Here is a 69,619-nt window from a genome sequence, read left to right as displayed (position 1 = left end):
GTTGGAGAAGCTGGGGTTGTTCTCCTTGGAGTAAAGATTGAGGGGAGATCTGATAGAGGTGTAGAAGATTGACAGGTTTGGATAGCATAGACCAAGAAAAGCTGTTTCCATTAGCTGATGGTACAAGGACTAGGGGACACACGGAAGGTTTTCGTCAAGAAACGCAAGGGGTGGGGGGTTGTGAGGAAGAACTTTTTACACAGCGAGTGGTAATGACCTGAAACTTGTTGCCTATGAGGGTGGTGCAAGTTGAGATGATCAAGGATTTCAAAAAGAAATTGGACGGGCACTTGAGGGAAATAAAGTTACAGAGCTATGGGGGGGGGGGGAGGGGGGAGAGAATGGGACTGACTGGATTGCCCTACAGAGCCAGCATGGACGATGGACCGAATGGCCACTTGTTATGACTGACTCACTATCCACTAGTAATATATTAAAATCAGTATATATGTATAATGTTCCACTGAAAAGTCCTGTGTAAACATTCTTATGGGGTGTACTATGTTGAAATGTTTACATTTTGAGATGTACTTTTCTGTGATGCCAAGAGGTGGCACTCTAATCAGACTTTGCTAAATTTTTGCTTGGATGTCACGTTACTTCATGCTGGAGCTTAGCTACACTTTCTGTTGAAGTACATCTATGTGAAGAGCTCCATCTGCTTGTCACTTTTATAAAACTTTAACCTCAATTAGTATTTCTGTTTGCAAACATTGGCCATCATTTACCTTTAAGTACCCTTCCTAGCTCAGCCTGTTGCTGCATCTCCTCACTCTGCATGTGTTACAAATTTGTGTGTTGCATAATTATTCTCTCGGGTACACCAGTGCTTGCCATTCTTATAACTGATGTAAGCATCTTGCATTTAGAGACGAGCCTATTCTGCCTATATCTAATATGATAGTGTAACCTTAAGTTGTAATAATATATCCTTTAGTGAACTAAATGGATATAATTTTCTTTCACACATGCGTACTTATTTTATAAGTGGATTGAGAAACAGTAAGACGAGGCCAGCCATGCCATTAAGCTGCTTTCTTTCTCAAAGTGAACACTGTGTAATCAGTATAATTTGTGATCATGAAACAATGACTATGCTATATACAAGGAGTTGTTTTGCTTGGCTTTAAACAACTAACTATCCTTCTGCATTCTAGCCTTTCAAGCTTGAGGATAAATTTCTCTTGCAACTTTGTGTTAGAAGCCCTGACTGTGTGTGTCTCTCTCAATTTCATGTTTATAGCATAAAGGGATGGCCAATCCCTGCTCGGAGCCTAGAATCAGAGACCTCTCGACCATGAGTGTGAGTTGTTTCATCAGTTACCAAGACAGATTGAAGAATTGCTTATTTGAGTCTTTGGGGAAACTTTTGTTACCTTTTGTCTTAATGCCATTTTAAAAAAAAGTATTTGTTAGTACATTTTGCCTTTGGAAAAAAAACACCCTCAAATGGAACTCTTTGAAAATGCTGAGATTAAAGTGATCATAAATCCCAAAGCCCAGCAGATTTTCAGCCCAGCAGCTTTCTTTGCACCTTAAATCTGGTTAAAATGTCCCAGTGAAGCCTGCTGCAATGTTGAAGAAGCCCTTTGTGTACTCTCCGTTCCAAGGGATAGCAGTAATGGGGCTAGGGGTGTGAAATCAGGCATCACTTCGCACACTGGGTAGCAGAATTCCAAGATTCCCTCCTACAGTGTCTGTGGATGCTGGGTCAATTGAAATTTTAAAACCAAGATGGACAGATTATTAGGTAAGGGTATCAAGGAATATGGATTAAAAGCAGGTAAATGGATGGGAGGTACAGAGCAGCCATGATTTTATTGAATGGTGGAACTGGTGCAAAGGGTTGAATGGCCTGCTCCTGTTCCTATGTTAATCTGGAGAGCTGCAGAGAACCTCTTGCTAAAGTTTGCCATTTTTAAATAATAATGGTGAAAATTGACATTTTATTGTAGTGCTCCTACCTGCCAGCCACCCACCTGTTTCTTCCCCAGCCAATCTTGGCTCATTCCTGGTGCCTCAACTCCAGTCAACTCTCTCACTGAGCCTTCCAGCTCAACAGGCTCCCCTAACTCTGCACCTGTGGAACTACTTAGCCACTGAAGGGATGCCCTGTTTTTTTCTGGGGGTAGGGGTAGGAAGAGGAAAGAATGGGATACAAGTAGAGATATCTGATCAGTGATTTCTGCATGCCTTGAAGGGACAAGTCAGCAGACGAGGAAATGGCTCAATGGAAGTAATGCCCCAAGCCATCATAACAATGGAAAAAACCACCTAACTGACAAGCCTAGAGTAACAGGCCCAGGCCTGTTGAAATGCCAGGTGAGAGTCAACATTGTGTTATTGAATGAGGTCAGCTCATTTGCATACAAATGAAAAAGTGAGGACAATGATATAAAGTCTTAATCATTTTCAATGTCACTGCTGGATATGCATTGGATATAAACTTTTACATTGATGAGGTATAATATAATGTACTCCATCTCAGTGCAAAATGGTTACAGCATCAAGTTTTTAAAAAGTTAGCATTGGTCTGGCATGATGCCCAAATGCTCTTCATTTTTTTATTAAATTAGACCACCCTGTTGAAGCTGGGCTGCTTGGGAGAAACATGAGTAAGATAATACTGATTGCTTTGGTTGTGGTGCTGTTTAGTTCTATCTGCATTTTCTTACTGGTCCATGTAAAAATGGTACCCATGTGGTTTTATTAGACAGGGACTGTGGGACCCCCTGAGCAAAATCCAGCCCATGACAGTCATGTGCAAATATAAATAGATTCAGCTTGTTCACTCAATTATAAGCACTCATGCAACTCTGTCTCAAAAGCCTAGACTGTGTAATTAGTCACAACCCTCAAACAAAAATCTGCTAGCACATCTCAGATGGGTAAACTGCCCTCTTTACCACATGAGCACCATAGACATCCACAGCCAATAGAGGCCACTTTCCTCCCATTTGAAATCTGCCTTGGCTGGAAACTTAAGCATGATGCTTTTTGCCCCATTTGCTCATCTCTGGCTCAATCAGCTGCTCAGCTCTGCCCTGCCACACAAACATGCTACACAAGGAAGGATACAGGTCAAGAGGGGCTTCAAAGAGAAGCCACTGAAGCACCAACAGGGGAAAAACTGCAAACTGTTATTTTATTACAGACAAAAAAAATTCACCCAGTTAGTGTAATTGTTTAAAATGGATGAATGTATTTGTTTTTAAAATGGATCCCAAGCCCTTAACTTTTTAAAACTCTTGTGCTCCTTCCAGAGGCGTATATCAAGTTAAAATGTACATCAGACGCACTACACCAGGGCACTGCTTTCCACGAGCTAGCCTGTCAAAGCAAACTGCACCCCCCTCGTGTTCTCATATCAAGCCAGACAAATGGTAAAGACATGCAGATAAGGGAAACTAAGCCTCTGTTGTCTCCTTCACATTTCATTCTTTAAATGCTGGACAAGAGCTCCTGCTTTAGCCCCAGCATTCAGAAGTCAGTACCAAGCTTTGAAAAAGCCTATGAATTGATCACAGATATAGCCATATTAAAAAAAAAAAAAATCGGTGGAATTAAAGATATTCCCAACAGGCAGCTTACCAGCCACATTTCTCCTGCTGCAGTCAGAGCTCTAACAAGTTCACATCCCCCGACTGGTATGATTCCCCAATAAAGTCCAGAAAGCCCACCCTTCCACCCTGGAGTAACAGATACAACCAAAGTGACTGGGTAGCCAGAGTCACAATGCGATAGAGGGGGAAGAGAAAGCCTAGAGTCTTGCATACAGACCAAGCCAAGCAACTTTTCCTGCATGCAGTGAAATACTTGAAATGTTAAATTTGTTGTTTAAATGTCAACTTCAGTTTAAAACCATTGTGATTCAGGTTTTTGAAAATTTAAACATTTTACATTAGAATCAATAGTATAGCATAGGAGGCCATTCAGCCTGGAGTCTGTGCCACCTCAGAGCAAGTTAGTCCCATTCTCCAGCTCTTTCCTCACATCCCTGCATTTTTGCCTTTATTTATCCAATTCTCTTTGAAAGTTATTGAAATTGTAGCTACCATCCTATCAGGCAGTGCATTCCAAATCTTAACCACTCATTGCATAAAGAAAACTTTCCTCATGTCACCCTTGATTCTTTTGCTAATCATCTTAAATCTGTGCTGTGGTTATTGACCCTCCAGCCAGTACTCTATATAAACCTTTCATTATTTTAAACATCCAAATCTCCTTGGCCTTCTCTGCTCTAATATTAAACAAGAGAAATAGGAAAGGACTAAATCAATTCTTGGGGGATTTGTGGCAACAGTGTGCAAGCAAAGGAACTACAGGCAACTCCCCTGCTACAACCAGACAGCCAAGAATTTGCCAGTTCTGAAGAAGGGTCACTGACCTGAAAACATTAACTGCTTCTCTGTCCACAGATGCTGCCAGACCTACTGAGTATTTCCAGCATTTCTTGTTTTTATTAGCCAAGAATGGAACCAGGTGTGCGCAGTCACACACAGCTGGTCAAGGCAAATAAAGTCAAATGCATCACTATCAAGTCATTCACTTAAAATCACAACTTTATATATTCCCCAGCTCTGCTACTTTATCCTCCTTTGATCAAAATACCTCACTTCCCACCTCCCACTTTATTTCAATGTTGTATTTTGCCTCCCCAGCCCTGCTGCATGTGCTCAAGATATCATCCCTCTTCCTGTTAGCTTCTAAACTGCGATGAGTCATCCTCAGCAATTTCAAACTCCATCTCAGCTGAATTCACTACCCTCTTGCACTCTTTGACCTCTTCCACCCATATTCTTTAAAAAGTATGCAATTTTACTGTGCTCATTTTCAACTGCCAGTATAAAATGAGAGGCAGACAGTATACATAATTTTAAACTACTTCCAAGAGTGCAGGTCAATTTGCAAAATACTTCTGCCACTCAGAGATGTGAGAGGACATTCATTTTAAATCTGCTTGAAACAGCATACTACACTGCATCTTGAACTGCTTTGTACACAATGGTTTGTTGCAGCAACATAAAATAGGTTATTGGATAAGTTTTACAACCAATCTTATAGCGGTCAGGAGTCACACTGCAAACTGAATCACCAAGAATTTACAGCACAAAGCAGGCTATTAAACTGCAGTTCAGGTTTCATCTGAGCCTCCTCACTTTTCTCCATGCACTTAGAGCTCCCCCTTAAATGAATGGTTGGAATAATGTAAGTGTTTTTGGTAGTAAGTTCTATATTCTCACCACTCTGGGTAAAGAAATTTCTCCTGAATTCTTATTAGAATTATTACTCATTTATGGCCCCTAGATCCAAAAGATCATGGCTGATCTGTGTGCTTTAAATTCCACACTCCCATCTACCCCCACTAGCCCTAGATTCCCTTGCCTAACAAGCATCTACCTCTGTCTTAAATATTCAATGATCCCACCTCCACCACCCAAGGCAGAGAGTTCCAAAGTTGCACAACCCTCAAAATTTCTCCTTATCTTGGTCCTACCAGGGTGCCCCCTGGTTCTGGACTCATCCACAAGAGGAAACATCCTTTCCACACCCACTGTGCCAAGACCATTCAGGATCTTACAAACTTCAAAATAAAGTCTCCCTCACTCTTTTAAACTCCAGTGAAAAGCCTAGTCTTCCTACCTTTCCTCACGACAACTCAATCATTCCAGGTATCAATCCAGTAAACCTTTGAATAGTCTCCAAAACATTTACATCCTTCCTTAAAAGGAGACCAAAACTGCACAGTGGTCTCACCACTGCCTTGTATAATTGAAGCATAACATACTTTTATTTCCAATTCCTCTCAGAATAAAAAAAGATAGCGTTCCATTAGTCTTTACTTGCTGTACCTGCATACTAACTGACTCCTACACTAGAACACCAAGATCCCTCTGCACCTTGGAGAATGACTGCAGAATTCCATTTAACACTCTGCTTTATTCTTCCTGCCAACTTCATATTTCCCCACATTATACTTCATCTGCCATAATCATGTCCACTCATCCAACTGATCTATAAATAAGTCTGCAAGCTCTGTGCTCTTCACAACATACTTTCCTACCTATCTTTGTCTCATCTGCAAATATAGCTACCATGCCATTGCTCCCCTCATCTAAAGTCATTGACAAATTGTAAAAGGTTCAGGTCGCAGCACAGACCCCTGCGAGACGCCACTTGTCACATCCTGCCATTCAGAAAAACCTATTTATGCATACTGTTTTCTGTCAGCTAGCCAATCTTCTATCCATGCTAAATGTGTTACCCACTAAACCATGAGCTATTTTGCACAATAACCTTTTATGTGGCACCTTGTCAATGCCTTCTGGAAATCCAAGGACAGCAAGTCAACAGGCTCCTCTTTATTCACAGCATGTCACTCCTTCAAAGATCTCCAACAAATTGGTTAAATGATTTTCTTTTCATAAAACCATGCTATTCCAGATAACCTCAAGTTTTTCCCAAGTGCCCAGCTATAGCCTCCTTAATAAATTCTAACACCTTCATGACAGAGGTCATGCTAACTTGCCTATGTAGTTACTGGTTTTCTGCCTCCCCTCCCCCACCCTCTTCTTGAATGGAGGGATTATATTTGCTACTTTCCAGTCTGATGAAACCTTTCCAGAATCTAGCAAATTTTGAAAAACTAACACCAGTGCATCTACTACCACATTAGCCACCTCTTAAGACCCTAGGTCCTGGGACAGGACGTCAGAAATGCCCCCATCCATAAATATCAGCGACCACACTCTGGAAGTGGTTCAAGTTCACCTACCTAGGCTTAACTATCACCAGTAACCTGTCTCTCAATGCAGAATTCAACAAGCGCATGGGAAAGGCTTCCTCTGCGATGTCCAGACTGGCCAAGAGAGAGTGTGGGAAAATGGCGCACTGACACAAAAGTCCAAGGGTATCAAGCCTGTGTCCTCAGTACCTTGCTCTACGGCAGTGACGCCTGGACAACGTACGTCAGCCAAGAGCGACGTCTCAATTCATTCCATCTTCACTGCCTCCGGAGAATCCTTGGCATCACGTGGCAGGACCGTATCTCCAACACAGAAGTCCTCGAGGTCGCCAACATCCCCAGCTTGTACACCCAACTAAGCCAGCGGCGCTTGAGATGGCTTGGCCACGTGAGCCGCATTGAAGATGGCAGGATCCCCAAGGACACATTGGAGAGCAAGCTCGCCACTGGTATCAGACCCACCGGCCATCCATGTCTCCGCTTCAAAGACGTCTGCAAACGAGACATGAAGTCCTGTGACATTGATCACAAGTGGGAGTCAGTTGCCAGCGATCACCAGAGCTGGCGGTCAACCATAAAGGCGGGGCTAAAGCGTGGCGAGTCGAAGAGACTTAGCAGTTGGCAGGAAAAAAGACAGAAGCGCAAGGAGAGCCAACTGTGCAACAGCCCCGACAACCAATTTTATCTGTAGCACCTGTGGAAGAATCTATCACTCTAGAATTGGCCTTTATAGCCACTCCAGGCGCTGCTTCACAAACCACTGACCACCTCCAGGTGCTTACCCATTGTCTCGAGACAAGGAGGCCAAAGAAGATGACCACCCTAGGATGAAGTCCATCAGGACCTGGGAACTTATCAGCCCACAGTTCCATAGGTTTGCTCAGTCGTGCTTCCCTGGGTGATTGCAATTTTACAAAGTTCCTCTCTTCCCTCCACCTCCTGATTTACAGCTACTGCCAGAATGTTTTACATCCTCTAGTAAAGACAAGCAAAATATTCGTTCGTTGCATCTGCCATTTCCTTATTATCTATTAGCTCCCCATTCTCACTCTAAAAGGACCAACACTCAATTCACTTACTCTTTTCCTTTTTAAATCCATCATATTGAACCCTGCAATTTTAAAAGGATAGTGATGCAGAGCCAGTCACTTATACCAACAGTGAATGATTGAGCAATATCAGTTCGTAGAATTATCACTATTCAACCAAGTAAAAACAGATGACCAACATCTCTGCTTTATCACAGGATACAAGCTAGTAGAACGCTCAATCTTCCGCATTATAACTTAGAATTTAAGATTCCAAACTTTTACTCAATTCCAGATGTAAAAATAGAATCAATTATTAAAATGGATGATATGCAGAGATCAGCCTGTGGTCTCTTTTACATTCAAAAAGAGTGATCAGTTACAGTAGTATTTAGATCAAGATGTTCATTATTCCAGCCTTAGTAATCCAATGTGCTTTACTCATTTCTCACACAAGCTCCTTACTCTTATGGGCAGTTTTATGCTGCCAACTCTAATGTGCAAGCAATTTCAAAGACTAGGGCGTCCACATCACTTTTTTTTTACCCTAGTTCTTAAGTGAGCATCTGGCCACAGTGCAGAAATAGCTAATATTTGGCAATCTTGGAACTGAAAAAGTTTCACAGATGCAACTGATGCAACTTCAGGCATATTGGTGGACAGAAGGAGCAGCTACATATTTTAACTGGGCATGTACCTGAGCTGGGAGTACTCAATGACAAATATTGGTTACCCCAAGATATTGTATTCCATTCTGAAGGCCTGCTGGGGTCTGCAAACAACAAAAACAAACTCCCGACCGACAACCACATCCGACCAGAGTCCTTCCATTTTTTCCTGCGCCCGACCCGATCAGTTAACTTACCTTCCATTTTTCACTTTTTTGCTGATCTGCACAAGCTTAAAATAACTGTCAAAAAAACACCTTTCTAGTCAAAAAATTACATTAACATTGGAGCCTGTGATAGTGTGTCCGACCCAGAATGCCGAACCTGGAAGTGCAACTCAATCCGAACCCTATACGTCGTCTGGTCCAGTCAGGTTCAGGTCGGGTAGCAGGCCTTTATTCCATTCCCCCTTAGCACTAAAGCTTTTCATTTTATTTTGGGATGATTGAAAGAAGTACACAGGAAAGGAACACACATTAAAAGGTTTTTATTGCTTCTTGTTAATTAATGCCAACTTCATACCTCGTGACAAATATATTACAGATTTTAATGAAATGTTTCACAATACAAAATCCACATCGGTCCAAACTTTCTGTACAATGTCCTCCCAGGCAATGCTGGGACTCTTATCCTTAATTAATTTAAAACTTAAAAAAATAAGTAAACTGACTGGCTTTTTCCTTCCGTTTGATGTGACCTTTAGTCTTAAGTTAAAAATGAGGTAAAATGGATCTTTTAAACCATCTACTTCTTGCCCAGGGCTTTATCCAAGTTGTTCTTTATGGCATCCAGGAAGTCAGTAGTGTTCACAAAGTGCTCATTCAATCGGACACTGAGGAAGGGAAAGTAGAACACATCCAAATTTAGGGAGACAGGAAGAGAGATGGAAGGTAAATTTTGCATCCTTGCATAAAACAGGTCATTTTAAATCTAGAACATGCCGAGTACTATCCACACTTATTTTTCCACATTTGCTTGTGGTGAAATTTCATAGCTGATGTAAAAGAGAAAAAGGAATCCTTAGCCATCATGTAGTTACTACAGACCAACAGGCAACCAGTTACCTGATCCCCTGCTCACAGCCTCCTTCCAGCCTAGAACTCAACGTAGTTCCATTATATCCCATTCCCCATGCCTCTCCACCTGCATCAAACTGCTATACAAGTGAGGCAGCAGCTCCCACACCCTAGCCTCTCCCAGTTCAGCTTCAATACCTGTGACACCAGCCTCCTCACCTGTACGGTGAGGGACATCCTGTTCGACACCCCTAATCATCTCCCCAACGTCCTAGACTCCTACTTTGTCTCCAATCCACACAATGCTCAAATTTGTCAGTCCAATCTAGTTCGAGGCTGAAGCTCCAGACAATCCCAGGGTAAGTGCACTTCAGTCTAGCTCCCTGCCTCTTGTAATGGGGCCCTATACGCAGAGATCATTTGTGCAGCCAACAAAGTAATACCCCAAATCTGGTTCTAAGCCTCAGTGGGAAGCGGAGACAGGAACAGTTCTTTTTGGCATATGACCACAGAACAAGTTCCTTCTAAATAACCTTGCATACATCAAGTTAACTGTAAAATTTGCTTTTTAAATCTTAGTAGTACACAAGAGATGAACCAATTTTAAAATTGAAGAACAACTTACTGACTGAGGCCATGGATACAGCCAGCCAGATCCTTAGTCATGATGCCACTCTCAACAGTTTCAACACAAACTTGTTCCAGTATCTGAGCAAACCTTTTAAAATAAAAATTGTTTAGGATATTTGAGGTAGCAGTTTAACTGTCAATGTAAAATGTTACCTTGCCATGGACATTGGCAATGAAAGTGCTCCAGTGGACCACAGCATTCAGGTCCCAAAGTTAAAAGAAAGTTTAGGGTCAGTATTCCTGGTTAAAATGTGTCAAAAACCTCAATATTCACATCTACCATTCATTACACAAGTAGCCTGACCTCATCTGTTCAATTTTGAGGAGGCACAAGCAGAGGTGAAGTACCCCAACACTTATACAATAACTCTTGGAGCGACAGATAAATGTGACCATAATTCCATAAGTTCCAAGGTATTTCTGGATAAGGATAAGAGCAGTCCTCGGGTGAAGGTGCTAAACTAGGGGAAGGCTAATTATATTAGGCAGGAACTGAAGAATTTAGATTGGGGGCAGCTGTTTGAGGGTAAATCAACATCTGACATGTGGGAGTCTTTCAAACGTCAGTTGATTAGAATCCAGGACCAGCATGTTCCTGTGAGGAAGGAGGATAAGTCTGCAAGTTTCGAGAACCTTGGATAACGCGGGATATTGTGAGTCTCGTCAAAAAGAAAAAGGAAGCATTCGTAAGGGCTGGAAGGCTAGGAACAGACGAATCCCTTGAGGAATATAAAGACAGTAGGAAGGAACTTAAATCAAGGAGTTAGGAGGGCTAAAAGGGGTCATGAAAAGTCATTGGCAAACAGGATTAAGGAAAATCCCAAGGCTTTTTATACGTATATAAAGAGCAAGAGGGTAACCAGGGAAAGGGTTGGCCCACTCAAGGACAGAGATGGGAATCTGTGTGTGGAGCCAGAGGAAATGGGCGAGGTACTAAATGAGTACCTTGCATCAGTATTCACCAAGAAGGACTTGGTGGATGATGAGCCTAGGGAAGGGAGTGCAGATAGTCTCATTATCAAAAAGGAGGTGGTGTTGGGTGTCTTGCAAAGCATTAAGGTAGATAAGTCCCCAGGGCCTGATGGGATCTACACCAGAATACAGAGGGAGGCAAGGGAAGAAATTGCTGGGGCCTTGGCAGAAATCTTTGCATCCTCATTGGCTACAGGTGAGGTCCCAGAGGACTGGAGAATAGCCAATGTTGTTCCTTTGTTTAAGAAGGGTAGCAAGGATAATCCAGGAAATTATAGGCCGGTGAGCCTTACGTCAGTGGTAGAGAAATTATTAGAGGATTCTTCAGGATAGGATTGACTCCTATTTGGAAACAAATGGACTTATTAGCGAGAGGCAGCATGGTTTTGTGAAGGGGAGGTCTCACTCATTTGATTGAGTTTTTTGAGGAAGTGACAAAGATGATTGATGAAGTAAGGGCAGTGGATGTTGTCTATATGGACTTTAGTAAAGCCTTTGACAAGGTCCCGCATCGCAGACTGATACAAAAAGGTGAAGTCACATGGGATCAGAGGGGAGCTGGCAAGATGGATACAGAACTGGCACGGTCATTGAAGAAAGAGGGTAGCAGTGGAAGGGTGCTTTTCTGAATGGAGGGATGTGACTAGTGGTGTTCCACAGGGATCAGTGCTGGGACCTTTGCTGTTTGTAGTATATATAAATGATTTGGAGGAAAATGTAGCTGGTCGGATTAGTAAGTTTGCGGATGATAAAGGTTGGTGGAGTTGCGGACAGTGATGAGGATTGTCAGAGGATACAGCAGGATCGGTTGGAGACTTGGGCAGAGAAATGGCAGATGGAGTTTAATCTGGACAAATGTGAGGTAATGCATTTTGGAAGGTCCAATGCAGGTGGGAAGTATACAGTAAATGGCAGAACCATTAGGAGTATTGACAGGCAGAGAGATCTGGGCATACAGGTCCACAGGTCACTGAAAGTGGCAATGCAGGTGAATATGGTAGTCAAGGAGGCATACAGCAGGCTTGCCTTCATCGGTCGGGGCATAGAGTATAAAAATAGACAAGTCATGCTGCAGCTGTACAGAACTTTAGTTAGGCCACACTTAGAATATTGCGTGCAATTCAACCAGAAGGACGTGGAGGCTTTGGAGAGGGTACAGAAGAGGTTTACCAGGACGTTGCCTGGTCTGGTGGGCATTAGCTATGAGGAGAGGTTGGATAAACTCGGATTGTTTTCACTGGAACGACGGAGGTGGAGGGGCGACATGATAGAGGTTTACAAATTTATAAGCAGCATGGACACAGTGGATAGTCAGAAGCTTTTTCCCAGGGTGGAAGAGTCAGTTACTAGGGGGCATAGGTTTAAGGTGAAAGGGGCAAAGTTTAGAGGGGATGTGCGAGGCAAGTTCTTTACGCAGAGGGTGGCGAGTGCCTGGAACTTGTTGCCAGGGAGGTGGTGGAAGCAGGTACCATAGAGATGTTTAAGAGGTATCTTGACAAATACATGAATAGGATGGGAATAACGGGATACGGACCCTGGAAGTGCAGAAGGTTTTAGTTTAGGCAGGCATCAAGATCGGCGCAGGCTTGGAGGGCCGAATGGCCTGTTCCTGTGCTGTACCGTTCTTTGTTCTTGCTCCCCAACCCAAACGTAGCCAGGGAAGGCACAGGACAATGGTTGGGTGGGGGGTGGGGGGGAGAGGGAGGGTGAGTTTTAGATATTATAACCTATCATAACTGCATATGAAATGAATCAGCACTAATTTTTTTAAACCTCATTCTAAAGTAATTGTGAATCCTTCACTGGTCTGAGACATTAAACACAATCACATTAACCTGTTTTACCTGATGAGTTCTTTATTGCCATCCAGCTTTCCACGGTGTTCAAGGCCTCGAGTCCAAGCAAAAATACTAGCAATGGGGTTAGTGCTAGTAGGATTGCCCTGCAACATTAAGATTAAGATTAACCCACTCCTATCAACTATTGGTGCAGCACTGTTTCATTTGAAGCCCTTGAGGAGTTTTAAGACTCTAGAATTTTACATTTTGAAATCAAATCAATCAGATGCAATTCTAAATCACCAAACTTACCTTCAGGAATCATTTACCATCAATATTGCAACTACAAGAGGGTTTAAAAGAATAAGAAAATTTCCAAAAGCTGGTGGGTCAATAACCAACAGACAAAAGGTAATTGGCAAACAAAGGGGTGAGAGTTTTTTTTTAATTGATGTCTGAATTATGACCTGGAATACTATGACTGAAAGTTTATCAAATCTGCTTCCACCACCCTTTCAATCATAAATTGGATATATACTTGTAAGAAAGTTAAGCTACAGAGAAACAGGAATTGAGCCAATTGGATAGTTTTCAGCTAGCACAGGCATAATAGGCAGAATGGCCATCTATTGTGCTGCAAGGTTCTCTACTAAATTTCCACAACAACAAATGTATACTACAGAAAGGAGAGGAAGCTATGCAGTGTTCATATGAAGAACTGCAACAAAGACTTCTGTTTAAAGGCTGTTTGCTGACAATGCAGCCACTAGTATTGGTGGCACAGTCCTAGCACATACACAAATGCAGTCTCTTCCACTGAAGAATCACTGCTGGGGGGAGGGTGGGGAAGAAAGGAGAAAAAGTGGGTGGAGTGAGGAAACAGCCCAGGGGAGTGAGGGAGCAACCAGCAAAGGTGGGGGAAGAAAGTAGAACATGAGAAACAAATGGCTGGGGGGGGGGGGGGTGGGGGGGTGGTGGTGTTGGGAAGAGAAAGGAAGTGAGTGAGAGAAGGCAGCAGCATGGCAGAGATTGAGCAGGATGAAGCAGCAATGGTGAGAGGAAGCGGGGTACTGTTCGGGTGAACGGAGACGGATATGAAAGGGTGGCGATGTCACATGCACTCTCATACTGGCAGGCTGGTTTGAAGACGTCTGTGATTGCTCTGCATTGTCAGGAGTCACTGATGTTTAAAGTACATTTACAATGGGCTCCCATTGGTCTGTGTGAGCAATAAGAGGGAGAGTGGATTTAAATCAGAATCTAAGACTGACTAGTATGGATTAAATTAGTAAGGGACAGCAATGCCTACAAACAGTTAAGTCAGGCCCAAGATTTTAAAATCAACTCAGTGAAAAGAAACATTCTCAATACTCATTTATGGAATAGTAATTCTTTGAGAATGTACTATTAAAATGTGTATATTCACAATCAGCAGAGCAGCCATGTCAACACCAGGATTGCATTTACAGCACTAGCCAGACTTGTGTTTACTCCTTAGGAGGTTTATTCTGTCGTGGCCTAATGGAGTTCAATTTGTCATCAAATGAACACAGCACTAAACAGCCTACAAATAGGCAATTTCCTGTTAATAAATGAATTAGAAACAGGCTACTGAGCCCATTGAGTCTGCAATGGTACTTCCACCACACAAACACCTCGTCCAATCCCCTTCATTATCCATTCCTTTTATTCCCCTCTCACCATCACATTTTCCTTTAAAAGAATTTATGGACTAGGCTTCAATATTGGCTTGTGGCAGAGATTCTAGCCACTTTAATTCTGTGACTAGCTGAAAAAAAGTTTCCTCATTAGTCATCTAACAGTTCACTCATTTTTATTAAACAACCAGCAGACAGTCCAGCAATCAACTCCCCCTCTGTTGAGTCAGATTTCTCTCCACCTCTAACCATACATTTTCTCATCTCAGAGTTATGAAGATTGCATCTGAAGTGTATTTGAAATCACAAGCTCTGCTGGCATGGTGGTGAAAGTGTGGCATTATGGGGCAGAAAATGTTTGCTGAAGGTTAAGAAAAAGTAAATGTACTGGTCTCTGCTCCACTTTAGACAAAAATGGCAGTCAAAGCAAGGCTTCTCTTTCCTCCCTCCCCCCCCGCAACCAATTCCCAATAAAAAAAAAATGCAGTGGTACTTTCCATTAGCCAGATTGCTCAAATTTTGTGAAATTTGGGAAACTGGATGTGGGCTTCCAATTACATAAGGATGATGTACATACAACAGTTATGTACTGGAAGAGGAATTGAGAGACAGATTTACTCCCATCTCAAAGACTGTTGCCTTTGGGTAAAGATAAAGACCCAACATAAATTTTTAGTCAGCTGTAAATCAATCTTACTCTTACCTTCTGGTGTTCTCTGTAGTGGCGTGTGACTGTGCCATGGGCTGCCTCTGCTTCAATCGTCTTTCCATCAGGACAAACCAAAACAGAAGTCATCAAGCCAAGAGAGCCAAATCCTAGGGGGAAGAAAAAGGATCTGCATATATAAAAAAATGGGACCCGCATATTTTGCTCAGAATCCAGTTTGAAGGTGGAACTTCCAACATGTTTAAGAACATATGAAAAAGGAGTAGATGACCATGCAGCCCCTCAAGCCTGCTCCATCATTTAGTACAATAGCTGATCTTGTGCCTCATCCCTCTATTCAAAAACACACAAAATCTGCATTTCAGCCATAAATAAAATCCACAGCCTCGGAGGGAAAGAACTCCAAAAGGTTCACAACAGAGTAGAGAAATTTCTCATCTCAGAACTAAATGAATGATCGACCCCCTATCCTGAGGCTGTGCCTCCAGGTTGTAGATTCTCCAGCCAGAGGAAACAATCTCTGTCTACCCCATCAGACACCTTCAAAGTTTTGCATGTTTCAAAGAGATCACCTCTCAATCTTCTAAACTCATGTATAGACCCAATTTACTAAGCCTCATCCCAGGAGCCAATCTAGTGAACCCAAAGGCGGTTAAATCCTTCCTTAGACACAAAAACTGCACACAGTACTCCAAAGTCTAATACAATTGTATCAAGACTTCCTTGTTGTTGTATTCAAGTCCCCTTGCAATGAAGGGAAACTTTTTAAAAATTCTTCATGGGACATGGGCATCGCTGGCTAGGCCAGCATTTATTGCCCATCCCCAATTGCCCGAGAAGGTGGTGGTGAGCTGCCTTCTTGAACCACTGTAGTCCTTGGGGTGTAGGTACACCCAGTGCTGTTAGGAATGGATTTTGACTCAGCGAAAGTGAAGAAACGGCAATATAGTTCCAAGTCAGGATGATGTGTGGCTTGGAAGGGAACTTGCAGGTGGTGGTGTTGCCATGCATCTGTTGCCCTTGTCCTTCTAGGTGGTAGAGGTCATGGGTTTGGAAGGTGCTGTCTAAGGAGCCTTGGTGAGTTGCTGCACTGCATCTTGTAGATGGTACACAGTGCTGCCTATCTGTGGTGGAGGGAGCAAATGTGGTGCCAATCAAGCGGGCTGCTTTTTCCTGGATGGTGTCGAGCTCCAGTGTTGTTGGAGCGGCATTCATCCAGGCAAGCAGACAGTATTCCATCACACTCCTGATTTGTGCCTTGTGGATGGACAGGCTTGCAATTTGCCTTCCTCATTGCTTGTTGTACCTGCATGCTAGCTTTATGATTTATGATTCTTTTAAAGAGGTACCCAAGGTACTGTAACCTGCAGGGCTAAGGACCAGGTGCTGGAAGGCGGGATTACTTTGGGTGGATAGTTTATTCAGCTGGCACAGACAAGCTGTACTTTTTCTATGGTTCCATGTACAAGGAGATCCAGCTCTGAATATTTAAAAAAAGTTTCACACCTTCTAAAAATATTCTGCTTTTCTATTCTTACTAGAAGTGAATAACCTCACACTTCCCCCACATTATTCTTCATCTATCACCTTGTTGCCCACTCACTGAACCAGTCTATAAATTTTGCAGGTTCTGTGGCCTCCTCACAGCTTACATTCCCACTCACTTTGTCGTCAGCAAAATGGCATACATGACTAAGAAGAGACCATAAGTAATTATAGATTGTAAATAGCAGAGGGCGCAGAACTGATCCTTGCAGGACTTCACTAGTTACACTGTACCAACTTGAAAATGCCCCATTTATCCCTACCCTTTGCTTTCTGTTCATTAACCAATCCACTGGCCTGCAGTTCCCAGTTTTCTTGAATAGTGTTAATTTGCTAACTTCCAATCTGCTAGGCTGTTCCAAGATCTAGGGAATTTTAGAAAATCAACCTGGGCATCTACTATCTCTGCAACTAGAGCCCCAGGGTGTAAGTCATCAGGTCTTGGGGATTTGTCTGCCTTTAGTATGCTAAGTTCCTCCAATACATTTTCTCTGCTGATATTTACCTTAAGTTTCTCACCCTTAATTAGCTCCTAGGTTACCTTCTATTTGTTAAGTAATTGGTGTCTTCTGAAGACAATCACAAAATATTAGTTCAGCTCTACCATTTCCTCATTACTCACAACTTCCCCGGACTGCCTCCAATGCAGGAATGTTTACTTTAAGCTACTCTCCTTTTTATATACTTCCCACTGCACCCCCCACCCCCACCAAAACAACTTTCTATTCACCCTTTGGTTTCTAAACTCTCCCAATCCTCAGGCTGACTATTATTTGAAACATTATGAACCTCTTAATCAAATACTATTCTTAGCTTCCCTAGTAAGCCACAGATGGATCTTTTTTGAATTTCTTTAATGGAATGCATTTTTGAACTTTGAATCATTTCTTTAAACGTTTCCCACTGTTTATTTACTGCCAAACCTTTTAGTCTATTTGTCCAACCAACCTTAGACAGCCCTCCCCTCGAACCCATGTAACTAGCTTTAAGTTTAAGATCTTGTTTTGGTCTCATACATCTATCCAATTAAAATGGAATTCAAATTCATGATGATTACTTTTTCCTCATATCTTTTACTGAGAGGTTACCAATTAGCCCTACCTCATTACACAATAATAGATCTAAAATTGCTTTGTTTCTAGTTGATTCCACAATGCATCAGCACCACAGCTGGCACTGTTGTTCAGCAGGGAGGGACAAAGCACAGAAGAGCAATAGTTATAGGGGGCTCTATAGTCAGGTGCACAGATAGGCACTTCTGTGGATGTGAAAGAGACTCCAGGAAGGTATGTTGCCTCCCTGGTGCCAGGGTCAAGGATGTCTCTGAACGGACAGAGGGCATTCTGAAGGGGGGGGGAGGGGGCAGGGGGGGTGAACAGCCAGAGGTTGTGGTACACATTGGTACTAATGACATAGGCAGGAAGAGTGATGAGGTCCTGCAGGGAGAGTTTAGGGAATTAGGTAGTAAGTTAAAAAACAGGACCTCTAGGGTTGTAATCTCTGGATTACTCCCTGTGCCACATGCCAGTGAGGCTAGAAATAGGAAGATAGTGCAGCTAAACACATGGCTGAGCAGCTGGTGTAGAAGGGAGGGTTTCAGATATCTGGACCATTGGGCTCTCTTCAGGGACAGATGGGACCTGTACAAGAAGGACGGGTTGCATCTAAACTGGAAGGGCACAAATATCCTGGCTGCAAGGTTTGCTAGCGTCACTCGGGAGGGTTTAAACTAGTGTGGCAGGGGGGGGGTGGGAACCAGAGCAGTAGGACAGCTAGTGAAGTAAATGAGGAGGACATAGTAAATAAGGCCAGTAGGACTAAGAGGAAGAGCAGGCAGGGAGATGTTGCTGAGCACAGCAGGACTGGTGGTCTGAAGTGCATTTGTTTCAATGTGAGAAGTATAACAGGTAAGGCAGATGAACTTAGAGCTTGGATTAGTACTTGGAAATATGATGTTGTTGCTATTACAGAGACTTGGTTGAAGGAAGGGCAGGATTGGCAGCTAAATATTCCAGGCTTTAGAAGCTTCAGGCGGGATAGAGGGGGATATTAAACGGGTGGGGGAGTTGCATTACTGGTTAAGGAGAATATCACAGCTGTACTGCGGGAGGACACCTCAGAGGGGTCATGCAGCGAGGCAATATGCGTGGAGCTCAGGAATAGGAAGGGTGCAGTCACGAATTTGGGGGTTTACTACAGGCCTCCCAACAGCCAGCAGGAGGTAGAGGAGCAGATATGTAGACAGATTTTGGAAAGATGTAAAAGGTAACAGGGTTGTAGTGGTGGGTGATTTTAACTTCCCCAATATTGACTGGGACTCACTTAGAGCTAGGGGCTTGGATGGGGCAGAATTTGTTAGGAGCATCCAGGAGGGCTTCTTGAAACAGTATGTAGATAGTCCAACTAGGGATGGGGCCATTCTGGACCTGGTATTGGGGAATGAGCCCGGCCAGGTGGTTGAAGTTTCAGTGGGGGAGCATTTCGGGAGCAGTGACCATAATTCCATAAGTTTTAAGGTACTTCTGGATAAGGATAAGAGTAGTCCTCGGGTGAAGGTGCTAAATTGGGGGAAGGCTAATTATAACAATATTAGGCAGGAACTGAAGACTTTAGATTGGGGGCAGCTGTTTGAGGGTAAATCAACATCTGACATGTGGGAGTCTTTCAAATGTCAGCTGATTAGAATCCAGGACCAGCATGTTCCGGTGAGGAAGACAGACAAGTTTGGCAAGTTTCGGGAAGCTTGGATAACACTGGATATTGTGAGCCTAGTCAAAAAGAAAAAGGAAGCATTTGTACGGGCTGGAAGGCTAGGAACAGATGAAGCACTTGAGGAATATAAAGACAGTAGGAAGGAACTTAAAGCAAGGAGTTAGGAGGGCTAAAAGGGGTCATGAAAAGTCATTGGCAAACAGGATTAAAGAAAATCCCAAGGCTTTTTATACATATATAAAGAGCAAGAGGGTAACCAGGGAAAGGGTTGGCCCACTCAAGGACAGAGCTGGGAATCCATGCGTAGAGCCAGAGGAAATGGGTGAGGTGCTAAATGAGTACTTTGCATCAGTATTCACCAAGGAGGACTTGGTGGATGATGAGCCTAGGGAAGGGAGTGCAGATAGTCTCATTATCAAAAAGGAGGTGGTGTTGGGTGTCTTGCAAAGCATTAAGGTAGATAAGTCCCCAGGGCCTGATGGGATCTACCCTAGAATACTGAGGGAGGCAAGGGAAGAAATTGCTGGGGCCTTGACAGAAATCTTTGCTTCCTCATTGGCTACAGGTGAGGTCCCAAAGGACTGGAGAATAGCCAATGTTGTTCCTTTGTTTAAGAAGGGTGGTAAGGATAATCCAGGAAATTATAGGCCGGTGAGCCTTACGTCAGTGGCAGGGAAACTATTAGAGAGGATTCACACCCATTTGGAAACAAACGAACTTATTAGCGAGAGACAGCATGGTTTTGTGAAGGGGAGGTCGTGTCTTACTAATTTGATTGAGTTTTTTGAGGAAGTGACGAAGATGATTGATGAGGGAAGGGCGGTGGGTGTTGTCTATGTGGACTTTAGTAAAGCCTTTGACAAGGTCCCGCATCGCAGACTGGTGCAAAGGGTGAAGTCACACAGGATCAGAGGTGAGCTGGCAAGATGGATACAGAACTGGCTCAGTCACAGAAGACAGAAGGTAACAGTGGATGGGTGTATTTCTGAATGGAGGGATGTGACTAGTGGTGTTCCGCAGGGATCAGTGCTGGGACCTTTGCTGTTTGTAGTATATATATAAATGATTTGGAGGAAAATTTAGCTGGTCTGATTAGCAAGTTTGCGGACGACACAAAGGTTGGTGGAGTTGCGGATAATGATGAGGATTGTCAGAGGATACAGCAGGATCTGGATCGGTTGGAGACTTGGGCGGAGAAATGGCAGATGGAGTTTAATCCGGACACATGTGAGGTAATGCATTTTGGAAGATCTAATACAGGTGGGAAGTATACAGTAAATGGCAGAACCCTTAGGAGTATTGACAGGCAGAGAGATCTGGGCGTACAGGTCCACAGGTCACTGAAAGTGGCGACACAAGTGGATAAGGTAGTCAAGAAGGCATACGGCATGCTTGCCTTCATTGGTCGGGGCATAGAGTATAAAAATTGGCAAGTCATGCTGCAGCTGTACAGAACCTTAGTTACAATATTGCGTGCAAAAAGTTATGAGCGGCATGGACAGAGTGGATAGTCAGAAGCTTTTTCCCAGGGTGGAAGAGTCAGTTACTAGGGAACATAGGTTTAAGGTGTGAGGGGCAAAGTTTAGAGGGGATGTGCGAGGCGTTTTTTTTTTTTTATACACAGAGGGTGGTGAGTGCCTGGAACTTGCTGCCAGGGGAGGTGGTGGAAGCAGATACGATAGTGACATTTAAGACACATCTTGACAAATATATGAATAGGAAGGGAATAGAGGGATATGGGCCCCGGAAGTGCAGAAGGTGTTAGTTTCGGCAGGCATCAAGATCGGCACAGGCTTGGAGGGCTGAATGGCCTGTTCCTGTGCTGTACTGTTCTTTGTATTCTAGGAAACTGATGCAAATGCATTTCACAAACTCATCTTCCAGGCTAATTTTGCCCATTTCATTTGTCCAGTCTATATAAAAAGTTTTCCCCCCTGCCACTACCTCCTTCCACCAATAAAAATTGGAAGTTCTTCTATGTATCTTGTACACCATTCAGGTGGTGATGACTGGTATGGAGAGTGATCAGTTCAAACTAAAATTTAATAGGTCACAAATTTAATCTTCAGGATTCCACTTTATGATCTTGCCCAATGAAAACATTGCATCATTTAAGTTTGTTTTCAAAAACTCATTACAGCTTCAGATCACAAGAGTTCCTCTTTCAGGAATTTTTAAAAGTCCATCCCACATAAGAGATTCAGTTCCCTCTGAACAGATCTCTGAAAGTGTAACAAATGGTTAGAGTGGCTCACATCATGCCTGAAGCCACTTGAGCAGGCTGAATAATTTTTTTTTTTTAAATAAAGATAGCAAATTCAAGTACCTGTCTTTAAAAAAAGTGCACAATGTATGATGTAGTATAACATGCAGCCAGCACTGTGGTACTACACACTAAGGAAATTAAGTTGCATCTATAACATTAGAAAAGGAAGCAGCCAAGCAAGCCTACCTATTCAATTAGGATTCTACTTGGGGGAAAAGAAAAAATATTTGTGGTTTGATCCTCCTTTGCCATTTACAGCTGAACCACAGCACAACCCCTTATGTTCTCAGCAGCCACTAAGTGATGTAGGCTTTGTTTGCACAGGGTCAATGTTAAAAATCCTCTGGGTTTACAGCATGAATCTGGTCTCCTACTTATTGTCAGAGTCAAGAGTATTGTCAGAGCAAGTCTAACCCCTAAGCCAAGAAGAATACATCCAATCCTTAAGAGGGTGGGGGCTGAAGAAAGCATTACTTATTTTGTCATGAATGTAGACATGCAATGCTTGGAATAGCAACTTACGATTGCACTTGAATACTGAAAACATTTACACCACAATCAGGATACATTAAATAATTTAGCTACTTTGGGCCCACATTCACCCATTAAGATTTTGTTTAGTAATTCTTGCATTTTGTATGCATGTGCAAGAAAAGTTAACAGCTTAACCACAAACCAAAAGTTAATGTAAAATTTCAGTTACAGCATTGTAGATTTACAAGAGATAACATCCAAAAGTCAGCGACATTGGTACTGAAAACAAGGAAGGAGATTCAGAAATGCAGCTGGCTAGCCTCACTATAGCAATGTCAGACTCTATTACAGTGTCTAAATAAATTAGGGTCTATCCAGAAATGCCATTTTCACAAGTTTCTTTGAAATGGGGATGAGGTGAAGGGAGAGAAAGCTGGTGAAAAGGGAAGAGATTTTGGTTTGTGTACATATTTTGTAATGCAAACCAATTATTCAACAACTTAAGTCCTATGCATGGGATAATCCTAAGTGTACATGGAATTGTATGTCAAATGTCACTCACTAGTGCCAGCTGTCAAAGATAGCATGATGCAATCAGGATTGGTACTGTTAACACAAATGACTGCAACTGGCAGTTGTAAATATGTATGCATGTAATGCACCCATAGAATTATAAAAGCAAAACTATTCTTGCTAAATGCTAATTTTGGAAAGGCCCTTAACTGCTGTGATGGATGTTCAACTACAAGCTCCTGAGCAGCAAAACAAAAAAAGTTACTCACCCTCATTCCGTCTCCCGGTTTAAATCAAAAGCAAAAATTAATTTATTTTTTGAATAATGACAATTCACTTATTTAACAATTATAACTAATTACTATTGCTATGAAACAGCAAATGACAAAAACACTTCCAAATGTTATCCTATTTCAATTTTTCTTCCATTGAGGTAACATATGCTCTAGCTAGTATAGTCAAGGCTGTGGGAACTTAAGTATCAATACTTCTAAGAAGGGCAAAAAGCTCAACAAATCTAGGATGTCTCACTAGGAGTCCAAAGGCTGGCTCTCCTCTTATTGATGTTTAAGTAACAGGCAATCACCTTGAGCTAGAATATCAGATTGGACATCACCATCGTAGTTCTTGCAGGCCCAAACAAATCCACCTGAGGACTTCAGTACTTGAGCAACCATGTCATCGATGAGACGATGCTCATACCATATACCAGCCTTCTCAAATTCCCCTTTGTACTTCCTGTAAAAAAAAAGGTAGGAAAGACACAAAGTCACTAAAAACAAAGTAAAATTGTAGATCAGTGCAACAAGACAACCAGTACAGTTGCATCAATACTTAATGGTTACAGTATGAATAGCTACAAGTACAAAAAATAGATTTTACTCCAAATTTTTGGGGAACAGGTTGTTGAAACTGTTGGCACATTTATTCTTTGCTCCTATTCTGTCCTTCAGGCATAACCCCAAGTCCATGCATCATCCACTCCACAGCCAAATCAGTGACAAATTATTTAACAATATTTGGACATTGCTTCCATTTTGTTTCTCCCTGAACTCCTTTTCTGCAGTTTTCCAGCAGATAAAATAAACCACAGGATGATAGTTTAGGGTTACAGTATTTGGATACTTAAAATACACAGGCTACTGAATATATGTTTTAATGTTACATCTCCAGGCATGTTCAAAAATTTTTAAATTTCTTTGACTTATATTTTAAATTCTTGGGCGAACATGAGTGGCAGTGAGGGAAAGGAGATGAATACTTACTGCTGGAAAACCTCCTCAAAGATGTCTTTGAAACGTCCATCATAGGCCTTTAGAATAGTATTCTTTGTGCTCATGTAGAGTGGCCACTTCTTCTGCAGGGCATACTGAAAACAGCTGTGTGCAAAGCCATTGATGGACTGGATAAGCAATAGAAAAAATAAAAAGTCAGCGAACTAGAAGGTAGAGGCATACACTCCCCAATCCAATCATATTTTAGGTCATTACCCACCCTTTGTCAGAACTGTGTTGGTGAAGGGAGTGTGTCTGCATCTATGACGTTGCCAGTTTTCATTTCATACCTGCCAAATTTCCAGGTTCACCCAGAAAAATTTCAGCTTTACTTGCACATGGTTCCACAAACTGTTTTACACAGAAATGTGTGTTCTTTTAATGCCTTCCCATAGTCAAAGAGGCCAGGATCAATAATTTCCAGATACGCAGCTTTCAAGTCATTCAACTTTAGATGCAGAGATCATGTGTCAACATGTTGGGAAGTCGAAAACTAGGGGTCATAAGAATCTTAAAGCCAATTATAGGTATGAGGGGAGATCTGGCTAAAGTTGATTGGGTAAATAGACTAAAAGGTATGGCAGCAAATTAACAGGGGAAATATTTAAAGAAATATGATTTAAAAAACAAAAATATATTCCATTCAAAAAACTCAGCAAGATCCATTCATGACTTACTAGGAAAGTTAATGCTAGTATTAGATTAAAAAAGAGGCTTATAATTTTGCAAAGAATAGTAGCAAGCCTGAGGATTGGCAAAGTTTTAGAAACCAGCTGTAAACAAAGAGTTGATAAAGGGGAAGGAGAGCAAACTAGCCAGGATTATAAACATTGCAAGAGCTTTTGCAGGTATATAAAAAGGCAAGCAGCTAAATTAATCATTGGTCCCTTACAGCAGCATCAGGAGAAATCATCATGGGGAATGAGGAAATGGCAGAGATGTTTAAAAAATATTTTGTCGGCTTCACAAGACAAATTACACAGCAAAAATATAAGCTAGCCAATAGGATGAGTGAGGAACTGAAGGTAATTAATTATCAGAAAAAGTATTAGAAAAACTTAAAGCAGACAAATCCCAGGACCAGATGGCCTACAACCTAAAGGTTCTAAAAGAAAGCCACAGAGATAGTTGATGCACTGGTTATGATTTTCTAAAATTCCCTAGATTCTAGAACTGTTTCAGCAGAATCAAAGTTAACAAATTTAACACTGCTACTCAAGGAGAGAGAAAACAGGCAACTACAGGCCAGTTAGCCTTGACAGTCGGCAGGTAAATGTTGGAATATTAAGTTTTAATGCAAGTAAAATCATAGTACGACCAGTCGATGTAGTTTTACAAAAGGGAAATAGTGTTTGATAAATTTATTAGAATTTTGAGGATGTAACTAGTAGTGTAGAAAGAAGCAGTGGATGTATACAAGATTTCCAAAAGGCATTCAATAAAGGTGCCAAGATAAGGGCTCATGGATTTGGGGGTAATATTAGTATAGATGGAGGATTGGTTAATGGATAGGAAGCAGCAAGTAGGTATAAACAGGGCATGGTTAAGTTGGCAGACTAACTAGTGCAATGCTGCAACCTCAACTATTAACAATCATATTAATGACAGACTTAATGATCAAGGGTAATGTATCCCATTTTGCTGACAATAAAGTTAAGTGGGAATGTAAGCTGGAAGACAAGGAGGCTGCAAAGAGACAGGTTAAGTGAGGGCAACAAGGTGGTAGATGCAGTACAATAAACAAAGAACAAAGAACAGTACAGCACAGGAACAGGCCATTTGGCCCTCCAAGCCTGCACCGATCTTGATGCCTGCCTAAACTAACACCTTCTGCATTTCTGGGGTCCATATCCCTCTATTCCCATCCTATTCATGTATTTGTCAAGATGCCTCTTAAACGTCTCTATGGTACCTGCTTCCACCACCTCCCCCGTCAATAAGTTCCTCTGTGTAAAGAACTAGCCTCGCACATCCCCTCTAAACTTTGCCCCTCTCACCTTAAACCTATGTCCCCTAGTAACTGACTCTTCCACCCTGGGAAAAAGCTTCTGATTATCCACTCTGTCCATGCCGCTTATAACTTTGTAAACCTCGATCATGTCGCCCCTCCACCTCCGTCATTCCAGTGAAAACAATCAGTTTATCCAACCTCTCCTCATAGCTAATGCCCTCCAGACCAGGCAACATCCTGGTAAACCTCCTCTGTACCCTCTCCAAAGCCTCCACGTCCTTCTGGTGTGGCGACCAGAATTGCACACAATATTCTAAGTGTGGCCTAACTAAAGTTCTGTACAGCTGCAGCATGACTTGCCAATTTTTATACTATGCCCCGACCGATGAAGGCAAGCATGCCGTATGCTTTCTTGACTACCTTATCCACCTGCGTTGCCACTTTGTGATCTGTGGACCTGTACGCCCAGATCTCTCTGCCCGTCAATACTCCTAAGGGTTCTGCCATTTACTGTATACCTCCCACCTGCATTAGACCTTCCAAAATGCATTACCTCACATTTGTCCAGATTAATCTCCATCTGCCATTTCTCCGCCCAAGTATCCAACCGATCTATATCCTGCTGTATCCTCTGACAATTTCATCACTGTCCGCAACTCCACCAACCTTTGTGTCGTCCGCAAACTTACTAATCAGAGCAGCAACATTTTCCACCAAATCATTTATATATACTACAAACAGCAAAGGTCCCAGCACTGATCCCTGCAGACCACTAGTCACATCCCTCCATTCAGAAAAGCACCCTTCCACTGCTACCCTTTGTCTTCTATGACCGAGCCAGTTCTGTATCCATCTTGCCAGCTCTCCTCTGATCCCGTGTGACTTCACCTTTTGTACCAGTCTGCCATGAGGGACCTTGTCAAAGGCTTTACTGAAGTCTATATAGATAACATCCACTGCCCTTCCTTCATCACTCTTTGTCACTTCCTCAAAAAATTTCCTGGATTATCCTTGCTACCCTTAAACAAAGGAACAACATTGGCTATTTTCCAGTCCTCTGGGACCTCACCTATGGCCAATGAGGATGCAAAGATTTCAGTCAAGGCCCCAGCAATTTCTTCCCTTGCCTCCCTCAGTATTCTGGGGTAGATCCCATCAGGCCCTGGGGACTTATCTACCTTAATGTTTTGCAAGACACCCAACACCTCCTCCTTTTTGATAATGAGATGACTGAGACTATCTACACTCCCTTCCCTAGGCTCATCGCCCACCAATGTGGAGAAGTGTGAAGTTATTCACTGAGAGTATTAGAAAAGCAGACTTTTCAGGAGGTGCGAACCTTCTAAATGAGTATTTTCAGAAAGATTTGGATTTCATATAAGGAACACAAAATTAACATACAGGTACAACAAGCAATTAGGAAGACAAATGGCATGTTGGCCTTCATTGCACAGGGATTAGAGTACAACAATAAGTGTTGCTACAATTGTAAAAGGCTTCAATGAGACCATGCCTGGAGTACTGTGTGCAGTTTTGTCTCCATATCCAAGGAAGGATATACTCACCTTGGAGACAGTACAGCAAAGATGAGGGGGCTGTAAATGGGCCTATAATCAAGTTAAGAATGCAAGGTGATTCCACTGAAATATACAAGATTCTGAATGAGCCAGATAGGGTAGACAGAGGTTACTTCCCCTGGTTGAAGAATCTAGAACAGAGGGCACAGCCTCAAAATAAGGGGTCGACCATTTAGGTCTGAGAAGAAATTTCTTCACTCAGGGCTGTAAATCTTAGAGTTCTCTCCCTCCCCCTCCACCCAGGATTGTAGATGGTCCATTGTTTAATATATTTAAGGCTGAGACACAGATGTTTGACCTCAGGGAATCAAGAGTTGATCAGTCATGACTATTGATATATGAACAGGCTCGAGGGACCATATGGTCCACTCCTGCACTTAAAGATACAGTCACCAATAAATCCAATAGGGAATTCAGGAGGAACTTATTTATCCAGAATTATTAGAATATGGAACTTGCTACCACATTGAGTAGCTGAAATAAATAGCAGATACACTTACAAGGAAACTGGATAAGTGCATGACAGGAAAGGAGTAGAAGGAGACATGGATAGGGTGAGATGAAGTAGGGGGGAAAGAGACTTGTGTGGAGCACAAACACCAGTAACAGTTGGGCTGGATGGCTTGTTTCTGTGCTGTAAACTTGTGTATTCTATTAACTCCATGAGTGAAGGGTCTGTTAATTCTCTTTTATTTCCACTTCCCTCCCAACATTAATAGAATTATTGCTCATGTGACGAGTCTTCGTGTGCCGATTGCACTCTATACAGCAGAGCTGATGAATGGGCTGTTAGGTATTATGACTTCAGATTCAAAGCTTGTTTTCTTGCCCCGAGCCAGTCATGTACTGGAAATGAAATGGAAAGGTCCAGAACATTCTGGAAACAAAACTAGCCTTAACCAGTTTGAAACAGTCTTATGATCAGAGACATGTGACTGGAGCTCAAGTTTCAGTTTGGAAGTATATTCTGCAGGAGGAAGCAAAAGCAGCCAGCTATTTTAAAGAGACAAGCTGGGAGCTGTCACCTGCCATCTTGTGACTAAGTTAGCAGGGGAATCATGCCATCAGGGTGGTTGTGGGTGAGACAGTGGTTGTTCCAAGATGACAAGACTGAACCGTTAGAGAAAATGGCATCACTTGCTATCGACAAGATATTACTACTTCTGCATCTGCATCCTGGAGGACAGGACTTAAGTACCTGAATGTACGATTTAGAAGTAGGTCATTTGGCCCCATGGCTGATCAGTCTGTTTTGAATTCCACACTCCATTTACCCCTGATAACCTTTAACACCCTTGCCCAAGAATCTATCTACCTTCACCTTAAAAATATTCAATGACCCCTGCCTCCACCACCTTCTGAGGTGGAGGGTTTCAAAGTCTCAACCCTCAAAAAAAATGTCTCATCTGTCCTAAAAGGGCAAACCCTAATTTTTAAACAGTACCCCCAGTTCTGGACTCACCCACAAGAGGAAACATCCTTTCCACATCCACCCTGTCAAGACCATTTAGGATCTTATAAACTTCAATTAAGTCTCCCCTCACTCTAAACTTCAGTAAAACAAGCCCAGTCTGCCCAACCTTTCCTCATAAGACAACCTGCTCATTCCAGGTGAAAATCCTCTGAAATGCTTCCAACACATTTACATCCTTCCTTAAAGAAGGAGACCAAAACAGCACACAGCAGTCAAGATGTAGTCTCACCAATGCTCTGTATTAAATGAAGCATATCATCCTCACTTTTCAATTCCTCTCTTAATAAAAGATAGCATTCCATTAGCTTTCCTTATTACCTGCTGTACCTGCAGAGTAACCTTTTGTGACTCATGCACCAGAACACCTAGATCTCTCTGCACCTAGGAATTCTGTTGTCGTTCTCCGTTTAATACTTTTATTCTTCCTGCCAAATTGACCAACTTCACATTTTCCCACATTATACTCCAACTGCCAGATTTTTGCCTACTTGCTCAATGCATCTATAAAAAAAATCAGTCTGCAAACTCTAAGTGCTCTTCACAACATACTTTCCTACCATGCCATTTCTCCCCTCATCTAAGTCATTGATATAAATTGTAAAAAGTGGAGGCCCCCCCAGTATAGACCCCTGTGAGATTCCACTTGGCACTTCCTGCCAATCAGAAAAAGGACCCATTTATGTATACTGTTTTCTGCCAGCCAGCCAATCTTCTATCCATACTAATATATTACCTCCTACACCATGATCTCTTATTTTGCACAATAACCTTTTATGTGGCACCTTGTCAAATGTCTTCTGGAAATCCCCTTTATCCACAGTGCATGTTACTCCTTCAAAAGAACTCCAATAAACTGGTTAAACAGGATTTCCCCTTTCACAAAACTATGCTGACTATTCCCAATTATCTTGTTTTTCTAAGTGCCCAGCTATAACCTCCTTAATGATCAATTCCAACACCTTCCCCATGACAGATGTCAAGCTAACTGACCTATAGTTACCTCTTTTCTGCCTTTCTCCTCTCCCCCCCCTCCCCCCATTTCTTGAATAGAGGGGTTATATTTGCTACTTTCCAGTCTGATGGAACCTTTCCAGATTGTAGCAAATTTTGAAAATAAAACCAATGCATCCACCACCTCATTAGCCACCTCTTTTAGGACCCTAGGAGTAAGTCCATCAGGACCCAGGGACTGGACCGCCCACAGTTCCATCAGTTTGCTCAGTACTGCTTCACTAGTGATTGTAATTTCACAAAGTTCCTCTCTCCCTCCCTCCTCCTGATTTACAGCAATTACTGGAATGTTTTTGTATCCTCTATAGTGGAGAGAAGTGAAATATTTGTTCATTTCATCTGCCATTTCCTCATTATCTACTATTAACTCCCCATTCTCTCTCTAGGAGGACCAATGCTCCGTTTACTTTTTTAAAAATCTGTAGAAACTCTTGCTGTTTTTACATTTCTAGCTAGCTTCCTCTCACACTCTTAATTTCTTTCTCCTAATTAATCCTTTAGTCATTCTCTGCCATTCTTTATATTCTGACCAATCTGACCTGCCACTCAACTTTGCACAATTATATGCTTTTTCCTGAAGTTCCTGATTTTGATGCACTATGGGACTGTTAGGTGCCCTGTTGACAGGACTGTTCAGAGGATTCATAAGGACTACCTTTGTTGCATCTGATAATTAATATGTAACCTTCAAGATATACATGTCGACTGCGATTTAACTGTTTGTTCATGTTTAATTTGTGTTGGCTTTGGTTTTAGTGTTAAAGTAAAATTTATAAAAGTTTCTCCTGTTTCTTAAATTGGGATCAGTCAGTACATTTGATTCTTTTGGTTTGTTGGTCTCCATGGGGATAACATTTATCTTTAGTTTTAAAGTTCTGATGAAAGGTCTACAAAGGCATTTAAACTCATCTTTTCTCTTTACAGATCTGGAGTCTGCATGACTAAGAAAATTGCTTAAGGACTCAGCTTCCTCTAAACCCCATTGACTATCCTCTGGCCCTGCAGAAGGTATGGCAGGCAAATTACAAAGCACATGCAAATATATCCTCTGAAGTATTTGCTGCAACTTTGATGAGTCAAATGCTGGATATTAGCCACAGACATCCTGTTATCAAAGGTTCAAGAGCCCCACCCCACCTCCCAGCAGAGACCAGGAACACCGGCTTCAAAATGCTGAAGATGGCAAGGTTGGTGGGGGTATATCTCCATGGTAGGGAACAAGTCATAATTACCTAGAGGTACACAGCAAAATGAGAGCTGAAACTCCCACGCTTGTTCTCCATTTCAAATCAAACAACAGACCTTCCCAATAATTGAGACATTATACATGGGAATCTTCCATTCACCTCATCAGTGTTATACATTCCCATCCCAACACCGCCTCCAGGAAAGTCATACACCTCCCACTCCTTGGCAGCACCGGCGTCCTTTGGAGTGAAAATCAGCTTGAATTTACCAGGTTTGTCGATCACAAAGTCTGTAGCTTTGTACTGGAGAGAAAAAAAAAAGCAAAGTTAATGACAAGTACAGGAATACACAATTTTAAAAACACTATCTGAAGGCAGTAATCCTACAGTTCAGGATTAAGTATTTTGCTTCTGCTTAGAGTGAAAGAACAAATGAGAGAATGCTAGGAGAAACTTGAATGAGGGACTGTGTTAAAAGGGATAACAGAACTTAAAAATTTATAAACCAGTCCCAAATAGTTCACATACCGAAATAGATATCAATAAAACTAAAGCACTAACCATAATTTCCTATTTTAAGCACATTTATCTTCTTCCCAGGGTGGGTGGTGACAAATAGTACATATTTATTAAAAGGAGAGGATAGCCATAGACCAGTCTGCTTCAAGTCAGTGGTAACAAAATGAGAGTGACATTAATGAGGAATCTCCAAATGCTTCAAAAAAAGGTATGGAGCAAACTGGGGTAAATCAAGGCAGGATGATTCAAACTAACAAAAAATGAACGTGTGCATTTTTCTAGTCTGTCACATTTCCTGTATCATTTAAAACCAAAAGCAGTTTTCCACCCACTTTGACCTATAGCAGAAACAGGCAAGCACTTCACAAACAGCAGCCAGAGTTTATTTTATTTCTTTAAAAGTCTGACCAGAGAACAATTCAGAGCAATTAATGCCTTATAGACATACAAATTTGACACATACCAACACAGCAGCCTGTATTAACTGAGCCAGTGCTTACATAATATAATCCTTGCCTGTTCAGTTTAAGCCATGACAGTCTGGAAAGGGACATGAATTGCTATATGGGTACAGTCGACAATGCCATAATACCCTGTGGAACACAGATCAGGTTAAAATGGGGTTGTCTTATCTGTTGCTGCTACTGCTCATAAAGACAGTGCATTTCTTGGCATACATTCTTCTCCCCAATACCAGAGAGATAAATCAAACTATCTAGAACAAACACACTGCACAAGAGGGCCATAGGTATAAGAGTGGATGAGAATTTCTGCAAGTCTACTTCAAGCAGCTGGCAGTGTCTCAAGACACTGAATAGTCCTTGGCAAAATCTAGCTAACTAATTTGGGCTATATGCACAGCAACATTTTCCTCTCCCAACTGACTCCAAATTGCTCATTTAAGAGTTAACTACTGGACATTGCAGGTAGTGCTCATGCATCTCTGTTCCCTTCAAGAAGTCCACCAACTCACTCCCATCCATGAGCCATTACTGCAGAGTATGTAGATATTCACCAGGCAATGTGACAAGCTGACTTGCCATATGACAAAGATCAAGCTCACAACCCATAGAAATTCTTACACTCTGGTGTCTCAACCAATACAGGTAAGCAATGGAAGTTACTCCACCTTAATGCTCACTTTACCCAGGGATATAGGAACCTGGGGAGGAGCTGCTATCCACTAGTAGCTTTGCTGTGAAAAAGTCAATCACCTACCAGTGTTACTACCTTAAAATGCAGTATCTTCAATCTCAAATCCTCCCCAAATAGATTGATAGCCACCAATAAACTCATCTCTTCAGAGGAATAGACTCAAAGTATTCAACATTTAATTGCATCCAAATTGAAGAAGCTATTAATCATTTAGTAGCCAAGGAAAGAGAGATTAGCACCTGGTCACCATGTGCATGTCTGCCAATGGTAATGGGTTTACTCCAACCAGGAACAAGTCGAGGGATGTTGTTGCAGATAATTGGCTCACGGAAGACTGTACCACCCAAAATATTTCTGATTGTACCATTTGGACTCTTCCACATGTTCTTCAGTTTAAATTCTGCAAAACCAGATCATTTAAGTTGTTTTACACTTTGACTGAAAAGGAAAGATTGCATAGTGTTCACACTCCATTTTAACCCAAAAAAGCTCGCAGTGATGTCAAACCTGGCAGTACAAAAGTCAGTTGTGAAGACCCAAACTGGCTGAATCAAAAAGAAACTAGACTCCCTCCTCCAGAGTCTCATTCTACATTCTTTCCATTGATTCTTGATAAGCAAGGGGGTGAAAGGTTATTGGGGGTAGGTGGGAATGTGGAGTTGAGGTTACAATCAGATCAGCCATGATCTTATTGAATGGTGGAGCAGGCTCAAGGGGCCAAGTGGCCTACTCCTGTTCTTAATTCATATGTTTAGATCAAGATCAGACACTGGATTTAAGCTGCACTTACACTACAATTGCAGCATTGGTAAAAGTAAATTGATTCACAGCCATATTTAGAGCACAAACAGGCCATTCAGCCCAACTGGTCTGTGGCGTTTATGCTCCACACAAGTCTCCTTCCATCCTACTTCATCTACTCCGATCAGCACATCCTTCTACCCTTTTTTCCCCCCCTCATGTTTATCCAGCTTCCCCTTACAGACATAAATTCCATTTGCCTCACTACTCAGTTTTGTAGAAAATTCCAATTCTTTACCCAGGGAGTGGTTAGAAGTGTAGATGCATCTTTAGATAACTTTGCTTTTTTTTTGTAGAGGAAGCCTGAATTCCAGCAATGATTGTACTGTCTGGTCATTATGTAGCTGTCCAGTGGATCTATTTTGTAAATTGTGCATTACTACTGATGACTACTTTTTAAAAAAAAAGTCTTACTTAAAATGGTTGTCTTATTTCCATTATTCTTTCATCTGTAGTTATGCTTCACCTCCCCAGGTCACTGCCCCTTTCATCAATCTGACAGAGTTCAGTATGTTCTCATACCTCCCAGCGAACACTTTCAATTTTATCCCTGCAGAATTTGTACATAAAATTTCTGCCTTACTTCACTTCTGATCAATTAGTTATTTTTCTGCTGTTACACTTAAGTGCATATTTATCAGAGATTGAAAGCATCATGAAATGCACACACCTCATTCTCCAATTGTTGCTGGTACCAACACTATTTTGGCCAGCTAATGAGTGGGCAGCCACCAGTCAAGATGTGGAGGGAGAGGGTGGCAGAGTCAAGGAAAGCCAGAGCTCACAGCTCATCTGGTTTAGTAGCAATTGATTTGTCAGCAACAGCAGAGCAAAGGAAACAAGTTAAACATTCTTGACTTCTGCTGTCCTATCTGCAGAAAATGTCACACACTGAAGTTCCAATATACATTAAATCATACATATACTAAGATTCTAAGCAACTAATTGATGACATTTCAGATCAACATTAAATCAATTTTTTGGGGCTCACAGCTACAGAGGACATCCCAAAGCATTTCATAGCCAAAATCAGGTGCTTTTAAATAGCGCAGGGAACCACAAAAGCCAATTTGCACACAGCAAATTTGACAGAAATTAGGTAGTTCATTTTGAAAAAGTGATGGGAGTAATAAATATTGACCACGACACCAGGAGAACTCTCCTGCTCCAACAGTGCCATAGGATCTTTTACATTCATTTGAAAGAGCAGGAAAAAAAACTGAAATTTAACAAGTCACCTCGATAGCGTCACACTCAAGTCTCTGGAGTTGGGCTTGAATCCATGATCTTTTCACTCAGAGGCAAGAGTGCCACTGCTGAACCAAGACTTGACCTTAACATTATTGCATCCAAACCATAGCCAGAGGCATCCTGAAATTTATGGAGTTCAAAATCCAGTTGGAGAAGCACCATGGACTATAACGAAGTTAGAATGAGTTGCCAAGCATAAACACTGACTTTTTCCCCCCCTTAGCATGAAGATAATCAGTTTATACACAAAAAAATTTAAAGGACAAAAACAAAACATTTACCCACTACTCTGTCTTCGTCAGGAGTGATTGTGGCACACTTGACTGCAACATGATACTTCTGGGTTGCAAGTGCACAGTCAATAGTAACTTGATCATTAGTGGCATCACGATGTGGCAAACCCAGATCAAAATACTTCATTTCCACATCAACGTTAGAAAGGATGAGCTGCAGAAGAGAAGTTCCTTTTATGATGTACAATATATTTAGGCAAGGTGTTAGAACAGTAAGAAACCTTCCAATCTCAATTACAAAACCAGAGGTCGAGAATATAACATGTTTTCCTTAAAATCATTCAACACTGCCAGTTTTATGACAATGGATTATTGATTAAATGTTAGTGATGTGGTAATTGTGCCAAATTTTATGACAGTTAACAAAGTGTCATCCTTCCTTCCAACAGATGTATTTCTTTGTTAAGAAAAGCAGTAAGATTTCTTATCAGTACCCTCAATTCAAATGTTTAAGCACTGCATGGAGTGTTAAACACCCTTCCTTATATCAAGAACCACATTACTATTAAATTACATACCCAAAAGTAACTGTTCCAGCAGGATTCCAATTTCTACACATTGTCATTTACTTTAAAATGTTGCTCAAAACTTAATAGAACTGTTCAACCACAGCCCCATTCATGTTTCTGCATAGCAATTTTGAATAATTGAGATATAATATGCAAAGATCAAACCCAATAGTGATTAAAGTTTAGTAAGTTTAACAAAAATCCCAGATAATTGTATAGGACATGGCAAATGAGCAACTATTGTCTTTGGCCTTAGCACACGTTCTCCCTCACTTGTTGCTGACTCCATTCTCTTTTCTCACCACACACTGGCTGAATTGTACCACATTTAGTCTTGGCATTATGTGTTGGACTGAGTTTTAAACCTCCCACATCCCATTCAGTCATTGACATTCACTTCTAAACATGCCCCCACCACAAATTTTTTTTTTTTTTTTTAAATCGACACCTTCATCCCCAAGTGACTTTCCAAAAAAAATTTTTTTTGTTTTTTTTTTTTAAAACTCCCATCCTTCATGAACTCTTGTCCAAAATTTAGTACAGGACACGATACATGGAACAAAGTGCTGCACATCATCCATCAGCCCCCTGCCAGCTTTTCCCTGCCCTCCCAACACATACAATTCAAAATCCTTGCCTTGGTCTAAATCCAGCCAGGGCCTTGCCCTATCTTTAATTTCCTCAACCTTATGCCCTCCCCAATTTTCCTTTCTATCTTTGTATGCACTCTCTCCCCTCTCTACCCAAATACTGGTGGCAAAGGTTTCAGTTGCCTGGGTCCTGCTGAGAAATTCTCCCCAACCCTCTCCATTTGTCCCTCCACCATGACGAACCTCAAATCCCAGCTTTTTGATCAAGTTTTCAGTTACTTCTCCTAATCTCCCTTCATGGTTCAATTCACACTAGTTACAAAGCACTTTGAAATGCTTCTTGATGTTGCATGGGGTTATTTAATATCAACTTGTATTACAGTCGGATATTAACTTGCATGCCATGAATAGCTGCATATTGAAAATTAGTTGAAATTTTGCATAACAGATGTTCAGACTAGAGAAACTTCACAATTTAGCATTTCCTACGAGGGGATAGCTGGAAACAATTTAATTTTTCTCCACTACTTTACTAGAAAATCTGATTAAATTAATTCAAGCTTCGACTGATTCAATGGGTTCTTCACACTATGCCAGATCAGTTCAATGTACTTAAAGCAGCCTGGGACCAATGGCCTGGCAAATCAAATAACTATTTCAAGGCAATGGAAGAGTTCCTGCCAACACCCAATGTCCATTTGCCCTAAAGATGCACTCCCAAGAACATATTTTAAACCATTGCTGTCACTTTCTTCTTTCACCATCTGCAGACACTGACCCAGTGCTTGCTGCTGCTCCACAGCAGAATAGTGGAGTCAACCCATGCCCCTGTGCTGCTGCAACATGAAAGTAGTGATCTGCTCTTGTACATGATATGGAAATTGTGTTTCAGATCTGGCATTGGTTAGTTGATCTTGCATGAACACACTAGTACAAATGAACTTGTGTTATATCCAGACACCTACATTGAGAATTGTTTCTACTGAATGGTGACAATTTTTCCAGATATATTGGCATCCATGACAGGCAGGAGAGAATTTTTTGGGGGGGAAAAAGTTAAAATGTGAAATCCACATAACCCAAACCCACCATTTTTCCACTGGTGCATGGCTGGGCATCATGCTATAGAGAGCAGGGACCATGAACAGGTGATTTGGGCTCCTACAATGTAGTTGGGAAGCTGATTTGAATTGACTGTTGCTGCATGGGTTTCCTGGGTATTGGAAAACTTGGAAGAGGTTAGAACTGACAGTTGACAGAAAGTGGCTCTTCCAGCACTCTGGGCCAAGAGGAGCAAGTGTGCTTCTCCACCCAGTCCCCTCAAGAAAGCATTTATCCTCTCCAGCACTGATCTCTAGCCCTGCTGGCTAGGCTGTCCCTTTGTCCAGCTGCTGGTCAGGTGACAGACACACAAGATACAAAGAAGACTTTGCTGTTGAAACCAGCCGAGCCTGTGTGTTGCTGGCCTAGCCAGAGTGCTTGGCATTTTCAGCCTCACATACGATCCCTGTAAACATCAGGGCCTCAAGATTAAAGGTGAAAATGAAGATGAAGCAACTGTGGGAAAACTGGAGCTTGCACATTTAATCCTTAAAGAGGATAGATATTAGTTAAGCGATCAATATTTTGTAATTTAATTAAAAATACAGAAGAAATTTCTGAGTGTGGGTATCGTGTAATGAAGTTCCCAATTGTTAATTCAAGAAAAACGGTCTAATGAAATATCTAAAAATTTTACTAAATGGTCCCAAGGTTAGGGGATTACAGTTGTGTGGATAGACTGGTTAAACTAGGGCTGTTCTCCTTAGAGCAGTGCAGCAGAGAAGGCCAAGAGGAGATTTGATGGGTTTAGCTAGAGTAAATGAAGAGAAACTGTTTTCAATGGCTGAAGAGCTGACAAAGGGCAGAGATTTAAGGTGATTGGAGGAAAAAAAAAACAGGCAACATAAAGGCTTTTTTTTTTAAAATACAGTTAGGATTTGGAATGTACTGCCTGATGGTGGGCACAGATTCAATTGTAGCTCTCAAAAGGGAATTGGATAAATATTTGGAGAGAAATACAAGGATATGGGGAAAGAGCAGGAGAGTGGAACTAACTGGACTGCTTTTCAGAAGTATGCAGTCTCAATGGGTCAAATGGCCTCCTTCTGTGCTGTACTGTTCTACAATTCTAGAGCACTAGATAGGGCTTTAAACTAACAAGTGGGGATGGTTGGTTCAAGTAAGGGTAAATTTAGCAGTCTGAAGAGAAAAGTCATAGCTGTAGAGCAGGATAGCGATTTGGGTAAATTCAAGCGGATTGTGTCAGGAAGGGAGAATTGAACAGTAATTTAGCGATTAAGGCCACATCGGGAAAAAAAATAGTAAAAGTTAAAATTAAAGCCACTATACCTGAATGAATTTTTTTTTTAAATCACGTGAATGTGAGCATCACAGGCTAGGCCAGCATTTATTGCCCATCCCGAACTGCCCTTGAGAAGATGGTGAGCTGCCGCCCCACCCCCGAATGCACAAAGCATTCATAACTAGATGAATTAATGGCACAGGGATAAATGTATTACTCTAGCAACCATTACTGAAAAATGGTTGAGAACTAAATATTCCAGGGTACTTAACTTTTAGAAAAAAGATGGAAAAGATGGAATAGGCCTGATAAAGGCAGCAAGAGAAAGCATCTTGGCCTCAAAAGTCAGGTTGTAGAATCAGCATGGGCAAAAAAAAAACACTGGTGGGTATAGTTTATAGTTCCCCTAACAGCGGTGTTGGTCAGAATGTAAATCCATAAATTAGAGAAGCACACAAAGGGTAATGCAATAATCTTGGGGGACTTTAATCTTCCAAAAGACTGGACAAACCAACTTGGCAAGCGACTTGGAATGCATTTGAGACAGCTTTCCAGAATATGTAGAGGAACCAACAACCTACATTATGCGGAGAGAGAAGCAGAGTTAACGTTTCAGGTCAGTGACCTTGCATCAGAACTGGCAAAGGTTAGAAATGAAATAGGTTTTAAGCAAATAAAGCAGGGGTGGTATCTTTTGCCCCACCCCCACTTTATTTGCTTAAAACCTATTGTATTTCTAACCTTGCCAGTTCCGATGAAAGGTCACTAACCTGAAACCTTAACTCTGCTTCTGTCTCCACAGATGCTGCCAGACCTGTTGAGTATTTTCAGCATTTCTTGTGTTTATTTCAGATTTCCAGCATCTGCAGTATTTTGCTTTTATTATTATGTAAAGAGACACATTTAGTATTATGTAAAGAGACACATTATAATCTTACAGTAAAGGATTCTCTGGGAGAAAGAGTGCTCATATGAAAAATTTCATAATTGAGAATGATGTGGTTAAGTCCAAAATTAGAGTCTTAAACTTTTAACAGGCATTTATTAAAAGGTATGGCTAGGGGCGAGTTGGCAGAGGTACATTGTATATTTCTAACTTCCCAATGATAGTTAAGTACAGACAAATATTTAAATTTGTGATTCTCAACATCCCTTTCTTGAATACCACCACCACTGGAAAAGTGGTGCAGTCACAGATAACTAGAGAAGCCAAGGATTATGATGTAACAAAACTGGCTTACAATGTTGCCAGACAGTAGTAAACCTTAGGATTGGGAGTTTTGAAAAAAGATAAAGGATAAAAGAATTGATTGAGGGACAAAAATCAAAAGAGATAACATTAAAAGGCTTTTACAAGTATGCAAGAAAAAAAATTAGTGAAAATAAATGCAAGTCCCTTGGAGGCAGAGAAAGGAGAATTAGACGATCAGCCATGATCTTTTTGAATGGCGGAGCAGGCCCGAAGGGCTAAATGGCCTACTCCTATTTTCTATGAGAAATTACAATGGGGAATAAGGAAACAACAGCAATGTTAAAACAAAAGCATCCATCTTCACAGTAGAAGACAAAAATATACTTGAAATTGTAGGGAACCAAGGGTCTAATTAGTAAAGAATTTAAATGAAGAAAAAGTACCAGAGAAATTCATGGAACTAAAAGCCAAATTCCCTGAACCTGACAGCCTACACCCTAGGGTATTAAGAGGTGGCTGCAGAAATAGTGGATGCATTAGTTTTGATTGCCCAGAATACCCTACATTCTAGAACAGTCCCTATGGATTAGAAGGTAGAAATTTAATCCTGCTGTTCAAAAAAATGTGGGAGAAAACAGGAAACTATAGGCCAGTTAAACTGACATTAATAGGTAAAATGCTAGAATCTATTAAGGACGTGGTAACATTGCACTTGGGGTTGGGGGGGGGGGGGGGGGTGGTTGGAAGAGAGGAGAAAAATCATTGGGCAGAGTCAAAGCTGTTTCATGAAAAGGGAAATGGTGTTTGGCAAATCTCAGTTTTGAACGTGTAACTGGTGATCTAGATAAAGGAGAACCAGTGGATGTAGTATATTTGGATTTTCAGAGCACATTTGATGGAGGTGTCACACGAGATTGTTAAAGATTTGGGTTCATAGGAATGGGGTAATATTAGCTTCAATTGAGGATTGGTTAACTTAAAGAAAACTGTAGGAATCAATAGGTGATTTCAGGATGGCAGGGCATAACTAGGAGTGCCACAAGAATCAACACTTGGGCCTCAGCTATTTACAATCCATCAATAACTTGGATGACGGAACAGTGTAATCCATCAAATTTGCTGACAATGCAAAGCTAGAAAGCAAGTAAGCCAAACACCTCTTACCAATAAACTTCAGCTCATCCAAAACTCTACTGCCCATATCTTACCCTGCACCAACTATTGCTCACCTATCACCCCTGCCCAAGCTTAAAATCCTCCATAAAACTCATCCACATGTTTAATTCGCTTCCCAATTCAACCTCCTCTCGCATTAACACCATTTAAACACCAGAATCTAGAAGCATGTTTTTGCCAAGCTATATCTGCATGGCTGTGGCAAAAAGTATTTATTGCGTGCCCATACTCCCTGTAATGCTTTCCCGGTTTGGTTGCGAACACAATTCAGAAAAATGGTATATCCTCCAGCTCATGAGCAACACTACAGGAGATTTGCTAGTATTTAGAGCGGCTCATCAAGTCTTCAGCACATAGTAAAGCTCTTCACATCCAAGTTACTTGATGAATAATCACCTTGGCTATAAACGTAGCCCAGAGCTCCTCTTAAAACTTTTCACAAAAAAAAGTCCTACCTTCTCTTTGATAAAAGCCCAGATGATGCGGGTCATCTCATCACCATCCATCTCAACCACAGGGTTAGCCACTTGAATGCGCTTGTCTGCATCTATTCAAATGAAAGCATCTTATAGTCACATAATCCAATAACACATCCATTAAAATCAAAGGCTATCCATTCAGATTGCTTTAGATATGGTTCAAAGGGCTCATCCAAATTTCACAATTTTATAGTTTATATTCAACTAAACTGAAAAGTTTACAATTAAGGATTCTAAAGTTCATTTCTGATTTGCAATAAATCAGGTTTAGCATTGCCAGAGGAAGGGCAAGTGAAATGTTCTTACAAATGGCATTTGAACAGCGGAAAAAAAATCATAAGCAGGGTTACAGCATTTTATCTAACCTTGGATTTGATCTGAAGAAAGCAATGAGGCAATACATGATAGGGTGAGTATTGGTAATTGTGTTACCATAATAGGGGCAATTTAAATAAAATCTATCCCACAAAAAACACATAGCACACATCCTACAGTATCAGTGCAAACAAGCTTAAAAAAAAATGTCTCGCAATAATCCAGTTTAATCAAGGACCCAATTGCATCATTGTGGTGACAGAAGCACCAGAAGTCTTTTCATTTAGGAATGAGTGGAAGAAAAATATGATCAGCATTTCTCATGATTATTTTCTAAAACCCTAAGTCACTAAGTGTTATTTGAAGCTAGAATAAATCTAGAACCAGCTCTTACAACACTTCCCTTGGTATCCTACAGTAGTAGGACTGGTATTCATTTGCCTTTTAAGTTATAACTTCCAAAAATGTATCATCCATCATACAGGACAACTAGCACAAAAATGGATTGAAGTCAACTTTGTCAGTCCAAAAGTTTACAAAACTGGAAGTTAGCCAAACTTTTGACTATGCTCAATTTAAATTTTGCATTGCACTTAAATTTGAATCAGTATGTTCCTGAAATCACATTAATAAACACGAATACTTCCACCACACAAGCTTTCCTTCAAGGGGAGGGTTGGATGGAAATATCTTGTGAACACAGAGAAAATGCACACATTCATTTGGTGTTGTCATCTATGATATTTTACAGTACTATACTTCTTCCTTCGAAGTCAGTGAGCAATACCAAGTGCATCCTGTCGGGACACGAATACTGCAATGACTTCATTTCAGGTCATTTCTCTCCTCCCCTTCCCCAGTAAAATTATGAATAGCAGTGACCTTGTAAGCATGGACTTTTCACCTTCAAAAACAAACAAGATTTTCACCCAATGTTTAAAATGTCACTGACATTAAAGAGTGCAATGGAGCTTCTTCAATATTTAGACAGGGATAAAAAATATAAACCTTCCAATGGCTTCAAGGTTATCATGAACCTTGAGCAATTATGCTCAGTAAACGCATGACTATTTTTGGAACCGAGCCAAATTCTGGGTTTCTAGGATTCCAGACACAAATTTGCTCCCCACAGAACAGAAATACAAAAAATATTTAAAGATGAAATTTAAAGGCTATTTTACTTGAAGCATTTTTGAAACAGACTAACGTCCAAACAGATTCACTGCACAGCACTGAGGTTTTGCAGTGATTTGCTTACCAGACTGCAGATACAAGTAGAATGAGATTTCCTCATCCAAGAAGCAAAAAACTTTTCCAACAGCATGGAGAGACAGCTTCTCAGTCACTACCATTGTACTGTGAAATTTACCATTGATGACAACCTAAAAAAAGTATCACTTTCTCAGAACAAAAAGGAGCATAACTTAAATTAAAACTAAGCCATTCAGGGGTGATGTCAAGAATCACTTCTTCACACAAAGAATAGCGGAAATCTGAAACGCTCCTCAAAAAGTTGTCAGGTTAGGTCAATTTCAAAGTAGAGATTGGATAGTTTTGACAGACAAGAACCAAGGCGGGTAGATGGGAGTGAAGATATGGATCAGCCATGATCTAATCAAATGGATTTGAGTGGCTGAATGGCCTACTCCAGTTCCTATAGAACTGTGGACATGATTTTCAACAGAGGCAACATTAGGAATGTGAAATCAAGTGGTCCTAAGCAGATCCTTTGAAAGGACATAAACAATGCTAATAGGTGATCCGTAAACATTATGCCAACTTTTTATTACCTATTGCAAAAGTACTTTTCTACAATGGCACATGAGCCGATTGGACATCAGATTATGTAGGTACCAACTGTGCAACAGCCCCAACAAACAAATTTCTCTGCAGCACCTGTGGAAGAGCCTGTCACTCCAGAATTGGCCTTTATAGCCACTCCAGGCGCTGCTTCACAAACCACTGACCACCTCCAGGCGCGTATCCATTGTCTCTCGAGATAAGGAGGCCCAAAAGATCTTTGAAGTAAAAACATACAGGCCAAACTGAGCTTTTGCAAGGCAAAAGCTCCCAATTCGCTGTTCAGAATCTATCTGGAAGATCCTAATTTGTTGTGATAGGATAGGCAAAAAAGTAGACAGACATAAAAGGAGATTTGGAATGATCAGTCATATTGTGATTTTTGCATTGCACTGAAAAGTTGATTGCAACAAGATACTGCGGATATTATACTTCAAGCATTGCTTCCTGTGTTTCAAGTCAGAGCAGTCAAAATGCACACCACCAGATCAAGCTGTAGTTGAGAGAACTTCCCTTTTGTAATACTGACTGCTTAAATTTGCTCTTTAAAAAAGAAATTGGCAATTTCTCCCGTCTAAGTTAAAGCAAAGGTCCATTCAATGTTGTAATCCTACAGCCTCAATCAACAAATAAAACAGTCCATTTAGGTAATGAAGATCAGTACATTACTATGAAGTACAAGTTCTGTAAAATTTTCAAGTACATCGCTATCATTAGCATTTCAGTCAAGTGCACTAGTAAGCATGTGAAAAGTTCTTATTCTGTCCCCTTCAAGCTCTATTTGTCCTTGTATCTGCACGTGTCATTTTGACCTTCTAAGCCTGGATTGTGAAGTTAAAAGGGCAATTTAATTGGAGGAAGTTTAAAATAATAAAAAAGGATTAGATAGGGCAAGATGCATAAAAGCTATTTCCTCTAGAATTCAGAAGGGGGTACAGTCTAAAGTTAGAACTAGGCCATTTTTACAAAAGTGACATCAGGAAGCACTCCAACACAGGACAGTGGTAATCATAAGGCATTCTCTCGTCTCCAAAGGCTGTAGATACTGCACCAGTTGACTTTTTAAGACTTAGAACAGATTTTTGTTAGGCAAGGGTATCAAGGAATATAGAACTAAGGAAGGCAAAATGTAGAGATGATATACAGAGCAGCCATAGTCTAATTGAATGGCAGAGTATGGTTGAGGATGAATGACATTACCCCATTCTTGAGGAAATAATGATCGTCACTGGTGACGACCAGGGTGATGAGTGAAGAGGAATATAGTAAAGAGAAAGTAAAACCAGAAAATTTCTCTATCTTTCAAATTAATTTACAAGATTAGATATCCAATTCTCATACATTTTGACACTGCTTTCAGAGTAGGTGTGTTTCAAACAAACATCACCCTCTGCATAAAGCAGCTAAAGTCAGAATGTAGAAGACAACTCCAGAAGCACAGCGTTTCTGGTTCAGTTTTCCTGATGTCCATCAGTGCCAGCTGAAGACAGTGAGTGATAGAACTGCAAGTGCTCATCTGTGGAAAAGCACTGTTTCCAACAGTATCCAAATTTTAACACTGAAAATTAAGCAGGCAGATGTTGGAAAATACGATAAATATAAAAACTTTAATAAAAACCCTTCAAAATGCAGCAACACAAGGAGGCCACCATTCAACACCATGTAATCCACACTTGGGTATAGAATTATCAGACTGCCCAACAACTTTAAATAGAAGTCAGGCCTGCAGTCAACTGGAAGTTTTAAAACCACTGCATCAACTAGCAGTTGATTCGGATTACGCTGGTTAACCGTTTAAATAAAATGAAAAATCAACGCCATAACTGAGCAAAGCACCATTCACAGCACAGCAAATGAATTTAAACAAAGAGCTATTCTAAATTCGAGAAAGGCCAGCATTTATAACCGCTTGATCCCATAGAAGGCATCAGGTTACATGCTCCCTTAAGGATTTTTCTGAAATTTAATCTGCAGCGTCCATTCACAGCACACATTGTTCCAACGGCGGTGAAATTTTAAAGACCTTCTCACCAATTCCACTCCAAACCCAAGCAGTTTGACATTGAACAAGAACCGCATGCATTCACAAGTGCTTGCCCGAGGTCAAACTTGTTTAACACTCGAGATGCTGGTCAAGTAAAGCTTCCAGAGGGAAGCAACTTTTAACTACTTATTAAACAAGTGATGCAAACCAGATTAGACCTGGACAAAAGTATTTCCCCCCCCCCCCCCCTTTCCCCTCTCCAAAACTCGGATATTAAAACACAACAGCAAAAGATGTTTTCCGTCCCCAACAGGAGATGTGAAACACAGGCGAGACCAGACGTTTCACAAAGCGGATTGCTGATGTGGGAAACCGCTTGGTGGACAAGCCACGTCAATGATCACTGGGGAGGGAGGAGAAAAGGGAGAAGAGGGATGGGGAGGGAGAGGAGGCAGCGGGGGACAGGGGGAAGAGGAAGGGATGGGAGAACGAAGGTGGAGAGGGGGGGGGGGAGAGAAAGAGAGAGAAACACTTTATGCGGATTTGCGCCAGGGGAGGCTCAGGATGCCGCTAATTGTAGCAGCCATCCGGCTCAGGAAGAGAAAACGGCGACCTTGAGCTGACCTCCCGAGGAACAGAGCACGAAGTAGCCTCCCCTTCCCTCTCTACACCACCCACCCCCACCCCCCACCCTCCATTCAATCAGTGCCGGGGGGCCCCACACACACTCCAACCCGCTACAACTGCACGGTCGGAGCCGCCGGCAACGCTACACCGCGGCTGTGAAAGCCGGACCGGGAGTTGGGTGGGAAGAGAGAGAGAGGCTCCGGGGTCGTTAAGAGTGAGGATGGGGGGGGGGGGGGGGGGGGAATAGAGGGACAGGGCCGTGGGGGGGAAGAGACACGGTTGACAGTCCCCCGCTCCCCCCCCCAACCAACCCAACCCCCCAAAGCCGGTGAAAGCCGCTCGCCCGGGAGGCACTCACAGTTGCGGCGCTGTGCTGTGTGGCCGAGGGCAGGTGCCAGGGCCGCGGGAATCCTAGCGGTTCCCAGCCGGATCGGGTTCCATAGCTTCAGGTAAGCGGCCATCACCAACACTGTCAGCCCCACGCGCTGCTCCGACTGGCTCACGCTTCCCGCGCGCGCGCGCGCGCTCCCTCTCTTGTACCGCCGGCCTGCGTCTGACGTAGCAAACGTGACGCATCGCGCGCGCGCGCACACTGCGTGCTGCCCGGGTGTGCGCGCATTGCATCCAATCTCTCCCCGCCCCCCTCCCCCCCACTCCCCCACATCACCACTGTCTACCTCCACTTGTGCAGAATGGGACAGAATAGAGAGGTGCTGGAAGCATTGCAACAGGAGGAGGCCCCTCCAGCTTTGGTCCACCATTCAATAAGATCATGGCTGATCTAAATCTAACCTGTCTTGCCTAGGGAAAATCTATCCATCGCAGATTTCAAATTATTCATTGAGCTAGTATCTATTGCTTTCTGTGGAAGTGATTTCCAAACTTCTTCCACCCTTTATGTGAATGGGTGTTTCTTAACTTCTCACCTGAATGGCCTGGTTCTGACTGTAAGGCTGTGTGCCCTTGTCCTAGCTTCCCCCACCAGCAGAATATGTTTCTATCTGTTGTATCAAATTCTTTCAAAATCCTAAAAACCTCAATCAAATAATCCTTTATCCTTCTATATTGCAGACAATACAAACCTAGTTTGTGTAATTGCTCCCCATAATCTAACTCTTCGAGCCCAAGTAACATTCTGGTGAATCTGCACTACACTTCAGGATCAATACATCTTTTCTAAGGTGCGGTGCCCAGAACTCTACACAGTACTCCAGATACTCTTTGCATAGCTGCAACAAAACTTCCTCCTCTTTATATTCTAGCCCTCTAGTTCTAAAGGCTAGCATTCCATTAGTCTCCTTGATTATGTTTTGTACCTGACTGCTACATTTTAGCAATATCTGTACAATCTCCTTGGACCTCTACTGTGCCTCGAAGGAGGAAGGGAAAAGGAGGGGGGGAGGAAAATAAGGGATTGGGAGGGGGAAGGGAAGGAAGGAAAGAAAAGGAGAGGGGTCACAAGAATACAAGAAATCAGAGCAGGAGTAGACAATGTGGCCATCGAGCCTGCTCCGCCATTCAAACGATCATGGCTGATCTAACGATTCAACTCCACTTTCCCGCCCACTTCTGTTTGTCTGTCTTTCTCTCTTTCTCATTCATTCTTAAGCTGGGTAAATGTCCATATATGATCTTGTCCCCTTAAACGACCCCTGTCCCCAGCTTCTCCATTGTTTGTTTAACCTTGACTCTCAGCATAATCATTCTCAGACTGGAAAATGAAGCGGATCCAGGCCAAAGTTCATTGTTCATAATCAGGGCGACATAATTACTGAAAGGAATACTAGGTCACATTCCTCTGTGAAGTGGAATAAGCTACAGATGGCGTGGGAGTGTCTCCAAATGCATAATTTCAAAACATCTCATTCAGTAATTTAAGATGGAATTCTAAAGGAGAATGAATAAGATCTGGACAATCAGATGAAGAAAAAGAAGTTTTCTTTTCTGATTCATCTGAAGTAAAGGCTGTGTTGTGCCTGGGTCACCGGAGTGACATTGGGCATTACTGCAACAAAATAGGAGGGCAGTACTAAAATAGAACAAGTGACCTAGCAACTAAAAATGCACGCATGCATTAAATTAAATGGCAGTTTCATTCTGATTGTTTATGCAACCGACTACTACTTACAGAAAGATTCAAGTAAACCAGTGGACAGCACGTAATCTCACCAGGCCATGCAATGGGCTTGATAAAGGAGTATAAAGTTTGGACTGAATTATTGTGGAAGGAACAATTATTATACCCTGTAAGAAGTCCGGTCTTATTAGGAAGAAAAATGTGGAGGAGCAGTCAGTAATTTTTTTTGTTCATTCACAGAATGTGGGCATCACTGATGAGGCTAGCATTTATTGCCCATCCCTAATTGCACTTGAGAAGGTGGTAATGAGCCATCTTATTAAATACAATTGAGTGGCCTACTAGACCATTTCAGAGGACAGTTAAAAGTCAACGACAGTGCTGTGGGTCTGGAGTCACATATAGGCCAGACCAGGTAAAGACAAGATTTCCTTCGCTACAGGATATTTGTGAATCAATTGTGTTCTTATGACAATCCAGTAGTCTCAAGGTCACAATTACTGTTACTATCTTTTAGTCCAGAGTTTATTTAATTACTTGGAATTAAATTCCTCAACTGCTGTGAAGGGAGTTGAATTCAGGTCTGCAGATCATTAGTTGAGACCTCAGGATGTCTAGTTGAGTAATATAACCACTATTGCTACCATACAGTACCGAACAAGTAAAGCACTCCAAAATGAAATGGCTTAAAAGATATATGTATGCGGAAAAAAATTTCTGTGGATTGTAAAATACCTTGGTCAAGATGTTAGCTGTTTTAAATATTTTCACTGGAGAAATGTTGTTAGGAATTTGCAAACTCCCCCACAGCTGCAGCCTAATATTGACCAAGTAAGCATTCGCCAGTGGGTGCTAAGCATTCCAAGCTGAAGTTACTTTTACCTCCAGAGAATACCATCTATGGAGCTAAATCTAAAGCACTTGGCCTCCAGTGGCCTGATAGCTTTATAGAACTACACCATCGTGGGTCACCTGAGCAACAATTCATATAGGGGCCTCCTGCAGTGGGCACTTCCATTTCTCCATTCATTCACGTAGACCATTTTGGTCTATAATGGCAGAGGCCATTAGAGAGGACAGTAGCATCATGGTAATGCTACTGGACTAGTAATCCAAAGGTCCGCACTAATCCTCCGGAGATATGAGTTCCAATCCCACCAGAGCAGCTGGGGGAATTTAAATAAATTAACAAATCTGGAATAAAATGCTAGTCTCATCAATGATGATCATGAAACTACTGGATTGTTGTAAATTCTCATCAGGTTCATATATGCTACAGAGGAGGAACTCTGCTCTCCGTCACCTGTCTGGCCTACATGTGACTCCAGACCCACAGCAATATAGTCGACTCTTAACTGCCCTCTGAAACGGCCTAGCAAGCTACTCAGTTGGATCAAAACCACGACAGAAAAGTCAAATAGGAATAAAACTACACGGACCACCCGTTATCGACCCAGGCACCGGAAAAAACAAAGCACACTCTGCCCGGTTAACCCTGCAAAGTCCTCCGACTAACATCTGGCGACTTGTGCCAAAATTGGGAGAGCTGTTCCACAGAATAATCAAGCAACAGCCTCACATAGTCAGACTCACCGAACCATACCTTACAGCCAATGTCTCAGACTCCTCCATCGCCATTCCTGCCTATGTCCTGACCCACTAGAACTGGCAGTATACAGTAGTCAGGAGGGAATGGCCTTGGGAGTCCTCAACATTGACTCTGGACTCCATGAAATCTCAAGGCATCAGGTCAAACATGAGCAAGAAAACCTCCTGCTTATTAGCATGTACTGCCCTCCCTCACTGACATGAACTGCTGTTCCTCCATGGTGAACGCCACTTGGAACAAGAACTGAGAGTAGTAAGGGCGCAGAATGTACTCTGGATGGGGGACTTCAATGTCCATCACCGAGCTGGCTGAGTCCTGAAGGACATATCTGCCAGACTGTACCTGCAGCAGGAGGTGAGACAGCCAACAAAAGGGAAAATCTTTCTTGATCTCATCCTCACAAATCTGCCTGTCACAGATGCATCTGCCCATGAAGGTATTGGTACAAGTAATCACCGCACAGACTTGTGGAGATGAATTCCCATCTTCACACTGAAGACACTGCCCCCCCCGTCGTGTTGTATGGCATTACCAGTGTACTAATGGAATAGACTCAGAACAGATCTAGAAGCTCAAAACTGGGTATCCAAGAGGTGCTGTGGGACATCAGCAGCAGCAGAATCGTATTCAACCACAATCTGTAACCTCATGGCCCAGCATATCCCTCACTCTATAATTACCATCAAGCCAGGGAAACAACCCTGGTTCAATGAGGAGTGCAGGAGAGCATGCCAGCAGCAGCACCAGGCATACCTAAAACTGAGGTGCCAACCTGGTGAAGCGACAACAGAGGACTACATGCATGCTAAACAGCAGAAGCAGCATGCTATATTCAGCGCTAAGCGATCCCACAACCAAATGATCAGATCTAAGCTCTGCCGTCCTGCCACTTCCAGTCATGAATGGTGGTGGACAATTAAACAACGAACTGGAGGAGCAAGCTCCACAAACATTCCCATCCTCAATGATGGTCGAGCCCAGCACGTCAATGCAAAAGACAAGGATGAAGCATTTGCAACCATCTTCAGCCAGAAGTGCTGAGTGGATGATCCATCTTGGTCTCCTTCTGAGGTCCCCAGCATCATAGATGCCAGTCTTGAGACAATTTGATTCACTCCACATGATATCAAGGAACAGGTGAAGGCGCTGGATACAGCAAAGGCTATTGGCCCTAAAAACATCCCAGCTGTAGTACTAGATTTGTGTTCCAGAGCTAGCCATGCCCTGAGCCAAGCTGTTGCAGTACAGCTACAACACTGGCATTTAGCCGACAATGTGGAAAATTGCCCAGGTATGTCCTGTCCACAAAAAGCAGGAAAAGTCCAACCCAGCCAATTAATGCCCCATCAGTCTACCCTCAATCATCAGTAAAATGATGGAAGGTGTCATCGACAGTGCTATCAAGTGGCACAACCTGCTCGCCTATGCTCAGTGTGAGTTGCGCCGGGGCCACTCAGCTCCAAACCTCATTACAACCTTGGTCCAAGCATGACCAAAAGAGTTGAATTCCAGAGGTGAGATGAGAGTGATTGCCCTTGACATCAAGACAGCATTTGATCAAGTGTGGCATCAAGGAGCCCTAGCAAAATTGAAGTCAATGGGAATCAAGGGAAAACTCTTCATTGGTTGGAGTCATACCTAGCACAAAGGAAGATGGTTGTGGTTGTTGGAGGTCAATTATCTCAGCCCCATGACATCGCTGCAAGAGTTCTTCAGGGCAGTGTCCTAAGCCCAGTCATCTTCAGCTGCTTCATTGACCCACGTAAGGTCAGAAGGGGGATGTTCACTGATGATTGAACAGTATTCAGTACCATTCACAACTCCTCAGAGACTGAGGCAGTCCATGCTCACATGCAAAAAGACCTGGACAACATTCAGGCCTGTGCTGATAAGTGGCAAGTAACATTGTGCCACACAAGTACCAGGCAATGACCATCTCCGACAAGAGAGAATCTAACCATCTCCCCTTGACAGTCAACAGCATTACCATTGCTGAATCCCCCACCATCAACATCCTGGGGGTTATTATTGACCAAGAACTTAACTGGAACAGCAATATAAATACTGTGACTCCAAGAGCAGTCAGAGGCTGGGAATTCTGCGGTGAGTAACCCACCTCCTGACTCTGCTGTCCATATTTTGTTTCCATTCTTGAAAAGTTCCCAAGCATTGAGAGTATAACATGAGATAAAGCAAAGTAGCAGAAATCACATAAAATCACACCTATAAGGCTCTACTCTCCACTTGCCTGGATGAGTGAAGCTACAACACTCAAGAAGCTTGACATCATCCAAAATAAAGTCACCCGCTTGATCCATCACCGAAACATTCTCTCCCTCCACCACCGGTGCACAGTGGCAGCAGTGTGTACCATCTACAAGATGAACTGCAGCAACTCTCCAAGGCTCATTTGATAGCACCTTCTAAATGCATGATCTCTACCACCTAGAAGGACAAGGGCAGCAGGCGCATGGGAACACCACCACCTGCAAGCTCCCCTCCAAGTCACACACCATCCTGACTTGGAACTATACTGCCATTCCTTCACTGTCGCTGGGTCAAAATCCTGTAACTCCCTTGCTAACAGCACTGTGGGTGTATCTACACCCCAAGGACTGCAGTGGTTCAAGAAGGCAGCTCACCACCACCTTTTCAAGGGCAATTAGGGATGGGAAACAAATACTGGCCTGGCCAGGAATGCTCACATCCCAAGAACAAAAAAAAAGCTCACAGGTGAGCTCCACCTGACTTCCCAGGTCTGTTACATTTAATTGCATTTGTGGTAGCAATGACCTCCTAAGTTCAAAGAACCTTTCCATGTTCTGCTGCAAGGTCACCAACCTGAAGCGTTAACTCTGTTTCTCTGTCCACAGATGCTGCCTGACCTGCTGAGTATTTCCAGCACTTTCTGGTTTTAAACCAAAGAACCAGAGTTAGCCTGATGACCTTCCTCAGACTGTACAAAGGCTGCATTTGTCCAAGTCTTGAAAATGGCCATTCAGCCTGGTGTCAGCTACAGATTAATTTTCTGAGCAATAAGGGTGGATTATTGGACTGCATTAATGGACTGCAGTGGTTCAAGAAGGCAGCTCACCACCACCTTCTCAAGGTCAATTAGGGATGGGCAATAAATGCTGGCCTGGCCAGCGACGCCCACATCCCATGAATGAATAAAAAAAATTAATGCCTTCCACACCTTATCTGCCCAACCTATTTGCATGGCTATCTGTGGGTTGCAAACAGTGGAGGGAAGGATTCCAAGAGTCTGATAGCATTACTTACACAAGGCAAGGACAACTGCACACTGTCAATGCTATCAGAAGGGCAGAACCATTACAAATTACAGCACTGCTCTCTCTATAGGCCTGCAGTGAACAGCAGACCATGCAACACTGAATCACACGACTGCTGGGTTCAGCTGAGTCAAGTGACACTGAAGGTCACATACCTGGAAGAGAAAACAAACCCTTAAAATGCCATAATATCTGAAAGAAAACAGGATAATGAAAAGATAAACTCTGGGATTTGAAGCATTATTAGTAAGCTCCCAGTAGATTGAAGGAGACATTTATGAAAACAGTGGCTTTCTTGGAAGATAAAATGTCAAAGATCTGTAAAATGTTTTACTCATGGGTCTACTTGTCACGGTTTAAAAACAAAGATGTAGAGCAGTCTTCGTTATGGGCCAGGCTTTCCCACAGCACAGTCTTATTTTTCCTGATTATAATTGCTCTACCATTGGTGGCTGTGCCTTCAGCTGCCAAGACCCTAAGCTCTGGAATTCCCTCCCTAAACCTCTCTCTCCTCCTTTAAGATACTCCGAAAAACCTATCACATTTCACATCTGCCCTAATATCTCCTTCTGCAGCTCAGTGTCAAACACTGTTTGATAATGCTCCTGTGAAGTGCCTTGGATGTTTTACTACGTTGAAGGCACTATAGAAATGCAAGTTGGTGTTGGTGTTATGTTCACTGCCAAAAGCATTTTAAGTATGTGTCCGGTTAATTGGCCTGGAATTCCACAAGTAAACCTGAATTGCAATAATCCACTTGGGAATTGTGTGGGATGCTCATCACATTTTTATATCCACATTACCAGATCAAAAAATATGTATTTCACAATCATTTGGTCAGATTTATTTAATCTATAATAATACTCAGTTTCGATTGTCTGGACTGTTTTGATCGGTCAATTTAAGGGGTGATTCTGTTGGTGGGTTTATTTGGTGGGCACTGCCTGGTGCACATGGAGATACATGGGGCACACGGAGGACTGGAGCACGTGATGGACACGTGGCTGCCAATGGTTGGTGGCAGCAGCGATGTGGTGGTTGGGGAGTAATTGGTGAACAAAAACAGAGGAAGGTAAAGAGAGCCCAACAACAAAGTTACCCTGGCTAGACCGACTGTTTCCGTGAGGGAAGGGATGGGATTGATGGGAGAGATGGGGATGGCAAGAGCGGGATGGGATGGTATGGGGGATGAAAGGAATGGGATGGGGATGACGTAGGAGGGATGGCACGGGAGGGCTGGATAAGATCATGGAATTGGTTAAGTGTGGCAAAATGTCGGGGACAATTATTTAATACAACTTATTATTCAAAACTATTCTTTGTGCTAGCAATGAAGATTCACTAGATTTGAATGAAAATGTTTTAGAAAAGTTGTCAGGTGAATTAAAAGAACAACATCAGCATTGATTCTATCGAAGATGATGATGATAACAGGCCATTCTCTCCAGACTTTCTACACAGTCTAACTCCAATGGGCATGCCACTGCACAAACTTAGACTCAAAAAAGAAGCAATTATAATGTTGCTAAAACCTTGAATCCTAAACAAGGACTTTGTCATGGAGCTAGATTGGTATTTCTTCGATGATAAATGCTGAAATTATAACAGGCAGATTTCAAGGAAATAGAGTGTTTATTCCTTGAATAGTATTTAGCCCATCAGATGTATACCTGCCTTTTCAACTCAGGAGAAAACAGTTCCCATTTAGACTTTCATATTCTATGAGTACAAACAAATCACAAGGCCAGACTCTGGACAAAATTTGTATTTCTAATCCTCGGCCTGTTTTTATATATAGACAGCTTTATGTAGCTTTTTTCCCCAGAGTGAGAAGTTTTGATTCTGTTTAAATCTTTGATGAAAATAAACTAGAAATCCTGTATTTGAAGAAGTACTGTTACAATAAAGATAATAATTTGACTGCACTAAAATAAAAGCAAAAAACTGCAGATGCTGGAAATCTGAAATAAAAACATAAAGTGCTGGAAATACTCAGCAGGTCAGGCAGCATCTGTGGAGAGAGAAGCAGAGTTTACGTTTTAGGTCTGTGACCTGCTGATGAAAGGATTCAGATGAAAGGTCACAGACCCAGAACATTAAAAGAGGCACAGAGTACTGAAGAAAGGAAGTTATGGTAAGCATTTATAAATAACTTGTTAGGCCTCAGTTCTGGGAACCACATTTTAGGAAGGATGTCAAGGCCTTGGAGATGATGTAGAGGAGAGTTACCAGAACTCTCCAGGAACTTCAGTTACGTGGAAAGGCTAGAGAAGCTGGGATTGTTTTCCTTAGAGCAGAGAAGGTGAAAGGAAGATGTAATAGCAGTGTTCAAAAGTATGAGGAGTTTTGATAGATAAGGAGAAATAGTTTTCACTGGCAGGAGGATCAGTAAGCAGAGGACACAGATTTAAGATAATTGTCAAAAAATCCAAGCGGGAGAAAATGAAGAGGATTTTTTTATGCAGCGAGTTGTAATCTGGAAGCGCTGCCTGAAAGGATGAAGGAAGCTGATGGAATAGTAACTTTCAAAATGGAATTGGATATGAACTGGATATATACTTGAAAAGGAGAAATTTTCAGGGTTCTGGGGAAAGACCATGAGAGTGAGACTAATTTGATAGCTGTTGCAAGGAGCTGGCACAGACATAATGTCTTGAATGGCTTCCTTCTATACCGTATGATGCTTTGAAAATCACCACAGTAAAGGAGAAAGAACTGCATCAACCAATCAGAAGGAAACAATTAAGAGAAGAACCAAGAAATTATTAAAGTTTCTCTTTTTTATAATTCATTGTGTAAATATTTTGTGGCAGTATCATAACAGACTTTCAATGAAATCCTGATAACAGTAGCAGCTGAAATCTATGCTTTGGTACAATGTAATATTTTGAAAGTACTACTATATAAATACAAAACAATGATTGATAATGAGTCTTTGTCGGAAATTACTGTCGAACGTTTAGAGATACTATCGTGCAATGGTCAAACAAATAATTATTAATGGAGGTGCTAGTGACTATAAGGTATTATCACAGGTAACACCCAATGGACAATTGACCATTATTTGTGTGATTTTATGTGATTTCTGCTATTGTGCTTTATCTCGTGTTATACTCTCAATGCTTGGGAACTTTTCAAGAATGGAAACAAAATACGGACAGCAGAGTTTTAGAGGAGCTGAAGTTTATGGAGAATGGAAGGTGGGAGGTCGGTCATTGGAATAGTCGAGTCTGGAGGTAACAAAGGCACAGATGAGGGCTTCAGTAGCAGATGAGCTGAGGCAGGGGTTGAGACGGGTGATATTATGCATTTTGCTTTCCCCAGCAAAACCTTTACCATCTCCCAGCCTGCTCATTCCCCCTGGTATGGCACTTACCTTTGCTCCACCAAGTCCAAAGGGCATGGACTTGAATGTACATGACATTACCATATCTGGCTGGACCACTCCAAGCGCTATTGAGATCCACTCTCCTCTGCAGAAAACAACCACTACTCCAGGATAATCCTAGAGAGTAAAGAAAGCCCCAGGCTTCTTTTTTCAACTATCAACTACCTCTTTTAATCCTTCTCTCTGGAACCCTACTCCCTCACCTCTGACAACGTATGGAATTCTTTATTACTAAGGCCATCCATTCAGTTGCCCCTGCTGTTTCCCCTCTTTCCCTTGTCCACCAAGCAAACCCTAGCCTTAAGGTGTCATGTCTCCCACTAGTTTATTTCCCATCTTCTCTATCCCTTCTCAGAGCTCAGCTTGTTCACGAAACCCACCTCCTCCATCCTTGACCCCATTCCCACTAAATTGCTGGCCAGCCAACTTGGCTTCCTGGCCTCCATGCTAGCTGACATTCTAAATGGCCCCCTCTCCTCAAGTATTGTCCCCCTCCTTTACTGCCAATCATTCAATACTGCCATCATTGCCCCCTTTCCAAAAAAAACACTTCAGCCTCTCTATTTTTGCAAATTGCAGCCTTACCTGCAATCTCATTTTCCTTTCCAAAATCCTTAAATGTGTTGCCACCTCCCAAATCCGTTCAAATCTCTCCAAGAAATCTTCCATACTCTGAAGTGCCGTGGGATGTTTCCTATATTAAAGGTGCTATAAGAAATGCAGGTTAATGTTGACCTAAACATTGGGTCCAATTTAATCTCAAAGAAATGCAAAGTACTTTGGCTTTCTAATTAGCCTTCCTGAGTTGCCCGAGGCCAGTAATATAATCGAGTGCTTTAATGACACAGCGATATTCTTATGTCATTGTACAACTCTTATCTGTTACTGATATTCAACTTTAGCCATAAAGGAACGGACAATAAATGCTGTCAAAATTGTTAGTGATGCCCACACTCTGTGAATGAATAAACAAGTTACTTTAAGTACCGTCAATGTGAAGCTTCTTGTGTGCCTAAAATGCTTTCCATAGTAAATTCAAAATACAATGAGAGATGGTGGAATGCCAGATTTGTTTCAAGGTTTTTCAGAACTGATTCATGGTTTATGGGATCTATGTCACAGACAATAAACTATAGAAAAAAACACTTGTGACCTTTCAGAAACTCTGGGCATCCCAAAGTGCTTTGCAGTCAACTAAGTTATAATGTAGGAAATGCGACAGCCAATTTGCACACAGCAGCCTTCTGAGCTGACACTTAATTATTATACTGTATAGTCCATTTGTTATCCGAACAATTCACTGGTAAGTCCAATAACTGTCAGACTCAGCAAAGTGATTTCACTACTACTTCCATATGACTGAAAAAGCTTATACTAGGATGTTCAGTTTGGCTATCCATTCTATGCCTTCCTGAGATAATGAGTGGAGAAATCAGGTGCCTTCTGCAACAGATTAATGTGATGTTTTGCATGGTCTGCGACTCATGGCTACTATCACATTTTGGGTGGTCCCTCATCTTCCACCTATGGAGAAGATGACTGCATCCTCCATTCCCTGTGCATTTTCATAGAAACATGGTTACACAGAAAAATAGGAGCAGGAGTAGGCCATTCGGCTGTTCGAGCCTGCACCGCCATTCAATACCGATCATGGCTGATCATCCAAACTCAGTACCCTGTTCCCGCTTTCTCCCCATATCCCTTGATCCCTTTAGCCCTAAGAAATACATCTAATGGTTGAACACGTCCACTGTCTTTGAGGGACCTCTGCCATCAGGTCAATGATAAGGTGTTGGCTCTTTATGATGCAGATGTCTATGATTCTGTCCATTTCGATAGTGGGTTGATACCAGTTGCTGTTTCCCAGAATGGCCACATGATTATAATTGCTTTCCCGATAGTTTTCTCAAGTCTTCGTGAATGGGAAGGTTGGTGTTGCTCATGACTTTTCTCATCTCGCAGAGTATCATGTCGTCACAGCAAATGGCAGACGTGGCAATGAGGGTCAGCACCGGGAGCCACTCAGCTGGAGTGGACGTAAGCAACCCCTGACCCACTCTCAGTTTATCTGCACGACCATGATCTTCATGTGGCAGCTGCAGTACCATGAGGCAGAGCAGTATTCTACAGCAGGGTAGATTGGGTCACTATTGCAGCGCAAAGTGCTCGGGCTGTACTCCCCCATGACGTTCCAGCAGGTTTCTGGATTAGGTTCACCATGGTTTTTACTTTTTGGCCAGTATTGAGATCAGGCTAATAGTTGAGAGGCCTGTCCAGGATGCCACCCAGCTATTTTGGGTGGGAGTTATGGTTAAGTTTCCTTCCGCAGAAGGAAACATTGAGTTCTTCCATGGCGGTGTTATTATTCAGATGGAATGCCGACAAAACTGTCTTCTCTGGATTGGGGTGGAGGCACCAGGTCCAGAAGTTGCATTCCAGTAGGACCAAGTTGTCCTACTTGCTTCCTCCAGTGTTGGTGCCTGAAGCAGCAATGCCATCATTGGCTTGGAAGAACGTCTGAGATTTGGTGCAGGGGATGTCTGCCGTATCAATGTTGAAAAAGGCCCATGTGAGCACCAATCCCTGTGGCAGAGCATTGTTGAGCTTCCGTGTTTGGCTGGTCCTGTCTCCAAGATAGATGTGGAGCTTATGGTTGCTCGTTATGGTGTTGGTAAGCCTAAAAGCTTTGAGGCAATGGGTGATTGTCCAAAGCTTTAGTAGCCTTCGCTCCAGACAGTGTCTTATGCCAATGACAAGTTTATGAAGGCAACTCCAGGCTTGGGAAGTGGATGACAAGCCACGTATGCGGGCGGGGGGAGGGGAGGGAATTTTATGCAGTCTGTTGCGGCAGATTTGGTGACATGCAGGGCGATATAATCAGGCGGAAGATGTTTTCTCAGGTTCCTGATGATGGGATATTTTAGAGGAATTAAGTCGGCGGTGAGTCTGTGGCATTCTGGGGCTCCCCCAGTCCCGTGGCGGATTGCATCTTTGCATTCATTTAAATAACATGAATACTCATTACCCTATACATAGTTACAATTTACTCCTACCTGCCAGATTAAGTGAACAGTGAGCGTATTCCTGTGCCACCCAGTTCACGAATGCTTTAACGTGGCGTGCAGCAGTTGAATTGAGTCCCGGGCCTGTGCTCTTCTCTCTGTAACTCAGCCATGAAACTAAAACCGGCATTGCAAAGGCTGTTTACCTCCACACTAGCATTGGAATGGATGTTTGCCTCCAGGCTCGGCACCGGCTAAGGGTGAATCATCTCAGGGGATGGCGGCGAAGGCATGGGTGGGGGATACAAGGAGCAACAGGGGAGGGTAGTCGAGAAGGGAGGGTGGGGTTGATCGAGTGCATCGAGGAGCGTGGGGGGGTAGTCAGGGAGGGAGGGTGGGGCTGATTGGGTGCATGGAGGAGCAGGGAAGGGATGAGTGGAGCGTCCAGGTTGTTGAACGGCGAAGATGCATTTTGTCGGCTGTGGGAGTGATGGGTGGATTAGATCAGTACTGTGTGAAGATACTTAGCAAGGGCCTAAAGGGAGGGATGAGTGCTGTCAACATCGAGAAGCTGTGGGGAAAATTGAGGGTACTGGCTAGCAGAGGGAATGGTCACAGTCAATGGGGGCAAATGGATACTGTGGGGGGGCGGGGGGGAAGGTCAAGACTAATGGGTGCGTATTCAACATCTACATATGGAGGGAATCGGGACTCAGCAACAATGGTCAGTTTGATGGAGGAGGTTCAAGGATAAGAGTCAGCATGTCGATAGTAACGGGAGTAGGAAAGGCGGGAGGGATGGCGTGAATACATTGATGATTACACTGTGCACGGTAATGGGGAGAGGCTCAATAGTAACGGAGGGAAGGGTAACTAACATTGGATGGATCAAGGGTGATGGGTTCAAGATGGCAGGTTGCAGGAGAAGGTTCGAAGGTGGGGAGACTTGCCCTGAATTCCATGGGCACCATTTTCCCTAATGATAATGGGAACCACGCAGACACTCAAGGATTTGAAACGACAGTGGGTGTGTCTTCTACCTGGCTGCAATTTGAAGGCAGATATAAGGGAGCTGTTCATTGCCTCGATGTTTCAGCTCATGAGCAACAGAGGGCTGAATCGCCACGCTCTGTTTATTTATTGTTCAGAAAAGCCACAGCCACATGGGTCTCATACATCCAATTTGTCTAGTACCACAGGTAGAAGAGAGAGAGAGACTAAGAAGGGCTCTTTTCGCTCCACTCATGATGCCTGAGCACCAGCAACAGGCAGAACAGGAAGGCCCAGATGCTCCAAATGATAACATCGAGGAATGGCCTTATCAAAGATGGGCACTGGCAAGTCATCACATCCTCAGGACAAAGACAGATCACCTTCAAATGTCAGAGAGGCAATGCCAAAGATGCCTAAGGATGTTACGTGAAATAGGCACAGAAATTTGTAGTATCCTGCGGCATGACCTGTAGCCGCTTGCCTTTGGTGGGAATCTCATGCCAGTCGCCCTCAAAGTGACTGACATACTCAAATTTTTTGCTAGCAGGTCCTTCCAGGGATCCACAGGCGACATATGTGGCATCTCCGACCCACAGGTGCATCAAAGAGGTGGCCAATGCCCTTTTTCGATGTGCCAATGATTTCACCTATTTACCTGTAGACGAGGACAGCCAGGCAGCAAGGGCTGCGGCCTTCGGTGGCATCGCCGGCTTCCCTAGAGTGCAAGGGGTGATCAACTGTACTCATGTGGCCATTAGAGCTCCCTGGGACCAGCTTGCTTTCTGTCAATGGCAAAGGCTTCCACTCTAAACGTACAGCTGGTTTGCGACCACAGGAGAAGAATCATGCATGGGTTTGTGCATGTTTCCAGGGAGCTATCATGACTCCTACATTTTGAGGAATTCCCTGCTGCCAGCAGTTTTTGAGGAACCAGCTGATGTAGAAAAATGGCTCCTGGGTGACAAGGGTTACCCCCTTTGTACAATGGTTGATGATACCAGTACGCTGCTGAAGAGAGGTACAATGTTGCTCACGCATCCACCAGAGCCATCATTGAACACACCATTGGCATGCTGAAAATGTGATTCTGTTGCCTTGACTGGTGTGGAGGGGTTCTTCAGTATGCGCCACAGAGAATGTCATGAATAATCATTGTGCCTTGCAAAACCTTGCAATTAGATGCAGCAACATTCTGCAGGTGGAGGAACAGGAAAAACACCAGTCCTCAGATGACAATGACTATGAAGAGGGTGAGGAGTGTGAGGAGGACAACAATGCCATCATCGATATGAGGGCCATGGAGAGACAAGCGAGAGACATCAGGGAGAACTTCATTTATGCACATTTCAGCCAACAATAAGCCACATTATCAAGGAACATTGGGAGGAGAAACATAACAATTCCCCATAGAAATTCCCTTTGCATGAGGTCTTATTCATCTCTGCAATCTTAACACAGTGTTGCTGCACTTTCACGTGATTGGCATTTGAAATCATCTATGGGTTACAATGAATGCGACTACACGTCACTGCAAGCAGCATTAAATTATGACCGTAGAAAACAAAAGTAAGGCATGACAGTATTGGAAAAAGTTATTAATCATCAATAGGAAAACAGCCATTATTGAAGAGTGAAGGCTCAAATTCCAATGAGATATGGACACTGGACATTTCCATTTGTAAGCATCATTGCGTTCCTGCCATAGGCCTCCAAAAAAACCTCTTTGTACCCATCTATAAACATTACCGAGAGTGGATCAAATTTTGCATGACATAAAAATATTTTAATACATCTTTGCAATCGTGACAATTTGTACAACACCTGTGCCACCTTCATAATAAAACTCTTTCAATTTCCTTTCTCCCCCACTACGTCTAGATGGTACCCTGAAATTAGCAGCTGAGTGTGCTGCTCCATTGCTGTGGATGAGAGTGGCGGACGTCCTCTGGAGGAATGGAGCCTTGATGGATCCATCCGACTGGGAGTCTGCAGCAATGGTGCTTGAGCATCCCCCGTGGGATCACCTGCTGCAGGTAAGGGGGTCAATGTCGGGGGAGGACAATACGCCGCTTATCCTGGGGGTGTCCTGAGAGGAACGCGCTCCTCCTCCATCTGTGTGCACGATGGCACCTGCCTGTCTCTCTGAGGGGAAGGAGCACCTGGAGGGAGATGATTGAATTTTACATTCAGTTTGAGGGAGAGAAGAGTGGGTCTAAGACTAGTATTTTAAACTTAAATAAGGGCAATTATGAGGGCAAGAAAGCAGAGTTAGCAAAAATGAACTGGCAAAACAGGTTAAGGGATAGGCCAATAGAGATGCAGTGGCAGACATTTATGGGAATATTTCAGAATACACAGAATAAATAAATTTCAACGAGAAAGAAAAATTCCAAGGGTGGGACGACCATCCGTGATTAACTAAAACAGGTAAAGATAGTATCAAACTTAAAGAAAAAGTCTCTAATTGCGCAAAGATGGAAGGCAGGTCAGAAGATTGGACAGAATATAAAAAACAGCAAAGAATGACTAAAAGATTGATAAGGAAGGTAAAATTAGAGTACGAGAGAAAGCTAGCAAGAAATATAAAGACAGATAGTAAGAGTTTCTAAAGATATTTTAAAAAGAAACGAGTTAATAAAGTGAGCTTTGGTCGTATAGAAAGTGAGTCTGGGGAATTAATAATGGATAAAAAGGAGATGGCAAATGAATTGAACAGATATTTTGTATCGGTCTTCAGGAAATGGAAGGGAGGGAGGAACTCAAGAAAATTACAATCACCAGGGAAGTGGTACTGAACAAATTGTTGGAGCTGCGGACTGACAAGTCCCTGGGGCCTGATAGACTTCATCCTAGGGAGTTAAAAGAAGTGGCTAGTGAGACGGTTGATGCGTTAGTATTAATTTTCCAAAATTCCCTATATTCGGGGAAGGTTCCGTTAGATTGGAAAATAGCGAATGTAACTCCTTTATTCAAAAAGGAAGGGAGACAGAAAGCAGGAAACTACAGGCCAGTTAGCTTAACAGCTGTCTTATGGAAAATGTTCAAAGCTATTATTAAAGACGTTATAGCATCTCAACCTCCATAAATTTGCCCAGGCATGCGCCATGGAGAGGTCACTCCATAGTTGCCTCACAGCGACTGAAACAACACGGAAGGCAGCAGTTACGGGTTATAAGTCCAGATAAATTGGCGTAGAAACTGGGCGCCACGGGTTGCCTTTGTCGGTGGGAGAGGTCATTGCACCTCACTGGACAGCTACCGCCCGCCTCAAACCGGGCAGCCCCCGGTCAATAAGGTTCTGTCCCGCCACAGTCTGCCTGCTTCAATGGGTGCTTGGAGCTCAGGGTCATTGCCCGAAAGGTGGACTGATACACCGCACCAAACAACATGAAAAAAGGAAAGAAGGTACCAGCCCTTCGCTTTGCAAGCTGGAACGTCAGAACTATGTGTCCTGGCCTGTCGGAAGACCTTACACAAATCAACGATTCTCGGAAGACCGCCATCATTAACAACGAGCTCAGTAGACTCAATGTGGACATTGCAGCACTTCAGGAGACTCGCCTCCCCGCGAGTGGCTCTCTAGCAGAGCAAGACTACACCTTCTTCTGGCAGGGCAGGGATCCTGAAGAACCAAGACAGCATGGAGTGGGCTTCGCCATCAGAAACTCCTTGCTCAGCATGATAGAGCCTCCCTCAAATGGCTCGGAACGCATACTGTCCATCCGACTGCTCACCACCTCTGGTCCAGTACACCTACTCAGCATCTATGCTCCAACACTCTGTTCCACACCTGAAGCTAAAGACCAGTTCTATGAACAACTCCATAACATCATTAGCAGCATCCCCAACACCGAACACCTATTCCTGCTGGGGGACTTTAATGCCAGGGTTGGGGCCGACCATGACTCATGGCCCTCCTGCCTTGGGCGCTATGGCGTTGGAAGGATGAATGAGAACGGGCAGAGACTGCTTGAGTTGTGTACCTATCATAACCTCTGCATCACCAACTCGTTCTTTCACACTAAACCCTGTCACCAGGTTTCATGGAGGCACCCAAGATCACGTCGTTGGCACCAGCTAGACCTCATTGTCACAAGGCGAGCCGCCTTAAACAGTGTTCAAATCACACGCAGCTTCCACAGTGCGGACTGCGACACCGACCACTCCCTGGTGTGCAGCAAGGTTAGACTCAGACCAAAGAAGTTGCATCATTCCAAGCAGAAGGGCCACCCGCGCATCAACACGAGCAGAATTTCTCACCCACAGCTGTTACAAAAATTTCTAAATTCACTTGTAACAGCCCTTCAAAACACTCCCACAGGGGATGCTGAGACCAAGTGGGCCCACATCAGAGACGCCATCTATGAGTCAGCTTTGACCACCTACGGCAAAAGTGCGAAGAGAAATGCAGACTGGTTTCAATCTCATAATGAAGAGCTGGAACCTGTCATAGCCGCTAAGCGCTTTGCACTTTTGAACTACAAGAAAGCCCCCAGCGATTTAACATCCGCAGCACTTAAAGCAGCCAGAAGTACTGCACAAAGAACAGCTAGGCGTTGAGCAAACGACTACTGGCAACACCTATGCAGTCATATTCAGCTGGCCTCAGACACCGGAAACATCAGAGGAATGTATGATGGCATGAAGAGAGCTCTTGGGCCAACCATCAAGAAGATCACCCCCCTCAAATCTAAATCGGGGGACATAATCACTGACCAACGCAAACAGATGGACCGCTGGGTTGAGCACTACCTAGAACTGTACTCCAGGGAGAATGCTGTCACTGAGACTGCCCTCAATGCAGCCCAGCCTCTACCAGTCATGGATGAGCTGGACATACAGCCAACCAAATCGGAACTCAGTGATGCCATTGATTCCCTAGCCAGCGGAAAAGCCCCTGGGAAGGACAGCATTACCCCTGAAATAATCAAGAGTGCCAAGCCTGCTATACTCTCAGCACTACATGAACTGCTATGCCTGTGCTGCGACGAGGGAGCAGTACCCCAGGACATGCGCGATGCCAACATCATCACCCTCTATAAAAACAAAGGTGACCGCGGTGACTGCAACAACTACCGTGGAATCTCCCTGCTCAGCATAGTGGGGAAAGTCTTTGCTCGAGTCGCTCTGAACAGGCTCCAGAAGCTGGCCGAGCGCGTCTACCCTGAGGCACAGTGTGGCTTTCGTGCAGAGAGATCGACTATTGACATGCTGTTCTCCCTTCGTCAGATACAGGAGAAATGCCGTGAACAACAGATGCCCCTCTACATTGCTTTCATTGATCTCACCAAAGCCTTTGACCTCGTCAGCAGACGTGGTCTCTTCAGACTACTAGAAAAGATCGGATGTCCACCAAAGCTACTAAGTATCATCACCTCATTCCATGACAATATGAAAGGCACAATTCAACATGGTGGCTCCTCATCAGAGCCCTTTCCTATCCTGAGTGGTGTGAAACAGGGCTGTGTTCTCGCACCCACACTTTTTGGGATTTTCTTCTCCCTGCTGCTTTCACATGCGTTCAAATCCTCTGAAGAAGGAATTTTCCTCCACACAAGATCAGGGGGCAGGTTGTTCAACCTTGCCCGTCTAAGAGCGAAGTCCAAAGTACGGAAAGTCCTCATCAGAGAACTCCTCTTTGCTGACGATGCTGCTTTAACATCTCACACTGAAGAATGCCTGCAGAGTCTCATCGACAGGTTTGCGTCTGCCTGCAATGAATTTGGCCTAACCATCAGCCTCAAGAAAACGAACATCATGGGGCAGGATGTCAGAAATGCTCCATCCATCAATATTGGCGACCACACTCTGGAAGTGGTTCAAGAGTTCACCTACCTAGGCTCAACTATCACCAGTAACCTGTCTCTAGATGCAGAAATCAACAAGCGCATGGGTAAGGCTTCCACTGCTATGTTCAGACTGGCCAAGAGAGTGTGGGAAAATGGCGCACTGACACGGAACACAAAAGTCCGAGTGTATCAGGCCTGTGTCCTCAGCACCTTGCTCTACGGCAGCGAGGCCTGGACAACCTATGCCAGCCAAGAGCGACGTCTCAATTCATTCCATCTTCGCTGCCTTCGGAGAATACTTGGCATCAGGTGGCAGGACTATATCTCCAACACAGAAGTCCTTGAAGCGGCCAACATCCCCAGCTTATACACACTACTGAGTCAGCGGCGCTTGAGATGGCTTGGCCATGTGAGCCGCATGGAAGATGGCAGGATCCCCAAAGACACATTGTACAGCGAGCTCGCCACTGGTATCAGACCCACCGGCCGTCCATGTCTCCGTTATAAAGACGTCTGCAAACGCGACATGAAATCGTGTGACATTGATCACAAGTCGTGGGAGTCAGTTGCCAGCATTCGCCAGAGCTGGCGGGCAGCCATAAAGACAGGGCTAAATTGTGGCGAGTCGAAGAGACTTAGTAGTTGGCAGGAAAAAAGACAGAGGCGCAAGGGGAGAGCCAACTGTGCAACAGCCCCAACAAACAAATTTCTCTGCAGCACCTGTGGAAGAGCCTGTTACTCCAGAATTGGCCTTTATAGCCACTCCAGGCGCTGCTTCACAAACCACTGACCACCTCCAGGCGCGTATCCATTGTCTCTCGAGATAAGGAGGCCCAAAAGAAGCAGGGTGCTTAGAAAAATTCAAGGTAGCCAGGCAAAGTCAACATGGTTTTGTGAAAGGGAAATCATGTTTAACCAATTTATTGGAGTTTTTTGAGGGAGTTACATGTGCTGTGGATAAAGTGGAACCGGTGGATGTATTGTACTAAGATTTCCAGAAGGCATTCGATAAGGTGCCATTTTAAAGGTTATTGCAGAAAATAAAAGCTCATGGTGTAGGGGGTAACATATTGGCATGGATAGAAGATTGGTCAGCTAACAGGAAACAGAGAGCAGTCATAAATGGGTCATTTTCTGGTTGGCAAGATGTAATGAGTGGTGTGCGATAGGGATCTGTGCTGGGGCCTCAACTTTTTACAATTTATATAAATGTCTTAGATGAAGAGACCGAAGATATGGTTGCTAAATTTGCTGATGACACAAAGATAGATAGGAAAGTAACTTGTGAAGAGGACATAAGGGGGCTACAAAGTGATATAGATAGGTGAAGTGAGTGGGCAAAGGCCTGGCAAATGGAGTATAATGTGGGAAAGTGTGAAATTGTCTACTTTGGCAGGAAGAATAAAAAAGCATATTATCTAAATGGTGAGAGATTGCAGGGCTCTGAGATGCAGAGGGATCTGGGTGTCATAGTGCATGAATTGCAAAAAGTTTGTATGCAGGTACAGCACGTAATTAGGAAAGCTAATAGAATGTTATCGTTTATTGCAAGGGGAATTGAATACAAAAGTAGGGCAGTTATGCTTCAGCTATACAGGGCATTGGTGAGACCACATCTGGAGTACTGTGTACAGTGCTGGTCTCCTTATTTAATGAAGGATGTAAATGCGTTGGATGCAGTACAGAGAAGGTTTACTAGACTAATACCTGGAATGGGCGGGCTGTTTTACGAGGAAAGATTGGACTGGCTAGGCTTGTATCCGCTGGAGTTTAGAAGAGTCAGAGGCGACTTGATTGAAATATATAAGATCCTGAGGGGTCTTGACAGGGTGGATGTGGCAAGGATATTTCCCCTTGTGGGAGAATCTAGAACTAGGGGGTCACTGTTTAAAAATAAGGGGTCACCCATTTAAGACAGAGATGAGGAGAATTTCTTTCTGTCAGGGGTCGTGAGTCTTTGGAATTCTCTTCCTCAAAAGGCAGTGGAAGCAGAGTCTTTGAATATTTTTAAGGCAGAGGTAGATAGATTCTTGATAAGCAAAGGGGTGGAAGGTTATCGAGTGTAGGTGGAAATGTGGATTAATCAGGTCAGCCATCAACTTATTGAATGGCAGAGCAGGCTTGAAGGGCTGAGTGGTCTACTCCTGCTCCTAATTCGTATATTCGTATGTTCCACATTCCCCCTCTTGCTTAGACTCTGCTGCATGGACCCCATGACAACAGTGATGGAGTGCAGGTCAGATTGTCAATGCTTAACCAGACTCGCCACAGAACTTGCCAGATTCTCGACTGAGGAAGCCATATGCTCAAATACCTGGGAAATGGCAGACGTCATGCCTTGCATGGACTCCTCCATGTTTCATGCAAAGCCACACATGACCTCTCCGACATATTTTCCACATGGTTTGCTGCACATCCAGCAGACTTCTCGTAGCAACAAACGGAAGATCATCATGAGCGTGGGCTGAGAAGGTGCCAGGTCCCCAGCGTTCCTCCCATTGTCAGGGGAGCCAGCTGGCACATGCTCCCTCAGCTGCTGGGACGTGTCTGTGTCGTGACCACTAGATTGTGACCCAGATTCTAATCTTAAACCCCCCACATACTGCGCTAATGGAGATGGAAGAAAAGGCAGGTGACGTGAACCCTCTGAGGTATTGGCTTCTTCCTCCTTCCCAGAGGAGGATTCTTGGGCCACGTGGCATTTCTGTGACTCGAGTGCGGGCACCTGCAACGGAGACACAGAGGAACTTTAAGAGTGTGCTTCACATGAATTCAAACAACTTCCTTCAGTTTCCACTTATGGCTGCAAGAGCAGATGACACTTCATCCTTGCAATTTGTGGTTCCGGCCTCACCATTTCTGCTCGCCCTGCCTCCCTCCTCTCTCGCGATCTCCAACGCCTCCTCCTCAACTGTGATCAGCAGCCTTATGTCTGGGACCTCTCCTCCTGTCTTAGCATGCTCACGCTGGTTGTAGCTTTGTTTATCCTGCAACAGATAGTGCAGATTTAATGACATGGTAAATGATGTATAACAATCATTACACACATGCATCAAAATCACTCATTCCACCTTGGCTTTCACACGACACATCCAATCACATAAACAATGCCAATCTTCATCATTTAGTGAATGGCACCAAAGCTGCTCAACACATTCCACTGCATTCCTTGCGAACCTTCTGCCTTAAAGACACAGTGCCATGGAAGAAAACAATGGAGCAGCTTCGCCAGAACCACTTACCCTTGCTGATCTGAGCAAGTCACTGATTCACTTGCAGCACTGCAC

At 42.9% G+C, this 69,619-nt stretch overlaps 1 protein-coding gene and 1 long non-coding RNA gene across 2 annotated transcripts in view; both read right to left on the bottom strand.

Annotated features, from left to right (window-relative positions):
- Positions 1-8,913: 8,913 nt before the first annotated feature.
- On the bottom strand, positions 8,914-46,699 carry idh2 (isocitrate dehydrogenase (NADP(+)) 2). The gene is made up of 11 exons (XM_068017737.1): positions 46,540-46,699; positions 41,432-41,523; positions 35,154-35,319; positions 33,060-33,220; positions 31,306-31,449; positions 23,938-24,074; positions 23,259-23,410; positions 15,199-15,311; positions 12,904-13,001; positions 10,083-10,175; positions 8,914-9,273 (listed from the first exon to the last, which is right to left on the bottom strand). Exons 1-11 carry the CDS (start codon positions 46,640-46,642, stop codon positions 9,186-9,188), a joined length of 1,347 nt encoding a protein of 448 aa, XP_067873838.1. The 5' UTR covers positions 46,643-46,699; the 3' UTR covers positions 8,914-9,185.
- A 20,329-nt stretch (positions 46,700-67,028) lies between these two features.
- Positions 67,029-69,619, bottom strand: part of LOC137352323 (uncharacterized) — a 2,764-nt gene continuing 173 nt past the window's right edge. Inside the window, exons 2-3 of the long non-coding RNA XR_010969674.1 lie at positions 69,187-69,319; positions 67,029-69,057 (exon numbers count right to left, since the gene is read on the bottom strand). This is a non-coding gene — a long non-coding RNA (uncharacterized lncRNA). The remainder of the gene's footprint in view (positions 69,058-69,186; positions 69,320-69,619) is intronic.

The sequence above is a fragment of the Heterodontus francisci genome, chromosome 38, assembly GCF_036365525.1.
Source record: "Heterodontus francisci isolate sHetFra1 chromosome 38, sHetFra1.hap1, whole genome shotgun sequence".
In the NCBI taxonomy this organism is placed as follows: Eukaryota; Metazoa; Chordata; class Chondrichthyes; order Heterodontiformes; family Heterodontidae; genus Heterodontus; species Heterodontus francisci.
The sequence above is the reverse complement of the archived record's forward strand: the minus strand, read 5'-3'. Positions and strand labels throughout refer to the sequence as shown.

Excerpts from the sequence above, each read along its gene's own strand:
- idh2 (XM_068017737.1), bottom strand. The coding sequence starts at position 46,642 with ATGGCCGCTTACCTGAAGCTATGGAACCCGATCCGGCTGGGAACCGCT. Across the intron at positions 13,002-15,198 it reads ACTACAGAGAACACCAGAAG|GGCAATCCTACTAGCACTAA; the intron begins GTAAGAGTAAGA and ends TTAATGTTGCAG. Across the intron at positions 9,274-10,082 it reads TGTATCCATGGCCTCAGTCA|TGTCCGATTGAATGAGCACT; the intron begins GTAAGTTGTTCT and ends TCCCTTCCTCAG.